General features: G+C 36.7%; 6 protein-coding genes across 6 annotated transcripts; 5 read left to right on the plus strand and 1 right to left on the minus strand.

Annotated features, from left to right (window-relative positions):
- The first annotated feature begins 3,248 nt into the window (after positions 1–3,248).
- LOC147283823 (uncharacterized) lies at positions 3,249–6,666 on the plus strand. Its single transcript, XM_086243801.1, has 3 exons — positions 3,249–5,692; positions 5,787–5,892; positions 5,998–6,666. The coding sequence occupies exons 1-3, from the start codon at positions 3,249–3,251 to the stop codon at positions 6,664–6,666; spliced, it is 3,219 nt and encodes a 1,072-aa protein (XP_086099927.1).
- Positions 6,667–7,100: 434 nt separating this feature from the next.
- LOC147283824 (uncharacterized) lies at positions 7,101–10,989 on the plus strand. The gene is made up of 12 exons (XM_086243807.1): positions 7,101–7,310; positions 7,438–7,650; positions 7,771–7,863; positions 7,959–8,072; positions 8,162–8,605; positions 8,740–8,991; positions 9,095–9,351; positions 9,439–9,609; positions 9,697–9,804; positions 9,904–9,973; positions 10,087–10,182; positions 10,888–10,989. The coding sequence occupies exons 1-12, from the start codon at positions 7,110–7,112 to the stop codon at positions 10,987–10,989; spliced, it is 2,121 nt and encodes a 706-aa protein (XP_086099933.1). The 5' UTR covers positions 7,101–7,109.
- A 9,421-nt stretch (positions 10,990–20,410) lies between these two features.
- LOC147283825 (uncharacterized) lies at positions 20,411–21,442 on the plus strand. Its single transcript, XM_086245597.1, has 2 exons — positions 20,411–21,212; positions 21,312–21,442. The coding sequence occupies exons 1-2, from the start codon at positions 20,411–20,413 to the stop codon at positions 21,440–21,442; spliced, it is 933 nt and encodes a 310-aa protein (XP_086101723.1).
- A 5,600-nt stretch (positions 21,443–27,042) lies between these two features.
- Positions 27,043–29,865, plus strand: LOC147283826 (receptor-like protein 7). Its single transcript, XM_086244905.1, is given in 2 exon segments — positions 27,043–27,500; positions 27,503–29,865. Coding segments are annotated over 2 exon segments (2,733 nt in total). The 5' UTR covers positions 27,043–27,044; the 3' UTR covers positions 29,780–29,865.
- Positions 29,866–30,672: 807 nt separating this feature from the next.
- Positions 30,673–37,056, minus strand: LOC147283827 (uncharacterized). The gene is made up of 4 exons (XM_086244820.1): positions 36,485–37,056; positions 32,229–32,312; positions 32,059–32,148; positions 30,673–31,261 (listed from the first exon to the last, which is right to left on the minus strand). The coding sequence occupies exons 1-4, from the start codon at positions 36,896–36,898 to the stop codon at positions 30,998–31,000; spliced, it is 852 nt and encodes a 283-aa protein (XP_086100946.1). The 5' UTR covers positions 36,899–37,056; the 3' UTR covers positions 30,673–30,997.
- A 5,980-nt stretch (positions 37,057–43,036) lies between these two features.
- Positions 43,037–46,032, plus strand: LOC147283828 (actin-7). Its single transcript, XM_086243523.1, has 5 exons — positions 43,037–43,171; positions 44,118–44,188; positions 44,284–44,677; positions 44,760–45,373; positions 45,487–46,032. Exons 2-5 carry the CDS (start codon positions 44,129–44,131, stop codon positions 45,550–45,552), a joined length of 1,134 nt encoding a protein of 377 aa, XP_086099649.1. The 5' UTR covers positions 43,037–43,171; positions 44,118–44,128; the 3' UTR covers positions 45,553–46,032.
- The last annotated feature ends 26,057 nt before the right edge of the window (positions 46,033–72,089 follow it).

The raw sequence follows: 72,089 nt of genomic DNA on the forward strand, positions 1-72,089 counted from the left end.
GGCCATTCATTACACGGTATCCTTTTCTCTTATTTAGGGATTTACTGTTTTTTCATTGTAAGTTAAGTTTTTTTTTTTTCCTCCTAAAATCCATTAACACAATGAACTAAAGTCTTTTATGATTTTTCCAATCCCTCTACTTAATTGTAAGAATATAACTGATATTTCGGAGATGCTCTTGGAGGCGGATGTTGGTGGTGTTGAGCATCTACATTTTGGGATGAAATGTTGCCACAAATCCACTAGATGGTTAGTGCCAGACTAAAATCTTATTTCTTTTTGGCTGTTTTTCTCATGAGCTTTCTTTCAATCAATTTTTGTTCCCCTGTTTCTTTGCAAATTAACTAAAAAGGGGGGGGGGGGGTGCTTTGCATAGGCATCAAAGGTCGATTCCATATATACTCAATGAGACTGCTATATCTTGATTAATGTTTAGCCTTATAGACTGCTATCATGTTCTTCAATTAGTCCATTTAGTAGGTTGAAACCATTGAGACTTTATAGTCATTAGCAGACAACCAGCTTAGATAGTAGATATATGGTGGGTGTTATACTGTTATGTATGATAAGCGATTGTATGATATACTTGATATTCATTATATTATTGAAGAAGTATTGGACCAGTTAGTAAGATACTTTAGTTTTGTTTCAACTACTTAAAAAGGATGTCTGCCTCCATTGCCCAGCAGTTTTAGAACAATGAAGTGTAAGTATACTTTATTTTGTCTTAATTATTGTTATACGAATATCACTTATCATGGAATGATTCATATTCCTTCTATACAGCTTATATTAGTGTTTCTAGATGATTGGAAGAATTTCATGAACTATGACTGATTGATGAAATAACTTCCCTCAACTTTGACTAAGATGTGATGCTAGATTGGTTTATTTAGAACTGGTCTTTTAGTTGTAACCTATTTTCATAATTAAAGATGCTACCTCCTTACTTTCAGGTTTCTCTTTCTCTTTTGTCACTTCTCTAACTCAATTCAGAGAGAAATTCAAAAGGTCATAATTTATTCAACAACTTACTCTTCATTATAATGATTTTCACATTACCTAACATTTTAATAAAATCTCTAACGTTTACTAATCCTTTCCTTTTCCCTCTACTTTGCATCTTTCTAAGTGATATTGCAATTGAGAAGAAGACTGACACAACTGCTACTTTAAAGCTCCTGAAGAAAATACTTCAGATTCTGATAATCTCTCACTGATGGCTTTGAAGAGTAAAGTCGCCACAAAGAAGGCCAGAATAAGGTTTGCTCCCCCCCAAAATATAGTACACATTCTTTTTATTATTTTTAATTATATATGTATGGATTGCAGAAAAACAATTCAAGTAGTTTAACCTAACAATAATAACAGCTCATTGAATCGTTTTTAAATGTGTGGCCTAAAATTCACATCTTGCTCTTATAATTGTTGGATTTGATTCCAAGCTTACAAGTAATCTCACACGCACACAATGAATGAAAGATTCAACTTAAGCACAACACACACAAGAGAAGAGAAAAATGCAGAGAGAGTTGAGAGAGAATTTTCTGATGTGAGTAGTGAAATCAATATTTGATCTCATCTACAACTTAATTGTGATATATATCAAGTTACATAAAGTACTTTAATACAAAATATCTAAGGTTAGGTAATGATCTCAGTAAGAGCTTGAGTGTCAAACCTTCCATACATAAAAGTCAAAGCATAAAGCAAAAAACATAAAAAGATATTTTCTGTCAAAGTTGGCTTGACGATCGATTTTCAGTGACTTGCCGATCGCACTACGCCAAAAACCTTGATAGACATCACTTGTTTAATATCAATTTTGGTAAAAACTGATATTAAATAATTTTAGATATCAGATGTTTTTTCCGACGATATCGTAATTTATTAAGATATCACCTAATAATTTTAAATAATTTTTGCGATATCTTAATTTTTGCATTTCGATTAAAAACGGATATATAAACCGTTAACTGATAACTTTGTTTTATGTAAAAAAAAGAGGCGCATAATTTTCCCCCCAACTTAAATTTTACCCAAGACTCAGACACACTCCCTCTCACACTTAGACACATTAATTGACTCACAGTACACATTCACTCACGCCCAGCCCGTACGTACTCCTCTCTCATTCTCATCCTCACTCAGTCGACGTTGCCTTGCCGCTGACCTGGCCGGCGTCGCGTGCATCTGTGGTGGTGTGCATTGCATCGGTGGTCGCGTGCGTCTGTGGTGGTGTGCGTCGGTGGTCGAGTGCATCTGTGGGCTCTCTTTCTCGTTCTCATTCTGGGTTCTCCTTCTCGATCTCTCGTCGGTAATTAATTTCTCTTTGTCCTCTTCTCACCACCTCATCCTCATGGGTTCATTAGCTGAAGTTAGGGTTTGATGTTCTTGAGGTTTTTCTTCAATTAGGGATTTTTTAGGTTCTTTGGTTTCTTGAAATTAGGGGTTTTCTATGAATCTAATGGAAAATCTCTCTTTTGTTGATGGAGAAAACATAGATATTATACACTAATTATGAGATAAAAGATGGGAGGGGGATTGGATTGCTCTCAACTTTTATAAGCTTTATGTAGAAACTGCAGATGACAAATTAAATGGGCTGATACATGGATTCCGAGATAGCAGAGATCAAGACATATATAATACTTTTAATTGAATTTCATTAGTTGTTAAAAGTTTGTTAATGAGTCTACTACTTCTGCAATCACCTTGTGTTTGCCATTAGATTTAATCACTTAGCTTTTAAGAAATTATGCTATTCAAATACTTGTTTCTGAAGAATGGTTGCCTGGGCTTTTTTTTTTGGTCTGGTCTAGTGTTTTCTCGAAATGTCCCTATTTTCATGCTTACATAAACGTGTGGTTCCTAATCCTTAGGCTTTAATGCAGAAATGGTCTTTCATATTTGTAACTATGCCTATGTTAGAGTTTGGACATTTTTCTAATTAACTATGTATCATTTGTTTTCATGGCAGTTTTAGAGAGAATATAATAGAGTACTTACAATCCCTACAAGAGTTGCTAACAAAGGTATTCTTCCCAACTATTTTCTTTGATCACATTCATGATAGGACTAAATTGTCTTTTAGTGCAACCTACTGTGAGTTAATAACATGTTTGACAAATAAATTGTGATATATATAGGTAGGTAGCTTTGAAAAGCTACAAAATTTGCATCTTAATTTACCTAATAGAATATTTAATTGGTTTATCTTTCTATGTGAAGTTGAGATATGAGATATCATGGATAAATCATGGATACATGCTGATAGAAGGTCTATGGAGTATGAGGTGGGAGTTGAGAATTTTTTGAGGTTTGCATTAGGGAATGCTGCCAATTGTGACTACTTGCATTGTCCTTGTGTGAAATGTGGGAACTTGCGTAAATGGTCTGTTAGAGTTGTAAGGGAGCATCTGTACTTTAACGGTATTGATCAATGGTATGAGAAGTGGATATGGCATGGTGAAGAATCTGTTTTTGGAAGAGAGGGATCTGAACATGGTGTCTTCGGGTCTGAAACAGTTGACATGTGTGAAGGTGCCTATGATAATTTCTCCGAGGATCCAGATGAGTTTAGGAAATTTGTTGATGAAGGAGAGAGACCCTTATACGCTGGTTGTGAAACTTATAGCAAGTTATCTGCGTTGGTCAAATTGTTAAACTTGAAGGCAAAGCATGGGGTGACAGACAATTTCTTTTCTGATATGTTGGTTGCTTTTGGAGACATGCTTCCAAAGGGAAATGTTCTACCATTGTCTATGTATGAGGCGAAGAAAACATTGTCTGCTCTAGGAATGGATTACCAAAAGATACATGTTTGCCCGAATGATTGTATCTTATATCGAAATGAGTATGAAGATGCAACAAGGTGCCCCAACTGTGACCTTCCTCGGTGGAAGGTAAATAAGGGATTAATTGAGAAGGAAGGGGTGCCAGCCAAAGTCTTGTGGTACTTTCCACCCATTCCAAGGTTTAAACGAATGTTTAAATCTTGTGAGTCATCAAAGAACTTAACTTGGCATGCCGATAACAGAGCGAGTGATGGAATGATGCGTCATCCAGCTGATTCTCCAGCTTGGAAGTTGGTGGACCATAAGTGGCCTGATTTTTCTTGTGACCCTAGAAATCTAAGGCTCGCCCTTTCGGCTGATGGGATAAATCCACATAGTTCCCTCAGCAGCCGATATAGTTGTTGGCCCGTCATCTTGGTGACTTATAATCTTCCTCCTTGGTTATGCATGAAGAGGAAGTTTATGATATTAACATTGTTGATTTCTGGTCCTAGGCAGCCCGGAAACAATATAGATGTGTATTTACAACCGTTAGTTGAAGATTTGAAAGCACTTTGGAAGGGAATAGACGGAGTTTATGATGGATTCCGAAAGAATACATTTACTTTGAAGGCTGTACTTTTATGGACAATCAATGATTTTCCGGCGTACGGTAACTTGTCTGGTTGCACAGTTAAAGGCTATAAAGCATGTCCCATATGTGGAGAAAACACCGATTCTGATCGGTTGAAACACGGTAAGAAAATCTGTTTCCAAGGACACAGAAAATTCTTACCCCGCCACCACCCATATCGGAAACAAATGGCTGCTTTTAATAACAAGCAGGAATTGGGTGAGGCTCCTACACCTCTAACTGGAGAGGAAGTCTTAGAAAAGGTGTCGGGAATCAATTGTAAGTTTGGCAAGAAACAAGCAAAGAGCAGCGTGTGTGGCGAAACTCATACTCCATGTTGGAAGAAAAGATCTATCTTCTTTGACCTTGAATATTGGAAGTCACTCTATATTCGGCATGCCCTAGATGTAATGCACATTGAAAAGAACGTGTGTGAGAGTATAATTGGAACTTTACTTAACATTCCAGGGAAGACAAAAGATGGGGTGGCTGCCCGTTTAGACCTTATGGAAATGGGGGTTCGACTTGATTTGGCACCAGAAATACGGAATAAGAGAACGTTTTTACCGGCAGCTCCATATACGCTGACTCGGGATGAAAAAAGAGCTATATGCAAGTGTTTGTTAGGAACAAAGGTCCCACAAGGTTACTCTTCAAATATACAAAACCTAGTGTCCATGGAAGAGCTGAAACTTTTTGGTCTTAAGTCTCACGATTGCCACATTTTGATGCAACAACTGCTACCGGTTGCCATACGTTCAGTGTTACCAAAGCATGTGAGATATGCAATCACTAGGTTTTGTTTCTTCTTCAATTCTCTATGCAATAAAGTGGTCGATGTTTCGAAGTTGGATAAAATCCAAGATGATCTCGTTATCACCTTGTGTTTGCTGGAGAAGGTTTTCCCACCTTCCTTCTTCGATATTATGGTGCATCTAACTGTTCACCTTATTCGAGAGGTGAAATTGTGCGGACCTGTTTATTTTAGATGGATGTATCCATTTGAAAGAGGCATGAAAGTGTTAAAGGGTTATGTACGGAACCGTTTGCGACCAGAGGGCAGCATTGCTGAGGGTTATATTGTTGAGGAAGCTGTGGAATTTTGTTCGGAGTACTTGTCGAATCTGAAACCTATTGGACTTCCATCTTCTTCGCGCATGGGTATCCCAAACATGAGCAGACCGCTGTCCGGTGCTAAGGTATATTCAGTACAGCGTGAAGAATGGGAGCAAGCTCATCGTTTGGTTTTGGAGAATGCCTCAGAAGTGGAACCTTATGCCGAGTATGTCAATTTCTAGACTTAGCTTATTGTAATTTGATTTATTGTAAATTAAGTATCATTTACATAGTTATGAGTTATTGTAATCTATTTGTAGATTACATAAGTCCTATTTGAATGATATTCATTCAAGTAAGAAAAAGAGTGAGAAGTGGCTGCTAGAAGAGCACAACCGGACATTTATCTACTGGTTACGTGCCAAGGTAAATGTGTAACATTTTGAAAGCACAGTAATTCACTAGCTAGTACACTCATTTGGTGCATGTCCAACAATTTTAATAAGTCTTCTTTAAAATTTATTTGATTAGGTGGCATATGATATCAATCATGAAGAAAAGGACATAACAGACTCATTGAGGCGGCTAGCTGAAGGTCCACCTATGAGTGTGCTAAAATATGAGGGTTATGAGATAGGAGGGTGCCATTATCACACCAAGGCACGTGACGATGTTCGTGCTGTTCAAAATAGTGGGGTGAGCTTGACAGCCACGACCATGCAGGTGGCGAGCGCGAAGGATAAAAATCCTGTATACACGAACATGTGTTTCTATGGGGTTATCAAAGAAATCTGGGAGCTTGATTACAATGTATTTCGGGTGCCTTTGTTTAAGTGTGAATGGGTAGAGAATAATAAGGGAATACAAAATGATGAGCTAGGGTTCACTTTGGTTAACCTAAATAGGATAGGTCATAAGAGAGATGTTTTCGCTTTGGCTTCCCAAGTGAAGCAAGTGTTTTATGTAGAAGACCCTCTAAACTCTAATTGGTCAGTGGTTCTTGCAGCCCCTAATCTTGACTTTAATGATAGTGCTTATGAGGCTGAGTTAGAGGACACAGTGTTTGACCACCAATCATTTAGCAATGGACTACCATCTGTTGATGATTTTGATGATCTCTTGGGTGAGGAAGTTGGCACATACAAGAGAGATAATTGTGAGGGTATTTGGATTGATTACTCCAAGAAAGCAAAGGATTAATTCATGTAACTATAAATGTATTTATGTAACTTGTGTTAAGTGTTAATGGTATGATATTCAGACTTTATTGTCCCCAAAATGTTATGTAATTTGATTATGTTAAAAGGTTCTAAATGCCAACAAAATTATCCATATATTTCTTAATCTATCTTTGTATATTTTTTGTCCTAACACTTGTTAGTTTCAACAGTTAGACAGCGAACATGGCTACACCAAGAAGAAAGAAAAGAGCTGCTGTCAAATCCAATGCCAAGTCAACAGCCAAGTCGAAGAAAGCTGCCACACCAAAGAAAGCTGTCACAGAGAAGAAAGCTGTCAAGTCACAATCCTACAAGGTATCAGCAGGGAAGAGTAATGAAGCAGATACAAGCAAGGATTGCTTGACCTCAGGGGAGACCATTACTGCTGCGGAGGGTAGCATGTCCTCTCGTGGTTCAACAAAGATGCATGACATGCTCGTGAGAAAAGCTTTAGGAAAAAAGCTGAAGGTGGAGTACAGTCCGCATGGGGTTCCAGTAGGAGCAACGCGTCCAGTACTAGCTTCCTACATAGGGGTTGTGACCCGAACCACAGTGCCCATCACTGATGAAATGTGGCCGAAAGTGGATAAAAATCTAAAGCAAAAAATATGGGAAGAGGTGCAGGTAATGTAGATCTTAACCTTACTTAATTATTAAATAGGCTTCAATTCTGTATATTTAACCATATTTATAGATACATATATATGTTTTATGTGACCTTGATGTCTCACCAATGTGGTGTTGGTTGTAGGGTGCATTTGATCTTGACCCTACAAGCAGAAAAATGGTGTTGGCTTCTGCTGGCAGCAAGTGGAGATCGTTCAAGACTGCATTAACAAAAAAATTCATTTTGCCGTACAAGGACGATCCGAAAGCACTAGAAACCCCACCCAAGGTGTATGAGTTCATTCAAAAAGATCAATGGACAACTTTTGTGGCTACCAGGCTTACAGATGACTTTCTGGTATTTATGTTAAACACCTCTGGTGGTTAGATATTGCATTAATGATGGATATGTATAATTGTGTGATTTACCTATGACTTTGTCCTTAAAGGTTTGCCCAACTTCTTGTTCTAACTGCAGGCCAAACATGAAGCTCACAAACAAATAACAGGCAAGCGAAAATATCATCATAAACTATCGCGCAAGGGCTACATTGGGTTGCAGGAAGACTTGGTACAAGCTCCTCCATAAATAAACTGTCTTCTCTTTGCTTTTGATTAATTGCTCACTAATAATTGGTCTAACTTGCTGGTTGTATATATGGATAGAGGAAGCAAAATGTTGAGGAAGATGAGATGGACCATTCCCTCCTATGGAAGAAAGCTCGTGAAGACAAGAATGGGAAGGTGGATGATGAAGTGGCAGTGGTTGCCAAAGTCATTGTAAGCAGCATATATATGACCAAGTGTAAATTAACATTGCCTAAGTGATTGCTATTATTGTAATTAAACTGGTAAATTAATTTTTGCAGGATGAGTTGTTGGAAAAAAAGAATAAAGGGGAGCTGAAGATAGAGGGTTCTAAGGATATTCTAACAATGGCTTTGGAGACTCCCGAGCATTCTGGTCGAGTAAGAGCTGTTGGGGGGAATGTCAACCCTTCAACTTACTTCAACATTCCGAGAAAAGCGAGGGATACAATTTCGAAGAATGAGTTGTTGGCCATTCTGAAAAAAGAAAATCAAGATCTATTGGAGAGGATTCAAAAGTTAGAGGAAAAGGGTGCTAGGAAGGAACCGGTGACACCCAATATTGTTCAAGGTCAAGGTATGGTGTCCGATAAAGCAAGCTGCTTTTATGAGGACAAAGCTAAGTATGTGGATCTGCAACCAGATACTGAGGATAAACAAAATCTGAAAGTGCAAGTGGAAGTGGGGCTGGATATGGAAGATACAAATAATGCAGACACATTGAAGGTAATGAACCAGTAATTGCTAATATTTTCATATGACATACATCTATCTAGCAGACTTCAATTTCATGGTTATACGACATTTAGCTCACAGTATTGGACTTTTATGGTTATGAGACATTTGTCATCTATTTTTAGGGGAAATCATGCATGCTGGCAGTGGGATCCATCAACAACATTGTCGCATATGGTACTGTCGTTGAGATGAAATCTGAGACCATACATGGTGTTCCTTTGGCAAAGGACTGCTTGCGGGTTTCAATTGACATGGCCACTAATGTGGCTGCTTTGCTTCCAATTCCTGTGGGTGACGAGTTGGTAAATGTTGGTCAAGCAGTTGGAAGCCATGTGGCTTGGCCGAGGGAACTTATTATCGTTCAGCAGGTGAAGGTAATTAAACTCTCCCTACTGTAATTTTTTTAAGTGCCAAGTATACACTTCATGAATATTGATCTAAAGACTCAAAACTGAGTGTTTGTATTTGACACCATAGAAACAAACAAGGCAGGTTCCTATGATGGTGAAGGAGTTATTCAAGAAAGATGACCTTGGGAAGAAAGTTCCTAGCGAATGCAAGCTGCTGTATCGTTTCGCGAGGGAGGCGATGGCTACATCTGGAAAGGCTCTCACAACTGACATAGATGAACAAGTGTTTGGAGCTGTCCGACGACTTTATATCCTGAAAGAGGATATTACTTCCGTTATGGAGATGTCAGAATTATCAGCCTCGTGCATAGTTGTGTACATGAGGTAATTTAGGGAATCGTTCAAAATGTTTAAATATTTTGTTGCCCTTTTAAAACACTGTGATTTAAAATAATTCACTTATATGAATAGGCACCTATTTGATAAGCTTGTGGATACAAACATGGTTGAAATGGTTGCTTTTGTGGATCCGGCACGCATATCTAAAGGAGTAGGAAATGCAGAGCGTAGATCAACCTACTTAGCAGAACGCTTTCAGCAAGGAAAATGTGATCGTGTCTTCTTAGTGCCGTACAATGCTGGGTAAGGGTTTTAATTTGGTTAAACTGACTTTGAGTCTATGTTCTGCTGCCTTAATCTATGCATGCTTATTATCATTTTTTCTCTTAGCTCGCACTGGATTTTGACAATTATCAATGAAGACAAAGACACGATATTTGTGTTGGACCCTCTTCCAAAACTGAACCAGGACGCAGACTGGAAGGAAGTTGTCAACACGTGAGTTGCTTTTTTGCCATTTTAAATCATTAAAATGCATTGCAAATTTGGTTACATATATTGTAATTTAAACATACTGATATTTTGTTGATATATTAGTGCCATTCGACAATTTAATGTACTTACGGGTAGGAACAGTCGGAAAACAATACAGTGGAAGCATCTTTATGTAAGTATATATTATTTAATCTAGTGGTTTGTTTTTACAAATATTTCTATCATTGGAAGCATCATGCATAATAACCATCTGCATGTCATTAATTGGATTCTGATTTTGTGTAGTGTCCTAAACAACCTGGTGGAGTTGAATGTGGTTACTATGTGATGATGTATATGAAGGAGATCATCGAGGACACGAACCTGGGATTTGAGACCAAGGTAGGAATCCAATTGACTCTTTGTTTATTGGATCACTTGTGAGTTTTTGTGTGTAGTGCTTTGTCAATCTTTCATTTTGCATAAAAAATGCAAGCTAATGATTGGTACCTAGCTAGGACTGGTCAATGTATATAGTTAATGGATTGTTGGCTTTTGGATGTTTGATTGGCTAAACCCTTTATTTGATATTATTGGATATGTTTGGAAGTCTGCCTTCATCATTATTTAATTTATGCAAAATGCAGGATAAATGATTGCTGGTCCATTGAATGGAAGATGTATATACATATATAATAGATTGCACAGATAGAAACTATGGTATTTATGGATTTGGGACTACTACTTTGCATTTTTCATTTGAAGTTCAATTGGATCTACATACCTATTGGATGTCTGATAGTCTTGCCAGCTTTATTTCAAATATTGCATGTCTAGGTGACTTTGATAGCATGTAGGCTTATAACTTTATGCGCCTCTGCCTTCACTATTTTAATAGCTATATTGCATATATGTCTTGGTGATACTGTATGCAGCCTTATAACATGGCCAAGCTTAGTTTGAACACTTTAATTACTAGTTGTCTTTCAACTTGATTGGGCTTAATTATAGCATGGCCCAGCCTTATGCCTCATATTTATATATGTTAGGTTTATTTACTGTTTGTAATTGACTTGGTGCCTTCTGCATGTTTTTAAATGTTTGCAGTGGACTAATCCGACTAAAAAGCGAACCAGTTACACACAGGAGCAACTTGATCAGATCCGGATTGAATGGGGCAACTTTGTTTCTGCCAATTATATTCAGTAGATGACAGATGGAGTTGGTATGTGGGGTTTGGACATTTTGTGGATAAGTTTTTGAAGCTAGCTAGTAGTGCTGCCATATTTGCCAATTTTTTGTCAAGGAAGCTTAGAACATGTGTTAGACATTGGCATTTTTGTGTGAATATTGAAGCTGAATTATATATAACCAGGTGTTGGCATTTTTTGTGTGAAGAAAGGTAACAAGCTAGTGCTGCCAATTAATATTTTGTAAATGAAGGCAGCCTTTAGAAGTGGTGAATCATGCACCTATTTTTGTGCAAGTGCATGGGCTGATTATTGGTTTTTGTAAAGGGATGCTATGCATGGGCTGATTATTGGTTTTTGTAAAGGGATGCTAGCTTAATTTAGATACTAGCTAGGATGGGATGATGTAATTCATTATGGATATATGCTCCATATTTTGGTGCAATGTGTAATCCTTTTTCGGAAAGTCTTGGAATACTTGTATTGGATATATGTTGGAATTAATGGTAATGGAATGGATTGAGATTGCACCAATTTCAGGCTTATATATATATGTAAATTTATATCTTTTATATCAGGATTGTAGTACAAATTCGATAATAACAGCGACATTATAGCACAAATTTCATATCAGTTTATGTTAAAAAAAACCAATATCTAAGTAACATTACAATAACAGTAAATATAAAAAACCTGATGTCCAAAATGGTCTTTTATATCAGTTATATATCAAATACAGATGTTTTCGATACATTCAAAAATCTATGTACATCAGTTATAGGAGTATAAAACGACATCTAAGGTAACATTTCATATCAGTTTATGTTAAAACACAGAAATATAAAATAGCATAAATATCAGTTTACCAAAAACAACCAATATCTAAGTAACATTACAATATCAATAATTTTTAACAAACCCGATGTCCAACATAGTCTTTTATATCCGTTACATATAAAATACAGATGTTTTAGGTACTTTCAAACAACCATTTACATCACAAAAACCGATATATAACATAATATAGAGATCTGTTCTTGTAGACTTAAACGATATCTAAACTAGTTAACAATATCAAAAATCACATAAAATATGATATGGAAATCATAAAAAAATACATTTAATGGGTTTTTCATATCGATAAATATATGAGAACGGATGTCTAAATCAGATTTTAGATCATTTACATAGTAATTAACGATGTCTTTAGTGTCTTTAATATCAGTTTCAGAATCTTAACGCTCCAGAAAATTGGAAAACGGATATCTAAAGGGACCATTGGACATCAGAATTTAAACAAAAAAGATGTCTAAACTCATTTTAGATATCAGTGTAATACCGATATCTTAAGTACGTACATTAGACATCGCCTGCCTAGACATCGCCCGAAAACATGAAAAGACATCAGTTATTCACTGATATATAAGGGGGGTATTTGGTGTAGTGTCGATAGTCCTCCTACGTACGAATTTCTGATGAAGTTGGCTTGAGCAACAATTTCAAGAAGTTTTGCCTTTGAGCAGAAGTAGGTAGAATTTTCTGAAAATGTTGGCTTGAGCCACATTTTTCATAACTTTTGTCTTATGCATAAATTAACTTAGACATTAACTTCAACACTCTCCCTTAATGTCTAACTGTTGAACACCTAAGAGCTCTCTTAGATAGTTGAACCTTTGCTTTGGCAAGGCCTTTGTGAAGATATCAGCTACCTGGACTTCAGTCCTGCAGTAGATTACTTCAATTACATTGTCAACTACATCATCCCTTATGAAATGATGCTTGAGTGCTATGTGCTTGGATCGACTGTGATAAACTGGATTCTTGGTCGTTGCTATTGCAGACTTGTTGTCACACAGGATAGAAGTTGCTGCCACTTGCTTCTCACCAAGGTCTTCTAGGATTCTTCTCAGCCATATTGCTTGAGAAGTTGCAAAGGAAGCTGCCACATATTCTGCTTCTGCAGTAGATTGAGCAATAGTTTGTTGCTTCTTTGAAGCCCATGCAAACACACTTGTTCCCATAGTGAAAGCATAGCCACAAGTTCTTTTCATGTCTTCAGCCCTTCCCAATCACTATCACAGAATCCAAATAGCTTGGGCACTATATTTCTGTCATACATAATACCAAAACCAATTGAACCCTACAAGTATCTAAGAATTCTTTTTGCAACACCATAGTGAATAAGAGTTGGCTTGTGCATGAACCTAGACAATAAGCTAGTAGCATACATGATATCTGGTCTAGTTGCAGTCAAATACAACAAGCTTCCAACCAGGCTTCTATAGACAGATGCATCAGCTTCTCCACTTCCATCTTCCTTCATAAATTTTTCATTCACAACTAGAGGTGTAGCTACTCGTTTGCAGCCAGCCATTCCAAACTTTTCTAGCAGTGTTTTTGCATATTTTGTTTGAGAAATAAAGATACCATCATCATTTTGACATATACCAATTTCTAAAAAGTAGTGTAGAAGTCCTAAATCATTCATCTTATATTTTTTCTTCATATCTCTCTTGAATTCAGCAACCATACTCTCATCATTTCCAGTAATCACTAAATCATCAACATAAAGTGAGACAATGAGAATATTGGATTTACCTTCTAATTTTGTGTAGCGAGTAGTTTCACTTAGGCTTCTTTTAAATCCACTTCTGATAAAATAGGAATCAATCTCCCCATACCATGCTCAAGGTGCTTGTTTCAAGCCATAAAGAGCTTTCTTCAACTTATACACCTTCAATTCTTGTCCTTCAATGATAAAACCTTGAGGTTGATCAACAAAGGCTTCCTCCTTCAAGACTCCATTGAGGAATGCAGATTTGACATCCAGTTGGTGCAGAAACCAACCTTTTTGAGTAGCTAAGGAGATTAAACTCCTTATAGTATCAAGTCTTGTCACTGGTGCAAAGGTTTCATTATAGTCTATTCTAGACTTTTGTGAATAGCCTTTTGCAACCAGTCTGGCCTTGTTCCTTTTAATAGAACCATCTTGGTTGAGCTTTGTTTTGTAGATCCACTTCACTCCAATAACAGTTTTGTTACTTGGTCTATCTACTAGCTCCCAAGTCTCGTTCTTCTCAATAACATTGATTTCCTCCTGCATTGCAATCTTCCATGATTCATCTTTGATAACATCTTCAAAGCTTTCTGGTTCTAAAACATAGAAATTGCAACTTGCATACACATCATTAAAATCCTCATTCGATTTGGGGGAGAACTAGGAGTTGAATGTGTAGAGGAACCTGCGTGAGGACTTGTTGGTGGTGTAGCTTCTTCTTCAAACTCACCCTCATTTTCTGCATTTTCTTCATCTTCTGTAACATCAATTGATTGCTCTTGGATTGCCTTTTGCTTCCAATCCCAAGCAACGTTTTCATTGAATATCACATCTCTGCAGATAATAACTTTTTCCTTCTCAAGATGAAATAGCATATAGCCTTTTGACATAGAGCTATATCCCACAAATATGCATTTCTCACTCAATTCATCAATCTTCTGTCTGAGTTCTTTTGGCACATGAGCATAGCATATGGAACCAAACACTCTTAGATGATTGACAAAGGGTTTTCTTGCACTCCATATCTCAAAAGGTGTCTTGCCCTCCACTACTCTTGTAGGACATCTATTCATCAAGTACACAGCGGTGTTTACTGCTTCACCCCAAAAACTTTGAGGAATCCCCTTGTCATGCATCATTGACTTTGCCATTTCAACAATGGTTCTGTTTTTCCTCTCAGAAACACCATTCTGCTATGGGGTGTAGGCTATAGTTAACTGTCTCTCTACTCTAATGTCTTGACATAACTTGCCAAATTCATTTGAGTTGTATTCACCTCCTCTGTCACTTCTTAGCACCTTGATTAAAAGACCACTTTGTCTCTCAACCATCATCTAATACTTCTTGAAAACAGAGAAAGCTTCTGATTTTTGCTTTAGAAAGTACAACCATGTCATTCTTGTGAAGTCATCTATAAATGTGATGAAATATCTGTTGCCAACTTGAGTTGCAGTCTTCATTGGTCCACAGATATCAGTATGGATCAATTCCAAAGCTGATTTTGCTCTCAAAGCTGTACCTTTGGAAAATGAGTCTCTATGTTGTTTGCCTAGAGAACACCCTTCACTCACATCATCTACATCCTGAATGGTTGGTAAGCCAATCACCATTTCATGTTGTTGCAAATTCTTCAAACTTTGGAAGTTCAAATGACCAAGTCTTTTGTACCATAGCCAAGAGTCATTGACTACATCTACTTTCAAAGCAATATTTTCTGAATAGTTGAAAGTAAGAAGGAAGCTTCTGTTCTTTCTCATCTCTATCTTGGTTATAAGCTCATTTGAATCTCTTCTTGCATAAATCTTGCAGCAATTGTTATCAAAGTGAACTCCATAACCATTTTGCAGTAGTTGACCAACACTTAGCAGATTTTGGTCCAATTCTGGAACCAACAACACATCTTGAATCCTCTTCCTTCCTTTTCTTGTCTCAATGGATATGCTTCCCTTGCCTTTAGTATCAACAAGATTACCATTTCCCATTTTCACTCTTGAACTCACAAAGATGCTTCTATCTCCAGTCATGTGATTGCTGTAGTCATTATCAACGAACCAAACATGTTCATTTTTATCTTCAGTTGCAGCTAGACAAGCATAAAACATGTTTCCATCTCCACCTTGATCTTCTGTGAAGTTGGCTTATTGCTTGTTGCTTGTTCTTGAGCCTACAATCTTTTTGAACATGGCCAAACTTTTACAATTGTAGCATTTAGCCTTCCGTTTGAACCAACAATCTTTTTCTTCATGACTTTTTCTATTACATATCTTGCACTTTGTACCTTCTGAATTTTGAGTAAAGTTCTTCTTTTCCACATTAGTCTCAGAGTTGTTCTTCCACTTGCCTTTTTTATTTTTCCTTTCCAATTGTTATTCCCTTTTGAAGTTTCTGGTTTACTTTGGTATGAACTAGACTGGTTTCTCATCACTCTCTTTTGAACCTAAACTAAAGGATTGGAAAGTACTCTCTACAGTATTTTCAACATGCCTAGATAGTCTTTGATCAAAGGCTTTTATGGATCTCATCACTTCTTGAACACTAAGTGTACTAAGGTCTTTAGTTTCTTTAACCTATGTCGATTTTGGCGGACCGTGCTCCACCCCGGTGAATTCATGCGGTTAATGGACACTATTGGATCATACTTTTGAGGTAAATTAATTAGAATTTTCTGCACTACTCTTTTTTCACTTATTTCCTCACCATATATAACTCTTCATTTGATTTACAGTCTCAGTAAGTTTAGACATGTAATCACTCAACAACTCATTTTCACTCATTCTAGCATATTCAAAATCTTTTCTCCAGGATTGACATTTAACAGCTCTAACCTGGATTGCTCCTATATATTCTTTATGCAGAACCTCCCAAGCTCCTTTGACTGTTGTCTCTATCATGATTTTTAAAAAAATCTCTCTAGTGACTCCTTGTTGAATCAAACTGAGTGCCTTAGCATTTTTCTTCTCATGCTCCTTCAACTGCTTCAACTCAGCTACTGTCAAAGCTTCTATATTTTCTGGTACTACATATCCTTCTTCAACCTATCTCCATAGGTCAAGTGATATGAATATGGTTTTCATCATCACACTCCAGTAATCAAAGTTCTCACCTCCAAATATTTGAGATCGAACATCACTACTGCTATTTAAGCTTGCCATCAGTGAGTTTGTTTGTTAGATAGGAAAAATGCCCCAGTAGAGGAAGATCAACACAGCTCTGATACCAACTGTTAGATTTGATTCCAAGCTTACAAGTAATCTCACACACACACAATGAATTAAAGATTCAAGTTAAGCACAACACGCACAAGAGAAGAGAAAATTGCAGAGAGAGTTGAGAGAGAATTTTCTGATGTGAGTAGTGAAATCTATATTTGATCTCATCTACAACTTGTGATATATTTCAAGTTACATAAAGTACTTTAATACAAAATATCTAAGGTTAGGTAATGATCTCAGTAAGAGCTTGAGTGTCAAACTTTCCAAACATAAAAGTCAAAGCATAAAGCAAAAAACATAAAAATATATTTTCTGTCAAAGTTGGCTTGACGATCGATTGTCAGTGACTTGACGATCGATTGTCCTCTTACGTACGTCCAAATTTCTGATGAAGTTATCTTGAGCCACAATTTCCAGAAGTTTAGCCTTTGAGCATAAGTAGGTAGAATTTTCTGAAAATGTTGGCTTGAGCCACATTTTTCAGAACTTTTGTCTTATGCATAAATCAACTTAGACATTAACTTCAACAATAATCGCCTTTCAATATTTGCGGCCCGTGCTATTCATTTGTTAATTGGCTCAATTTTCTGTATTGTTCGGGCTGGTATTTAGTTGGTCTGGGGGAGTATTAATTGAGCTTAATTAGTTGTTCAATTTACTTATTTAGTTGGGCTGAACTTGATATAGATTGATAAGGAAGAAATTATTCTAGCCTACTATGTGTTTAGGATTTTTCTTGAACTGCTTTTATTGTGGCCGAGTATGCGATGCTTATTTCGCTTACGTCTTAATCTGAAATAATTTTTGAGTTATTTTTCCATGACGAAGTGATATATACTATACTTTCATCATTATTTACAATCTTAATTTCATAAAATAATATCGTAAACTATATTTTCATCTATATATATATGCCACCAATTTTATATACTCAATCACAATTATCTTTTCACTTTTCTCACCTGCAACAACACACGTACAATTAAGCACTATAAATTGTATCTCCTATAAATTGCAACACAAAGACATGCTTTATACTTCTCAGAAAATTACATATATGACTATAAAATTTATAAACCAAACTATGAAAACTAATTTCCAACTTCCTCTATTTAATTATACTTCTCGTTCTCTAGCTCTCTCAGCTTACTTTCCATGGTTTATTGTGAGATCTTGCATTTATGTCATTTTTAAGGATAAGCTAACTTCTCCTGTTGTGCAAAACTTCTTTTGATTGGTACAAAAGTTTTACTTCTGATTAAATGTGTTAATTGGTGCACACTATGTTTCCTGTGCAATTAATCTAAAAACCCATATATAGTTCTAGCATTTAGGCTTGCTGTAGATTTTTATGCCTCAGTTGAAATGTTTTTTTTTCTTTTTTTTGCTGAGGTTTTCTTTCCTTGCATTGTTTTGAGATTTTGAGTTTAAGTTCATTTTTATGCATGGGTAACTTCTGCTGTGATGTAAAGCTGCTTTCAATTGGTTAGAGGTGTTCCTTCTGATTAAATGGCTTAAATTGCTATAATCGTTTTTGCCAGCCTGTTCTTGCACCTTATCAATCTCATTCGAATGAAGCTTTTACATTCATATGTTTTTTTTATTACACGTTAAAGAACATGTCTGCACTTTTAAATTACATGGACTCAAATTTTACCATTTATCTACACTAACAAATCACATTTTCCAAATTTAATTCCAGCAAAGAAGAGCTAGGAGAATCCCACTGCACAAGACAACAAAGGATATAAGGAGCCCACAAACACTGAAGATGAATCCCCCAAAACCCATTAAGCCACCTGTGAACACCCATCCAAGAGCTTTTGAACAATGACCAATTGAATATTGCTGACCTTTTGTTTACTATGACATACAATTGTCTCACCAAGTATTGTAATATCTTTTTGAATGCTGTTACTTTTATTAAGATATCATCAATATCTTAACATAACAACCAGCATATAGAACATACAATGAATCCGCATTTTGTAACTTAAGCTTAGTTAAGAAACATTGATATCAGTGTTTACAGACATATTTAGATCGACTTTCATATATATGTAAAAATTCTTATATTTTAGTTTTTGTTGTAAATATATTGTTATATGTGGCTATCCCTGTAATTAGTTGTAGGGGCATACTAGTAAATATACAAAACCTAGTAAACCCTACTTCTATATAAGGATATTTATAACATGAATAAGATAGACTGATCATATTCTCTCTGCCTCCTCTCTTCCACAAACCCTAGATTTTCACATACTTTTACAACACGTTATCAGCACGAAAAGCTGTTTGGATTGTGGATCGCCAAACAAAAAAGGATCATCATTCAATCCGTTCTTCAATCAATCAAGCACGAGAAGCTCTTTGGATTGTGGATTGTGGATCGATAAACGAAAGAGGATCATCCTTCAATTTGTTCTTCAACCAAGTAGGTTTTATAAAACAATTTTATATTCATGTTTTAAAACCTTGATTGATTGAAAAAATCTCCATAAAGCATGAACCCTAAATCTATGTGATTGATTTATTTGGGATTACATATATTTTATACATGTATTTGGGTTGAATGATTAAATAATAAAAAGGAGGAAATTTCTTGGGGTGATCGGAAACCACCCCGCGCGGCCAGCAGCCCCCCTCACCCACGCGCGTTGCCTCGCGCTTCGCTGCCAGCAGCAGCAGCGCAGCAGCAGAGCCTCGCGCCGCTGCCAGCGCCTCCTCGCGCGCATAGCAGCAGCCTCACGCTGCCAGCCCTCTTGCACCAGTAGCCATGCAGCAGCCCAGCAGGCCTTGCTGCCTTGCAGAGGCGCAGCCCAGCAGGTCTTGCAGCAGCCCAGAGGCGGAGCCCAGCAGGCCTTGCTGCAGCTCAGCAGCGCAGCCCAGCAGCCTCGCAGGCCCAGCAGGCCTCCCACGCTGGCAGCCCAGTAGGCCCGCCACGCAGGTGCCACGTCACTCACATTCTGGCAGCCCAGTAGGCCCGCCACGCAGGTGCCACGTCACCGCCACGCTGGCAGCCCAGCAGGCCCACCTTGCAGCCGCTGCCACGTGGACGCCACGCGAGCTGCCACGCAAGCAGCCCAGGCCCGCCACGTCAGCTGCCACGTGTCCGCCACGCAGGCAGCCAAGCCGCTGCCACGTCAGCGCCACGTCGCTGCCACTCCCACGTTGACACATGGCGAGCCTCCTGAAACTTTGTAAAAAGGAGATGTTAATTCTTGTCATGCCTGGGGTTTGAACCCAGGACCTCTTGGGTACCAAGAGTGCACCTTAACCACTGTGCTGCTGATAGTTTATTGTTAGTATGCAAACCATTTAATATATATACCCTAAATGCTAGAAACTTTTATTCAAATAATTTTGTGATATTTTTCTGTTCTACTTGGGTATATGAATATTTTACTTGTTTAAATTTTTGCACTAGAATATATGTGTAGAAATTGCAGGTAATTAATGAACCAGTAGTTCATACATAAATATTGAACTTGTAGCTTCAATAATGCCATATAAGGAACTTGAAGTTTCCTTCATAAATTCACCATACATGATAAAACCAGTAGATTTTACATGTCTATACTATGTTATAGAACTTGAAGTTCTTATTTATTGTTTATGGATATTATTGCCCGAAGCACTAATCATGATTATTTGTTCCTTTCAACCAAAGAATGTCAAATCTCAACAAGCTTGATTTCGTCGCTTTGGAAGTTTCCGGAAGAAACTATCTAAAGTGGACTCAAGATGTTAAGCTTCATTTGACTACCAAGAAGATGAGATCGACAATCAATGCAGACAATGTTGTCGCAGAATCTCTTAAGACAAGTGCCATGATCTTCATTAGGAAGCATATGGAGGAAGCACTTCAAGTTGAGTACCTCGCTGAAGAGGATCCACGAGCTCTTTGGGTTGCTCTGGAAGAGCGGTTTAACCATCAAAAGACCATTTTCTTGCCTGAAGCAAGATATGATTGGCAGAACATTCGTTTCCAGGATTTCAAATCCGTGAATGAGTATAATTCGGAGATCTGCCGGATCCGGTCGCTCCTCAAATTTTGTGGGGAGGAGCTCACCGAAGCTGACCTATTGGAGAAGACTTTCTCCACCTTCCCTGCCTCCTGTTTGGTCCTGCAGCAACAATACAGGGAGAGGAATTTTACCAAGTTCTCGGCATTGATCACCACTCTGTTGCTCGCTGAAAAGAACAACAACTTATTAATGAGAAATGATCAAGCCCGACCTGTCGGTACTAAAGCAGCACCATTGCCTGAAGCAAACGCTGTTACTTATCGCGATTCAAACCGCAAAAGAGGATACCGAGGTCATGGAAAGGGCACAAAGTCTGACTGCCCGAGATATGGAAGGAAAGGTTCTCAGAGGAATGACCTGTATGACCGAGGCCAACGTGGCCATGGCCCATGTGGTAGGAACCACGGTCCCTCGGCCCCAAGAACTCGAAATGAGAGGAACACTGGTCCGGCCCGTCGCCACCAGAATCAGAATCAGAATCAGAATGATATCTGTTACCGATGTGGAGGAACTGATCACTGGTCCCGCACCTGCCGTGCATCAGCGCAAGCTGTAAATGAGTATCACGCCAGTCGCGGAACTCGAGAGACCAACCTCATTGAGGGATCATTTCCTACGGATACCACCCTAGAGGTCACTGATTTCCAGACTGAATCTGGACACTTCGAGGACTAGAAACTCGATGACATGGATATGATCGGCGCTTGTGCCGTATTTATTTTCTGAATAATGTTTTTCTTATTCAGATTATTTTGGTGATTTATGATTTGGATTATTTGTTTTGGAAATTTGGTTATGCTCGAATATTATTTAATTCAATTAAGTTATTTTCATACATGTGATCTATTGAATTAAATTTATGAATAAGCATGTTTAGTGGGGAAGTTTGTTGTCTGGCAGACAGTGCTACTACGCACACCATACTTCAAGATCGGAAGTATTTTTCAAACTTATTGCTTACTCATACCTCTGTGACAACCATATCAGGCCAATCCAACCTGATAGAGGGCCATGGCAAAGCCCATTTTTATGTTGTCCAATGGTACTAAATTACCATTAATGAGGCCTTATATTCTCCAAGTTCTAGAAGAACGTTGTTGAGTTATAAGGATATTCAAGCCAACGGTTATCACGTTGAAACCACTGAGGAAAATGGAGTGGAATATCTTTGCATAACCTCCAATTTGTATGGCCAGAAGCGTACATTGGAGAAATTGAAATGCCTATCGAGCGGTCTTTATATGACCACCATTAAATCGATTGAGGCCAATCACATAGTTAACCAGAAGTTAACCAATTCTAGCAGTTTCTTTCTATGGCATGACCGGTTGGGATACCCAGGTCAAAGTATGATGCGCCGTATCCTCAATTCATCACACGAGCATCCCCTTACTAATAAGGATCTTGTGTTTAGTGACACACTATGCCAAACTTGCTCGCTTAGAAAGTTGAATACTAGACCATTATATGCAAAGACTAGTAAAGACTCCATCCTTTTCCTGCAAAGGATACAAGGGAATATTTGTGGACCTATCCAACCACCATGCGGACCATTTAAATATTTTATGGTTTTGGTTGATACATCGACAAAGTGATCACATGTTACACTATTGTCCACAAGAAACGCTGCTTTTGCTAAACTTCTCGCCCAGAAGGCTCACCACACGGATTATCTTATAAAGTCCAGAAGATTTGATAATGCCGGAGAGTTTACATCGAAAACTTTCGATGATTATTGCATGTCCCTTGGGATTAATGTTGAACATCGAGTTCCCCATGTTCACACCCAGAATGGTCTCGCAGAAGCGTTCATTAAAGGATTACAAATGATCGCACGAACCTTGGTTATGCGCACCAAGTTTCCAATTTCTGCGTGGGGCTATGTAATCTTGCATGCAGCCATGTTGGTCCGGTTGAGGCCCACTGCTACCCAACCTTACTCCGCGTTACAGCTGGTGACTGGGTACGAACCTGACGTTTCGTACTTACGCGTATTTGGGTATGCAGTTTACGTGCCAGTTGCGCCGCTACAACGTACCAAAATGGGTCCTCAACAAACGATGGGCATATATGTCGATTATGAATCCCCATCCATTATACGCTTTTTAGAGCCCTTGACAGGCGATCTCTTTACCGCTAGATTTGCGGATTGTCACTTTGATGAGACAGTCTTCCCGCCGTTAGGGGGAGATAAGAACGTCACCGTTCCTGAAGAACGACGTGAATTGACGTGGAATGTCCCCACTATGTCTCATCTCGATCCCCGAACCGCACAATGTGATAGTGAAGTGCGGAGAATTCTAGATCTACAGAGTATAACTCATAATATGCCAGACGCATTCTCTGATCTAGCTAAAGTGACGAGATCACATATACCTGCTGCAAATGTGCCTGCAAGGATATCCGTCCCCGAAGGACGTGTCGTCCTAGGAGGCTGTGTCGTCCCAGATGGACGAGGTACAACAATAGTGGCTAACCAGTCATATGTCCCTGCCCAGAAGTGAGGTTGACCACTAGGTTCGATGGACTCTTATCCCCAGAAGAGGATACATTTGGCACAAATGAGTTCCCTTGACATCGCGATCTCAATCGATCCATCTCACAAAATAGTTCCGGATTATGGGTCCGTCCCAGAAGAGACGGCGTTAGGGGACGCTCCAACGTTTGAACCCACTCCCGAGAAAATAAAGATCTCTATAAATTATGCATGCTTAAATGAGCTCTGGAATCGAAACGAGATTATCATCGATGATATATTTGTATTCGCGGTAGCTACCGAAATCATAACTAGCGATGACATCGAACCTCACTCCGTTGATGAATGTCAACGTCGAGACGACTGGCCAAAATGGAAAGAAGCAATCCAGGTCGAATTAGATTCCTTGACAAAGAGAAAGGTATTTGGGCCTGTCGTTCCTACACCTTCCCCATGTTAAACCTGTAGAATTTAAATGGGTATTTGTAAGGAAGCGTAATGAGAAAAACGAGATTGTGAGATACAAGGCTCGTCTAGTGGCGCAAGGATTTTCTCAACGCCCTGGGATTGATTACGAGGAAGAGTATTCCCCCGTAATGGACGTCATAACGTTCCACTACCTTATCAGTTTGGTAGTTTCCGAAAAACTGAGTATGCAGCTTATGGATGTGGTCACTACTTATCTCTATGGGGATCTTGATACAGAGATATATATGAAAGTTCCCGAAAGACTTAAGACACCCGATGCAAATAGTTCCAGACCACGGAACACGCTCTCCATTAGTTTGAGGCGTTCACTTTATGGATTGAAACAATCCGGACGGAGGTGGTATAACCGTCTAAAGTGAGTATTTGATCGGGATGGGATATGTGAATAATGTTCTATGCCCTTGCGTGTTTATTAAGAACAAGTTCTGGTTTTGCTATTGTAGTTGTTTATGTCGATGACATGAATCTAATTGGTACTCCTGAAGAGATCAAGGAAACTGCTAAACACCTGAAGTTGAAATTCGAGATGAAAGATCTTGGGAGAACGAATTTCTGTCTCGGCCTGGAGCTCGAGCACCGTGCAGATGGAATTCTAGTCCATCAATTGAATGACATCCAGAAGATGTTAAGGCGCTTTAATGAGGATAAAGCGAAGCCTTCTAGCACGCCCATGATCGTCCGTTGTCTAGATCCTAAGAATAATCCGTTTCATCCCGTAGATGATAACGAAGAGATATTGGCACCAGAAGTCCCATATCTAAGTACAATAGGCGCATTATTGTACTTGTCTCAATGTACTAGACCGGACATATCATTCGCTGTGAACTTGTTAGCTAGATGTAGCTCTGCGCCAACACGCCGCCACTGAAATGGCATAAAAGACATTTTCCGCTACCTTAGAGGTACGCCGGATATGGGCTTATTCTATCCCTAGCTACGCATCAAGGAATGGATCGAACCCCATCGATCCTCAGAATGATGCCCGCCTTTTGGATATGCTGACGCAGGGTATCTATCAGACCCGCATAAGGCGCGTTCTCAAACTGGTTATGTCTTTGCCATTGGGAATACAGCAATATCTTGGAGGTCTACGAAACAGACCCTTGTTGCTACCTCTTCGAATCATGCTGAGATTCTAGCCCTTTACGAAGCAGTTCGTGAATGTATATGGCTAAGAACAGTTTCCAAGCATGTTCGAACTATGTGTGGGCTGCATTCCACCACTGATGAACCAACGATCCTTCGCTTACATCCAGCAGATGAAGACGAATTTCATCAAAGGAGACAACACCAAGCATATTGTACCGAAGTTCTTCTTCGATCAACAGCAACAAGAGCATCAGATGATTAAAGTCAAGCAGATCCGATCTCAAGACAACCATGCAGACCTCTTCACCAAGTCACTGCCAAAGTCCACGTTCTTGATGCATGTTCGAGGTATTGGGTTGCGTAGATTGGCTGATTTACCTAGTATGTAGTCTTCAGGGGGAGTCGACATCAGGGGGAGTATCCCGAAGCATACTCGCTTGACCATCGTGTACTCTTTTGTCCTTCGTCCAGGGTTATTTTGTCCCACTGGGTTTTGTTACCTGGCAAGGTTTTAATGAGGCACATCTTGGCATGGTCACCCTACTCATACTACATCCTGAAGATGTGTTGATCTGATATATATGCATTTGCTCATCTTTTCCCTTCGACCACGGGTTTTTCCCATTGGGTTTACCGGGCAAGGTTTTGGTGTAGCAACTCTAATGCACCCCGCTCCCATTGACATACTATTTGCCTATGATCCAGAAGATATGACTTCACCTACTTTCGAGGTTCTGATGTGACTACTCCACACTCAAGCGCGTTGCACTCTTTTTCCTTCGACCAAGGTTGTTTTTGTTCCCACAGGGTTTTTATTACTTGGCAAGGTTTTAACGAGGCAACTTAGAAGCGCATAGCAGAGACAACACTAATGACATGGAATATCCAAGGGGGAGTGTTGTAAATATATTGTTATATGTGGCTATCCCTGTAATTAGTTATAGGGGCATACTAGTAAATATACAAAACCTAGTAAACCCTACTTCTATATAAGGATATTTATAACATGAATAAGATAGACTGATCATATTCTCTCTGCCTCCTCTCTTCCACAAACCCTAGATTTTCACATACTTTTACAACAGTTTTATAGATATAGTAAATTACTTATTTCTTCCTGCTATAAAGAATAACACAACCATTTAAACTTAGATATACTGAACACTATATTTTTCCATTAAACTTGTATAAACCTTTACTAGTAGTTTACTAGAGTTGACACATAGCACGCACATAATATAGTGGTGATGCTCACCACCGAATTAAAGTGGTGAGCAAATTTGCTGTCCTTAATTTATTACTTGAGCTAGATTGAAAATCTCAAACCATGATTGTACACCAACACTTCTACAAATTTGACCCCTTTATCTCACCTACAAGTAATGCACTCCTGCTCTCTATATATATTTTACCTCTCAATGCACACCCTATATACTTCACTGATATTTATATGAATATTGCACACAAGCTATGCCATATTTATAGAAAATTTCCAAGTCGGAATAGGTTATGGAACGGCAATGCATTTTATTCCTTGCTATTTATAATTCAACACCTACAAACTAAAGACTCAAGTGTTCATACATGTTTTTTTAGGCACATCGTGATACATGCTTCAAATGCATACTTAAGATCGAAAGCATGTCAATTTAAAGGTCCCATTTACATAACTTTTTCAAAGCTTTTTGGGTTCGATCTCTTTTCTAAGGCATATGAAAATGAGTAGTGCTTCCGACCAACAAAAAACAAAAGAGTAGGGCTGTGTTTTCATTATCCTAACCACTTAAAAGAGCAATTCCCATTGCCAAATGTTTAGCTTTCTACAAGCTTTACAAGCTTTATTATAAATGATCACCAATCTCCACAAAGCTTTTTGGATTCTATTTCTAAAGGCATATGAAAATTAGTAGTGCTTTGTTTTCATTATCCTATCCACTTTAAAGCAATTCCCATTGCCAAATGTTTTAGCTTTCTACAAGCTTTTATTAAAAATGACCAATCCCGTTGCCAAACCTTTTGGTAAATTATACTTTTGAGCTCATATAAATGACCAAAAGCTAGTCTTGTGCAGTGTTGCCGTACAGATTCAACGTGTGCACAAACCATTGTGTTACTCGATATAAAGATATATAGATATGCGGCTTCCATCACAGATTCACATTTCTTTGCTTATACGTAGTTGATCTGGAGATGACTATGGGGTCATCTCAGTTGTGTTACTACATGTCCATCCTTTTTCTCATCATCATCAACTCACAACTTTATCTCACTCACTCTTTTTCTTCTGCGCTTCCCAAGTGCCATGAGGATGACACTTCTGCCTTGTTACAATTCAAGGCAAGCCTTGTGATTGACCGGTGTGTTTCTGGTGATACATTTTCTCATCCTAAGCTTGTATCCTGGAAGCTTATTAATGGAGAAAATTACAGCAACAGTGATTGTTGCTCATGGGATGGAGTTGAGTGTGATGAGGACACCAGTCATGTTGTTGGTCTCCACCTCTCTAGCAGCTGTCTCCATGGTTCTATCAACTCCAGCAGCAGCCTCTTCCGCCTTGCTCACCTTCAAACACTTGACCTTGCAAACAATCATTTCAAATACTCCCCAATTCCATCTGAATTAGGCCATCTTTCGAGGCTAACAAATCTAAACCTCTCTCAATCCGCCTTTCGTGGGCAAAAATCCCATCAGCAATATCAAAGCTATCCAAGTTGTCATCCCTGGATTTGTCCCTCAATATTGATTCAGATTCTGGAGAAAGTTTGTTGGAGCTAAAAAACCCCAACTTAAGAAACCTCATTCAGAACTTAACAAGCCTAAAGCAACTCTCTCTCAGCTCTGTTTCCATATCTACTGTGCCGGAAATCATGGCAAATTTATCTTCCCTAACAACACTTCTTCTAGGAGATTGCGGATTGTATGGCGAATTCCCAAGCCGAATTTTTCATCTACCGAATCTGCAGTATGTTAGGCTGCAGGACAATGAACATCTCAAGGGTTACTTCCCTGAATTTTATTCAAGCAGTCCTCTCAAGGTATTGAACCTCTCTGGCACAAGTTTCTCTGGTGAGTTACCAATTTCAATTGGAAACCTTGGTTCCTTGACTGAAATGATTTTAAGAAACTGCCAATTCTCAGGTCCCATTCCTCCTTCACTTGGTAACCTTACCCATCTCATTAAACTGGAGCTCTCTTACAACTCTTTTACAGGCCACATCCAACCTTCACTTGGTAACCTCACCCAATTAACTAGACTGACCCTTGGATACAATTCGTTACAGGGCCAAATTCCAAGCTCATTCTCTCAACTTAAGAATCTCGAGATCATAAGCGTGGTGAGAAACAACCTTAATGGGACAGTGCGGATCGACATGTTTTATACGTTTAAAAGGTTAAGTATACTTAAACTATCATTCAATAGTTTGTCACTGCTCACTGAATCCAGTTCAAACGTCAGTACTAGTCTGGCACAGTTGCGCATCCTAGAATTAAGTTCCTGCAACTTAAGTGAATTCCCAGAATTCCTTAGAGGCCAACACAAATTGAGTTGGCTAGAACTTTCAGAAAACCATATTCAAGGTCAAATACCCAAATGGTTATACAATACTAGTACAGAATCCATGCAGGCTTTACTCCTTCAAAGAAATTCTCTAACTGGCTTTCAACAAACTCCAGCTGTTCTCCCATGGTTTAATTTAGAAGTTTTTGACATTGATAATAACAAGTTCCAAGGGCCTATCCCAATTCCACCGCCATCCATCAGGGTTTACCAGGCATCAACAAACATGTTAACAGGGGAAATTACACCACATGTTTGCAAGATGAGTTTACTCAATATCCTCGATCTTTCGTCTAACAATCTCAGTGGCATGCTCCCCCTATGTTTAGGAAACTTGAGCAGTAATCTACAAGTCCTGAAACTAAAAGGAAACAACTTCCATGGCACTGTTCCTATAACATGTACAGAGACAAGCAGATTAAGGATGATCGATTTAAGTCAAAACCAACTTCAAGGTGAGCTACCAAGATCATTGGCCAACTGTACAATGCTGGAGTTTCTTAACATTGGTAGCAATCAAATCAAAGATACTTTTCCGTCCTGGATGGCAGTTCTTCCCAACTTGAAGGTTCTGGTTTTGCACTTTAATCAGTTTTACGGTGCAGTTGAAACAAATTACACATCCCCCAACTTGCGCATAATTGATCTCTCGCACAATTGTCTCTCTGGAAATTTGTCTTCAACATACTTGCAACAATTAAATGCCATGACAATTACTGACGATGATGCGGAGTTACAATATTTGCAGGTCAGGGTGCAAGGAGACGGTTGGTTTACACCGTTCCATTTTTCAATGAACATAACGAATAAAGGTACGAAGATGGCGTATGATAATGTTCAAAGTTTCTTCAAGATCATGGATCTCTCAAGCAACAGGTTTGAAGGGGACATTCCAGAGTCCATTGGCAACCTAAAGGGCCTCAATTTGTTCAACCTTTCCAATAATGCTCTGAGGGGTCGAATCCCATCATCTTTCAGTAATCTGAAGAAACTTGAAACATTGGACCTTTCTCGAAACAACTTGTCAGGCGAGATCCCACCACAACTTGCAACGCTCACATTCCTTGGATCCTTCAGTGTCTCACATAACAATCTCAGGGGACCTATACCAACAGGGACTCAATTTAGCACATTTTCGTATCGTTCGTTTGAGGGAAATCCAGGATTGTGCGGTATGCCATTGCCAAACAAATGTGGATTAGTGTTTGACACCGTTCCACCTCTACCTTCAACATCTGAAAAGAATGGCGTAGAGTCTTTGTTTGAGTTTGGTTGGAGAATTGTTTTGGTGGGCTATGGTTTTGGCTTTGTTCTTGGAGTTGTTGTTGGAAACGTCATGATTAGCAAGAGACATGATTGGTTTATGAAGACATTTGGAAGGATAATAAGAAGAACTTGACTGATTTGAGGGTGAGATGCATGCACTTGCAAGAAAGAGTTGTGTGAGGAGTTGGCCTATTCAGCATACTAGATTGTGTAAGATTACGTGTACTTGCAAGTGTGTAAGTGTGTGACTTAATTATTGTAATCATGCTTTAAGGGCATGCACTTGCAAGGAATAAATGTGTGTAGTGTAATCATGCTTTGGGGACTTTCAAGGAATAAATGTTATCAAATATGGTCCAAATTTGTATAATATTAGGCATCGTTTATTACTCGGGATTGGAACACTGTATTACTTTGAATAAGACTATATTGTAGAGTACTGTTATTAACACTCCAAAAAAATCATTCTGCATTCCAATTTTACAAAAACATAAGAGAAAATTTGTACATGTTAGAGTGCAGGTATTGTATTTTACTTTATTATTTTAGCAAACAAAATCCACACATGAATTTTATACAAATTCTAAAACAATATTAGTACTCCAACAACCAAGAAATAGAAAAAGGTAACATAAAGAGAAGCTTTACTCATCATTAAAATTGCAGAACGTTTGAGCAAATAAATTATGGTCAAACCAATTCCCATATATCCTTGAAATGGGGGTAACACCGGGCAGTTTCAAGTTTCGATCACACATCTAGGCCCCTTTGGGGCTGCTTTTTGAAAGCACTTTTATTAAAAGCACTTTTGCTAAAAAGCACAAATATATTTTTATAAAAATTCTAAGTGGTTCAAAAGCACTTGAAAGTGCTAAACCCTTAATGAGGAAGCAGCTGATAAGTACTTATCAAAAAACCCCTTAAAAAGCGTTTTAATAACCTAAAAAAACTTTCATTTATTTTTGTCAAACGCTACCAAAGGCGCGATTTTGACAATTCTAAAAATAGTGTCAAATGGGCCCTCAAATAACTGCTACACATAAAAGTGTAAAACTGTTAAAAGACTGCAAAAGCATCTAATGATCAAGTTGATCTGACCTGGAGAGGTACAGAACCTACCATCTTATTGATCCGATAGAAACATGAGAAAGTCTCAAAGTCTGCAAAAGGTTCTTCAAATAGCAACATGAAAAGCTTTCCTCGTCCCATTTTATCCCTTAACATCACCTTGCCTCGTAACAAAAATTACTTTTTTCCTGTGAAGGAGACTGTTTTATGCAAAGCATATATGAAGGAACTGGATCTAAAAATACAAAATCCTAAAATGAACAAACTAATTTCTCTCCTTTTGTCAAGTAGATGGACTGGCGGCCCCCTCCTCTTCTTCAGTCAGAAAGGGAATGGGTTTGCTTGGGGCTGGCAAGCGGCCAATGCTATCAACTTTGTCCCTCTGTTTTGGGGGAGGTCTAGCTGCCTTTGGCAATAACCTACCTTTCTTTTCAAACCACTCAGGTTTGAGCAGCGCTCGAAAGCCCAACTTGTTGTAATACACTCTTCTTACAGATCCACCTGCAGCTTCAACTGCTTCCTTTGCTCTTACAGTGACACGTGATACCTGTAAACCTCATTTGTAAGTCCATTTCTGAGTTGCATGCAGAAAAGAGGAAGTTAACGTGCTTCACATGCAATTGACAACTATGAGATCAAGTGCACAAGTTATCACAAAATTGGATATCATAGCCTTGGAACCTGACAAACCAGCATATAAAGGACCTATGGTAATAAAACCCAAAGTCTGACTTGTATACATATTGTCCATATGTTTGTCTAAAATAATTAGCATATAAAGGCATTGGCCAACCCTAAAGATTAATGAATGAAGAGCTTAGCAGCAAACTAGTTTAACATATCTAGAATCAAAGTGAATTAGGTGTATAATTTTCATTCAAATATGTTGATATAAACAAATAACTTAGTTAAAACATTTCAAGACATCATTAAAATTTCCACTAATTAATATGATCAATAAAGAGTAATATAAATATCAAGTTTGAACTGCTCTCATTTTTAAAACTTAATGGAAATTAAAGGGAAAATCAATAAACACTCAAAAGAATAAACATAGATTACAATGACATCATCATACCATTAACTTAGCAGTAATAGCATTAGCATCATATAAATTTAACTGACACCATCATTCCTTAGTTCAAAAATCAGCACTGGATAGGCAAGTTACTCCCATGCTACCACGTTGATATCATTATAGAATCCAGCTCAGAAGAGCAAAAAGAATTTTGCGGCGAGTGCAGCAATTTCAAATCCAGAAAAAGTGAACAGGCAAAGCAAAAAGATGCCCCAACCACATAATACATAGGTCAATGGCAAGTAGAAGCCCAGATGAACATATACCTCCAGATGAATCGGCCACTTTATCTGTTCAGCACCACGTCCCATTAATCTCACTCCATCTTTTATCTGCTTCCCTATTGCCCCTGTATCCTATTGTAATGGTTATCACCAGATTGAGCTAAAGTGGATGAACAAAATGGCTCAATAATCCAAGAAGGAATTTACTGTACCTTGAGAGTTTTCATATTAATCAGCTCAGAAGAATCAATCTTTCCTGCATTTATAAGTTTGGCAATTTTTCCTAGTCCTACTGGCTGCCACAAAGATATGCATACAATTATCAGAAATGAATGGAAATGAAGGTGGCACATTTAAAACACTACATAAATAATAAAGGCTTAAATAGATTAAAATTTAAAATTCAATAAAGAGGAAGAACGGGATAAAAAAATAAAATTGATAGCCACAGCATCGTAAAGTATGAATTTCAAAAAGAAAAGGATATATGAACTAGAAATTCCAACAAATTTATTTGATTTAATTGTGGGACAGGAGCTCTCTCTATATATAGCACTTGTTTGCTACCTATCATTAAACAGAAAGGGCATAATCTTTTTAAGGCAAAGTGTATACATGTTAGTGCAGAAAACAAAACTATTATTAAAAGGGTTGAGGAATCAGTATGCACCATACTTCCAAAGATTGACATGATACATCCCTGTGGTTGTGAAATAAGAAGGATTTTAATATCGGAAGACATGAATGGATACTTAAGCTCAGGCATGGAGATGGCAACAATATTTGGGTATCATGCAACTCATAGACCCATGCCATTGCCCCAATATTTGGCAGCAGATTAGAGCAAACTCCAAGGACCGAGATTGCATGAAGACCTTGTTTCCCTCAATTGATCTTTGGATTGTAAGCCAATGTTATGTTGGAAGTGGGAACCAAGTAATGTTGGATCCATCCACCAGGTGGGATCCTACAAGTTGTGATCTGCATAAAGTGGATTCAATTGCTTTCTTTCTTCCTCAAGCATTATGAATTGTGGTATATAATTTAGGATGTCGGTTAATGGTAGTTTATAAAATTTCCAATTTCATTTGACACATGTTTGAAAAGACAAGGATATGGTTTTCGTTCTTATATGGACACAGTGTAATTGTTTCTTTTATCCGCTTTGATTATATTCTAGGAAATATTTGAACCAAAATCATAGCCCAACCCTATTCCACCATTCACCACCTGAGCCAAGGCTGGAGGGCCTCGTTCCATTTGAATTGTCATTATTAGTAATATGACCTATAATTCAGAGTAGAAAGCCTGAAATACTTAAGGAATTGCAATCCCCACAAATAAAGAAATTATCTCCACTTTCTAGTACACCCTTAGTTCGTTACTTTTTAAGTGTGTAAGATAAGACATTTCTATAAACGCATGCCCATTGGAAGATGGGAACTGATGAAACACTGATTAACATGCTGCAAATTCTTGATATAAACTCTCGGCCATGTACAAATTCCAAATACTTCCTCACTCCTTAGAGCTAGAAGCAGCTTCCAGAGAACAGGAACAGCTATAACTGACACTGAAAGACATTTCTTCTGTCAACCTACCAACTACAAAGACAGTTTATACATAACACTAAGTAAAAGGCACTATTTCCGTTCCCTACCAAGAAATCAAAAAATAATGGCACATTGAAGGGGTTTAGGGCAAGACATTACAGCCATCCACAGCCACCATCTTTTAATTTTAATTTTAACTTATTTATTTTTTTGGCTAATCAATCACCTATTTATCCACCTATGCTAGGAAGACTTGGAGGTAAAGATTGGAGGGAACCAAATATGGTAGGGATAGACGTGCACACTAAAAGGGTGTTCCACTACACGAAGCTCCTGCAAAAGAAGTGTATGGGCAGGGCAAGATGTAAGCCATACCCTTGTTTCTAGAGAGATTTTTCTGCGTCTCAAACCAGCGAGCACCAGCTTACTTGGGCCAAGACATACATACACCAAGGCGCATTAACAATAAGATTTTCTTTCTATTGCAATAAACCAAGTCAACGGATATGGAAACTTGAGCATTAACCCTGGAAATTCCTGTGAAGAAAGTGAAATTGGAGAATGCACCCAGTACATATTGAATATCCAATTTGAACAGTATCTAAAGCCTTGCAGAAAAATAGTTCCAAAGAGGATAAGTTTCCTGTGCCTGAAATTACCACTGCTTTGCATAATCACCAACATTAGGAAAAATGATATGTTAAAGGCCTTAGTAGTACAGTTTTTTTTTTTTTTTTTGAGGGGAGGGGGATGTGGGGGGGGGGGGGGGGAGAGACAGAGAGGGGTAACTTGCTCATAATAAGGAAGGGACTGAGTATCATTTTTTTTGAGAGATTTCAATTCATACCCATTCTCATTCCAAGGGTTTTAAGAAACCCATGCAGTGTAGCATTCCCATTCCAATGTTTGGAAACGCCAAGAATGGAAATGTTGTTATCGTACCAATGAAATTTCATCTTATGAAAGTATAAATATAAGGTCACAATTACCATTATCATTTATTCTAAAGTTTCTTTTGAGAATGCAAAACCTCATTTTGTGGGATTTGGATGCCCATGGGAATGGGAAACCAACCCTTTCATTCTCATATTTGCTCTTACCAAAGATAGAAAAGGAACCTCATCCCATTGCAAACCCATTTTATTAAAAGCAAACGCTACATGATAGTAATATGTATCATTGAACCAGCAGAGAATTGCCAAGCAAGTAAAAAGGGTTCTTCCCCAAGTGCACAGACAACAGTTTACTTTAGTACCAACTACCCACTGACAGCCAAAGATTGACATAGAATAATGCAAGACGGATAATCCTTTTAGGACTTTCCCAACTGACCATATTTAGCTGACCATGTGAGGTGTCAGCTCATGTATGGTAAAAGATGACCATACATCAGCTGACACCTCACATGGTCAATTAAATATGGTCAGTTGGGAAGGTCCCAATAGCATTACCCATGCAAGACCTTGGTGGCCATCATAGGTCATGGGTTTGCAGAAATTCAGTAATGGGAAGATTACACCTATGCCCCTGAACATTAACTTGTATTGCACTTTGCCCCCTAAAATTGACTCCAACGCCCCCTGAACTATGATTTTGTTGCAATGACAAACTTACCATCAATTGCATCCAATTTTCTATTAAAATTTGACATGTGACATGCACATGACCCCTTCTATAGGCTATTTTCTCTCTCTCTCTCTCTTCTCTTTTCTGTACAGGCATTTTGTAGTTATTACTTTTTCATATTTTATTGATCAGATTGGAGTTTGGGATGATTGAAAGAGCACATAAGACAGGTCTCTTGACAACTCTATACGTTTTCAATCAAGATGAAGCTGTGGAAATGCCAAAAGGTGGCGCTGACATAATACATCCGGCTCTATAGGGACAAAGACAGCTGTCTCAATGGAAGAAAGTGTAGTTCGTGTACAGAGTATACCAAGAAGCTGTTTCAAAGCAGTGATGAGGAAGGAGCTGTCAACGCCAAGAAAGCAAGAGGAGGAGGCAAAGTGAGGATGAGAAGGGAACGTGGGTGTGGGGGGGGAGGGGGGGAGAGAGTATTTTTCTTGGAGTAGGTGTGTTGTGGATGTCGTAGAGGAAGAACCAAGGCTGGGTTTGGTTTGACGAAATACCGTAAAAAACTGGACGTTACGTATCAAGTTTTAATAGAAAACTGGACGGAATTGACGGCAAACCCCAAATTACAACAAATCAAAAGTCAAAATTCAAAACGCATAGGTATAATTTTCCTTTCAGTAATTCATTATTTATTGTAGATTTTTACCATTTATTTTTGTGTCTACACACACACAAGCTCCTTGGGCATTTTAATAAGTACATGATTACTAATCCGAATAATGTATTCCTGTTAAATATATCAACTTCATTTGAAATATAAAAAGAATATATCATCCTCATCTTAAAGAAACTAACTGTTCAAGTCCCTAATAAGAAGAGAACAATGGTGCTCTATTCATGCATACCTTATACCATTCTGCCAGTTTTTAATTTAGATGACACCCAGCCAGAGAAAAAAATCCCGGTCCTAAAAGCTCCCTCCTCTACAATTTGCTTCTGCACTATAACAAAATAAATTACCTTCTCAAGTTGACTGAACGAGTGAACGTATTTCCTAGTACACAAAAAGCACCAATTTATTCTTCAATATCTCCAAAATTAACCAACTCTTCTTGATCATCTTGAAAACAACTTAGGACATATCCCATCAGCTCATAATCCAATTGCACGAAAGTAACTCTAACAAGAAAACCCGTGAACATTCAACAAAGCTCTTAAGTTGTCTCACACCACAGTACCACACATCTAGCCTATCACAATGAAGGTACATTTCCTTCATATTCCACCATTTTCAGAGAAACTAACCAAATGAAAAAATAAAAAGAAGAAAAGGGTACCTGAAAGGTGAGACTAAAGGGGTTCTTAAAGCCACGCTTGGGCAAACGACGTCGCAGCGGGGTCTGACCACCTTCAAAGCCCAACTTGCCGGACCCTCGAGCCTTCTGACCCTTGTGGCCTCGGCCAGCAGTCTTTCCTTTCCCAGACCCAATCCCACGGCCTTTCCTTGTCTTCTGCTTCCTGGGCACCATGCCCCTCAGATCGTTCAAGCTCAGCAGACTGTACGCTCTCACTCCCTGAAACCCAAACCCAACTTTGTCATTGCTAATGCTTGCATTAGGGTTTGGGCGTTGAAGGAAATGTAAGGATAGGGTTGAGATTGGTGAGGGTGTGAGAGTGAGAGTGGGTTTGTTGCGGATTGAGGAGCTGAGAATCGAGGTTGAGAGAAGGGATGGGAGTCTTCTTCTTAGCATATTTGATATCTTGGTGTCAATCCGCTATTATTGTGTTTTTTTATTGTGTTTCATTGAACCATTACCGTGAGCTGCCTGGTAGGTAAGCTATCTGGGGGGTTTTGCCGTGAGCTGCCCTGGAATCTACAGAGGAGGAGGGTTTAAGAATTGGGGTTGGAAGGATTTGGGCTCCTTTTTCCCCATTTTTTCCTTTTTTCCTTAATATCTGTTTTGCAACTCAAAGTTTAATTAGCCGATTACAAATAAATCATTAAAACTTTTCAATGTTACATATTAATTAATTCACTTTTTCATAATTTTATTTTAGTTACAATCGATTAAAATGAAAAAAAATCAATTATAATAAATTAATAAACACACAAAATTATGCATATTTATATTTGTATTGGGTTTATGTTTGACTATTACGAAACAAAATGGCTTATGATTTAGCTCATAAATTTTGGGCATAATTGTAAACCCCTAAACCTTATTTATATATCATAAACCTCATTGTTATACACTAAACCAAATCAAAAGAAACATGGTAATTTCACACTTATAAGTAATGGAAAAAATAGAATGGGCAAATTGGTATTTTCTGACACATCAAAATACATGACATCAGCAAGTGGATTGGATTTAGTGACTAAAGTGAGATAAAATTTTAAAACTCATTAAACTTTATGGGAAGAGAAAATTTACATTAACCATTATATAATATTAAAATATTTTATTAATTTAAATATAATTTGCTAAAGTTTAATTCAATTTTCATATTACCATCTAAAATTTATTTTGTTTCACTTTACCACCCATAAGATGTTTCCTTGCCTAGCTCACTGTACTCTTTTACATCCCTTCGGTCAGCTAGTTGATCAAAATTAATGACTAGGCATTCATTGAAAATCTATTTTTGCTTATATAAAAGGTTTTTTTACACTTTATTTGCCTAAATTTTGGGATCCATCTTATTTTACCACCTAAATAAATAATTATGTCAATTTACCACCTGAATTTAAAAACTTTTGCAACGTGCAGTATATCCAATTTTGTCACTATTTCCATTTAAAAATAAGGGAGTATTAGTCTTTTCAAGTTAATTTTATACATTAGAAAAATAAAATAATTCAAAAACCCTCACTCTGCCTCCCTCCCACCCCACCCCACCACACCCCACCCCACCACACCACACCAGCTCTCTCTTTCTTTCTTTCTTTCTTTCTTTTTTTTTTTTTTTTCTTTCTTTCTTTATTTCTTTATCTCTTTCTTACTTTCTTTATGTCTTTCTTTCTTTATGTCTCTTTTTCTTTCTCACTCTCTCTATCTGCAACACAGTCGCCAGAGCACAAAGCTTTAGCCAGCGACCTTGCCAGCCTCCAAATTAGAGACCAACGACCTTCGATCTGGAGGCCGGAAAGGTCGCCGGCCTCTCTTTATACTCCGACAACTATGTTTAAGAGAGAGTGAGAAAGAAAAAAAGAAAAAAAGAAAGAGAAAGAGAAAGAGAAGGCTGGTGGGGTAGGGGGAATGAGTGGCTGTGTCTAGAGGCAGAGGAGGGGATTGGGGGGGATTCTGAATTATTATTTTTTTCTAAAATATAAAATTGACTTGAAAAAATCAATACACCTTTATTTTTAATAGAAATAGTGACAGAATTGATAGTAGTAATTACGATATTGATATATTTTTGTTCAAGTGCTAAACAAGAGTTTTTTTTTAGAAAAAATATTTATGTGATTTTGGGTTTTTATCTTTTGGGCTAAGTGATTGTGATTAATGGTTGAATTTTACAGTTTTACTTTCATCATAATTTTTTTTTAAAGCAATTTCATGATGTTGAAGTTTGCATTTCTATACTTTTGGATTTTGCCTTTCATTTGTTATGCTCGTACTTACTTTGTTAATTAAGTTTGTTACCGAGCGCTCAATAGTGTATAATTTTTATGTGTTGAGTGCTCTGACCTGGTTTTTCGACTTTTATATTGAGGTTTAACTATGAGATTTTGGGTTTAAACCATAACATAACGCCTCCAAAAAGGTCATTCTACACTATAGGAGGGTTTGGAGTAACACCGTCGACTTATACTCTAAAAAACGAGTAGAGGAAGCAGCATTGCAAGAAACGACTGCATGTTTTAAAAAAATTTCACCGAACTCTTGGCAGCGTTATCGAGTGTTCGGTATTATGTGTGAACGTGTGCACCTAAACGGCTTCGAGTTTGATATTTCTTTATTCTAATATAAGACCAAAATGGTCTATCACAATGATGACAATAACGATAGGACATGCATAATTATGGCAATGGATTCTTTGATATAGATTTGAAGCTCATTTGAAGAAATTCGTGGCAATTTGACCATTTGAGAGAAGGACAATGCTTGGGTATTTATGTTTGAGTACCAACTTTGTACTCATCGTTAATCAAATGAGTCTATGATGGGGTCCACCATCTCAACTCTATTTTTCTCTCATAGTGGAGCTCATTTGATTGGTTATGAGTATTAGGTTGGTACTCAAACATGAGTACCTAAGCATTTTCCTTGAGAGAATAGCTTGTACAGTTGTGGGATACGAAATTGTTTAACATTCATCTAACATAAAGTAGGAAAAATACACAAGTGTACAAAAGATTGTAAATAACATCACCAATAAAATGTATATTAAGGCATAATTGATGTACAAAGCACAAAATCCACCCAAAAGAATCATGCTACCCCCACAAAGGCAGAAACAAAACAAACAAGATGACATGTATTGCAATCCACTTTCTTGCTGTGTGCAAAATTTGTTACCCTTTTGTGAATTCATTTGCTGTAGGGTATGAAATTTGCTACACTGGAGGTAATCACCATCCCTCAAATGGTGAACTTAGTACGTTCCTTATAGTTTATTATAAATATAACAAGTAGCACATCCATTTTCGTGAAATAGAAGAGACCCAGTTGCATATGCACGAAGGAGATAAAGGACCAAAGTCACTAAAACTTTCTTTGAAGTCAAACAACCTGTAAAAAAGTTAACAGGGATCAATGTTAGAGATAATGATAAAATCTAAATTAGCCACCAAAACAATGATCGAGAACTATGAAAACAAAAAAAAAATAAAAAAATTACAAGTTTTGTGTGTGTGTTATAGCTTTTCCTTACCGATTTCACGTTCAACAACTTATAATCTACCAGCATCAAATGTGACCCCCTCCCAAAAACTTGAGAGTTGAAATGTGCCCTTCTATTTCTATTTGGAGCCAACTAAAACTCTTCATTTGATAGGGCATGTGTATTATCGATAAAATTGATCATTTTCATATATAATCTCCACTAAAAGTGCCCAATTGGGGAGAGAATCACCTCAGATAATTTACACATCAAATATAAATTCGCAAAGAGAGACTTATATTTCATGCTTGTTTTTTTCTCAAAAATTATTCTAATAAGTATCAATTGCACTACCAAACTATCAAAAGGGCAATTGCAAAGTAAGGTGAGGAAAAAGCAAAGCACTTTGGCAGTTTGCACATTTAATAAGTGGTGTGTCATGCAAGGCCCCTTATGAATGGGTTGATTAAACAAATTCAGAGTGGGAATTTAACTCCCATAGAAGAGATGGAGAGGCTTTACGTGTAAGTCCACATTAAGTTCCATTAGTACCACATTATTTCTCTGATGTTCCATTAGTTTACATGTGCAAAAAACTAGTGAGGAGTGTGCTTCCCTCTTATCTATTATCATGATATTTTTTTGTTTTTTTTTGTGATTATGAAATAAGAATAGTTGAGGTGATTACTTGCCATATTTAATTTGTCATTGATGACTCTTAGAAGACTAAAGTTGCTTAGACACCCGGTGTAATTTGTAACAAAGAACTTATGTCATGCAGTCATATAATTTTATTTTTAGTTGGGAAAAGGGGGATGAAACTGGGCTATCCAACAACTGCCACACAATCATATAATTATTTCCTAATTAGTTTTTTATTTTAATTTTTTTTTTTGTCGTCTTTGATTGAGGTTGAATAGAACGGTTATTCTATAACTGCAACAATACACCAATATTGGTGATGATAGTACTCAGGATCTATAATATTGGTGTTACTGCATTCTTGTTGCTCTTAGATTCTGGGTAGTGGCACAGTTTAACTCGGATGCATACATGTAGTGACTTAGCAAAAAGGAAATTTTTTTTAATATACTTTATTGGACTTGTAGTTTTCTTTCTTGAAATCATGTTAAAAAGGCAAAATTGTGAACATGAGTTATGCTTTTTAGTAGATTCTCTGTCAATTATTAACGGGCTCTGGAGAATGTATGTCAGCTGAAAATGTGTTTAGAATTTTAGATAACTAAAACAAGCCTAATTAAAGAGGGTGAAATGGCTTTACATTTAAAATTCCAAACCACATTAAGAACAGTACAAGGAGGAATTACAACATTAAAAACTTAAGTCACAAATTAACTCTCAATTGTTATTTAATCCGAGGCAACCCTTGGAAGGCTTGAATTGTTCAGTCGTTCATTTCAATCACTATTTGCATAAGATCAAATGTTGTTCGGGATAGACTAAAGAGGCAACTAGAACAACCAAAAACCCTTTCATCTTTCTAAATCCTCTTCAATTAGGATCCTAATATGCCCATAGCAAAATCCCCAACAACAATTTCTTGTAGATTCACATATATATAATTTTTTTTTTTAATGCTAGAAGATTCACGTTTTTGTAACCATAAAAATGAACGTCAATTCGGGGTAATTGAGTTTCTAGACAAGAATTTTAGACAATTTATTGACTATATATCGACTACATTGCTGCAACATGATTTATAGATGATTTTTCAACAATATATCAAGTTATCAACCATTGCTGGCTTGTTGCAACATGATTTGTAGATGATTTTTCAACAATAATATATCAACTATATGTTGATCGACACAATATAGGAGTACTTTAGACCTTTCACATGCCAAAAGAGTTATCAAAAGTTGACATGTTTGCAAAGGGGACCAATTTGGTAAGATTTTCTTCTTTTTATTTGAAGATGTTGTGGCCTTTCAATTGTTATCGTCTTTATCGCAATTTTCAATTTTGGTTAGATAAGTGTATTGACTCTTGAGAAATGTATTTTATTTTTCCTAAAGTTTGTTTATTTAATTCAGAAAGAAAACAAGATGTAAGAAAGCAGTAAAATAAAGGGTTTTTTTTTTTTAAATTTTTTTAAGTCCACTTAAAAAACAAGGCTGATAATCCAATCCACATGCTACAGTAAATTTCAGCCAGGTTCACTTTAATGAAATGTTTGCGACACGAAACCCACTGAGCGCTCGGTGCACAACACTAAGTAAACGTAGCTATTTGAATTGTATAAAAATAATACTCATAAATATACTTTATGCATTTTCTTACATAAAAATGTAAAAAACTAATGAATCCAATATAAAACACACAATTCAAGTTTATAAAGTCACATCTACCCGTGTTATAACGTAAAAATGAGAATTTGCTTTTTTTGTTTAAAAAAAAAAACACGCCGAATACTTGACACAAAAAACACGAAAAAATTAGGACGTGAATTTTATTTGTAAAAAGTGGACCAATTTTTTATTATGAGTTTATCATTAAAAGCTGTAAAATAAAATTTAAAATAATTTACTGTAAAATAAAATTTGTGGGTTTGCAATTTGCATTGATTTTGAAATTTGAAGAATTTTGGTGCGAAAGTGGGTTTAAATTATGAAGTAGAGCCACAGCTGAGCCGATGAGCACCTGTTGGCTGTTGCACTGAATAATTGTCACGGACAGACAGATACAATAGTGAAGATTCTGTAATATGACAAGCTGACGTGGCACTTTAGAGCCGGAAGCAAAGAGATCTGACGGCGGAGATTAAATCAAAAAATCAAAATCCCGAGAGGAACATAACATGGGTTAAGTGAGGAGGGGAATTTTGGGGAAAGGCTGTCAGCCAGGTCACTCTATCTTTTCTCGTGGTCGAAATGATTCCTCACTTAAAAATAAAAATAATAAAATTCCAAAACATTTAAAACAAAATTCCAAAAACACCAAAATAAATTAAATACGAAATTCTTAATTTGGTCCAAATTTCATGTGCATTTCAAAACCCCCGGCTATATAGATACCCCTCCCTTATTTCTAGTACACCCTAATTCTTCTCCATTTTGAACTTTCGACTCCACTCTCTCAGCCTTGAAGAAAAGAGTGACAGTGAGCCAAGCCTTCGTCTTCAGAGGTTGGCTTGGTATTGTTCATCGCAGTCTTCGATCGTCTTCGTCTTCAAGGTAATCGAAGCGGATCTGTGAAATTTCTCTGTTTTTAATTCTGAAATTCTGTGTGAATTTTTTAGTTTTTGGTGAAATTGGGAGTGATTTGAAAATAGCTGGTAGATTGGGGTTTGTTTGTGCCTGATCTGGTGGATTTGATTGTTGTTCTGCTATGTATTTTATTCTTGGAGTTAGATCTAGAATGAGCTTCGCGATCCATAGTCTCTATGACCGATCGCTCTGTTAGATTGCGATTTTAGTTTTGTTTCTTCGTGTTGAGGTGGTTTGGTTGTCTGATCTGGTTCTCTTTTCTCTGGATCTTATCCTTTTGATCAGCTTTATGCTTATATTCTTCTTTCCTTTAGATCTGCCTATTTTCGTTTGTTTCCTCCTTAAAGAAATTAAGTTTTAGAAATTTGATATGCTTGGAAGTTGGAATTGTTGATGTTGCTTATTCAGCGGAAGCATCCAAACTCTGATTGTTTAGATTTAAGCTCCATGCAAGTTTTTGGCATTGCCCATATGTAAAAGAAAACAAAATTATAGGAGTAATAGAGGGATAGAGGACTCGGAGCAAGATCTTTTGAGGAAGAATGTTGAATTTTGCTGATAAATCACAACGATGGCAAAAACATAGCATTTTGTTTTAATTTCTAATAATGGGAGATGATTTGGTTTTGACGTGTTTGCGTTTAGTTGATTATGAACGTGAATGGGATGCAAACCTTAAGCAGTTTTCATACGTGTGTGTTTATTGATTTGAATAGAATATCATAGGATTTGTGTGCATGAGATTTTTATGTGATTCTTTCTCAATGAAAATAAAAATGATTTGAAATACGCTAACAAAACTATTTGATACTTCATTTGATCAGTGAGGGAGGTGTGAGAATATGCCCACTTATATGGGTTGACAGAAGTAGTATATTTTTGTTATATTGATTACTGTGCATTTCTAATTCAGGTTTGTAAAAGATGGCCGATACTGAGGACATTCAGCCCCTTGTTTGTGACAATGGAACTGGAATGGTGAAGGTAACTGTCATTTCGTGGCCTCTTTTGTGTTCGTTATGCATTCAAGCTGAATAATGTTTTAATTATACATTTGTTGTTTATCATTATGTATGCAGGCTGGATTTGCTGGTGATGATGCTCCCAGAGCAGTGTTTCCTAGTATTGTTGGTCGACCACGACACACAGGTGTCATGGTTGGTATGGGTCAGAAGGATGCCTATGTTGGTGATGAGGCCCAGTCTAAAAGAGGTATCCTTACCTTGAAGTATCCCATTGAACATGGTATAGTCAGCAACTGGGATGACATGGAGAAGATCTGGCATCACACTTTCTACAATGAGCTTCGTGTTGCTCCTGAAGAGCACCCAGTTCTTCTCACTGAGGCTCCTCTCAACCCCAAGGCCAACAGAGAAAAGATGACTCAGATCATGTTTGAGACCTTTAATGTGCCTGCCATGTATGTTGCTATCCAGGCCGTTCTGTCTCTGTATGCCAGTGGTCGTACAACTGGTTCGTATAAATTATTTCTGTGTCTAAGTTCTCAATATTTTGTTAGATTATTCTATCAATGATTGAGCTCCGCCTTGTACAGGTATTGTGCTGGATTCTGGTGATGGTGTGAGTCACACTGTGCCAATTTATGAAGGTTATGCCCTCCCCCATGCCATCCTTCGTCTTGACCTTGCTGGTCGTGACCTCACAGACGCCTTGATGAAAATTCTCACTGAAAGAGGGTACATGTTCACCACCACTGCTGAACGGGAAATTGTCCGTGATATGAAGGAGAAGCTTGCATATGTTGCCCTGGACTACGAGCAAGAACTTGAGACTGCCAAGAGCAGCTCTTCAGTTGAGAAGAACTATGAGCTTCCTGATGGTCAAGTCATTACAATTGGAGCTGAGAGATTCCGGTGCCCTGAAGTCCTCTTCCAGCCATCTCTCATTGGAATGGAAGCTGCTGGCATTCACGAGACAACCTACAACTCTATTATGAAGTGTGATGTGGATATCAGAAAAGACCTATATGGAAACATTGTGCTCAGTGGTGGTTCAACTATGTTCCCTGGTATTGCAGACCGAATGAGCAAGGAGATCACTGCCCTTGCCCCAAGCAGCATGAAGATTAAGGTTGTGGCTCCACCAGAGAGAAAGTACAGTGTCTGGATTGGAGGGTCTATTCTTGCATCACTCAGCACCTTCCAGCAGGTGAGTATCAGTTGCTTTTAACTTTCTAAATGAGTTCTTTTCCCTTGTTATAAATTCCCATGCTAAATGCAGTTTTTGCTTGATACTGATATGCTTGTTTTGTAATGATTTAGATGTGGATTTCCAAGGGTGAGTACGACGAGTCTGGTCCATCCATTGTCCACAGGAAGTGCTTCTGAGCTCTACAAATGTTTTGATGGTGAGTTATTTTTTCAATTTAGTTGGATTTTCGTGTCGTGTCATGTGAACTCGGTTTGGTTGGCAACCATATGTGTTGAGGTTGAGGTGGGGTCACGAAAGGAAAAGGGTAAATTCTGATCTTGATGTATCATAGCTTTTCGACCATGTGAGAGGATTGCTTGCAAAGGCTCTCGGTATATGTGGTGGGCAGAAAAAAATCAATCCAAATTCCATCCTCGCCTTGCCTAATCTGTGGCTCAACCATCTCGTTCAGTAGGATGCTTGTAGCAGAAGAGTGATTGGGATGTTTCTTTTTTTCTTTTTATTTCCATTTTGTTTTATATTTGACGGTCTTTTTCTTGGGAACATTATTATTAATAGTTTTTATTGTATCTGAAATTTTATGGTAGTGTCAGTTTGTGGTCATAAACTGCTATGGAAATTTATATTTAAATACTGGCTTGAAAGCTTGAGAGGAATCTTCGCTCTTCTTGTTGTGCCTGCATTTTGTTCTTTGGTCAGGGTTTCATTTTGTTCTTTTGTCGTCATACGATGAGCTTACCATTTGTCATTAACCAGCGAGGGCTTGCCGGTCCATGTTTATTAACATGTTTACTGTCTTTAGTGCCGGATTATTGAGTCCGAAGTCCGAGCCCGTTGAAGGCTATCTTGTTCCTTTCCCTCCCATTTAATTAGAATCCAAAATTTAGCAAACCCAGGTAAGGATTATTTTTTTCCTCGACAAGTCTGCTATCTTTTTATTTTATTTGAATGTCAATGATCATCGTTTGGCTTGTTGGTAAAAACCAAAAGAAAAAAAAAAAAAAGCTTAAAAAGAATTGAAACAATTGGAAGAAATTGAGAAAAGTATATATCACTTCCTCTAGAAAAGGAGCAAAATGTATTGCAGCACCCTGGACCAAAAATGACCAAAAATAAAAAACGATGCAGCACCTCTCGGCTCTTGAGCATCCTTCTCAAGAATAACCAATGTGAAGCCCAAATCTAGCACCAACTGAAGTCCCTCAACAGCTGCCATTAATTTCGTCATTGCTGTCCCAAGGCTTTGTCAATAATGATTTTGTAGCAACAAGAAGAAAAACTTACCCATACCATTTGTGTACAATGAGTGTCTCCACATTCATGATCATGTGCCAGCCTCATGATGTACCACATGTGAGACACCTTGTATACAATGGGTGTGTGTAGGATAACCAGCAGCAACAATCCATGGCCATTAAAAACAGTCATTCCTAACATTCCAAATAGATGGAGTCTTCTATCTTATACTGGTTCTTTTCATTAAACATCATGCACATCCGAAAGAAGTGAGATAGGAGAAAAGAAGAATTGTTTTGATTAAATTCTGTACTCCATGTCAAATCTTCGATTTAATCTACTTTGAAGTAAGTTTTCCATAGAATCCCAGTACATATTCTTAGCCAGTTAATTATTCATTGGTAGAAGGAGAATAAGCAGGGGAGATAATGGTAAGGATGAAATACGTTCATTTGTTTGCGTACTTCTACTCCATCCCGACCTTCAACCTTTGCTTGTGAGCTTGAAAATCGGACTGTATTGAGCTCATGGAAATCTTAAATTGGGTCAACAATTTGAGCTGAGCCCACATTAATGTCCATAAAAAAAAAAAAATACACAAAGCAAAGTAGAACAAAAATAAATAAAAATAAAAAATAAATTCTCCAAGAGAATATACATCTTGTTCATTTCACCGGTCAACAGAACTCAAATTGTAACCCATAATCTATTCAGAATCAGAAACACTCACTTAGAGAATTATTCAGTTCTACTTTAAACAACTGCAACCTTTTATCAGTAAAAGAATTATTCAGTTCTACTACTTCTTTTCAATATGATTCAAGAGAACAAGTTTCTTCTTTTAGAGTCTCTCCATAGATTAAATTTGTACTTAAATTGTAAAGTCCTGTTAAAAAAGAGTCCTAATGTGACTAGCTAAATGCTAGGTATTGTATTAAAATTGGATGAATATTATGTTATTACTCAAATGTGTATTTTGTATTTTGTTTTAAGGGTATTTTGAACGGAAGTATAACTCAAATTGAAAAAGCCTGAAATTTGAAAAGAAAAAGAAGAAAAGTCAAGCAAATCTTACTATAGATTGGTTTGGTTTGTATTGGATTTGTAATCTAAATTGGATTGAATTAGATGGTAAAATGTTAAAACCTATTACAAACAGATTGAATGTATATTCATCTAAATAGCAAGTTGGATTGGATTGAATGCATAACCTTTCACCTAACCTAAATGAAAATTCTTACTATAAAACTTGTGACAGAATACTCTAATTACAATCAATCAGTTCTAATCTTTCTGATTTTCTTTTCCTACAAAAAAAAAAAAACAATCTTTCTAATTAGCTTACTATATCTTTATTAATTAATTTGCTAGATTCTATGAATTAATTTCGCCATTGATCGTCACTAATAAATTGTTATAAAAACCCAACCATCTTAACATTGTGTACGATCATCAAAAATTGAAGTTGCCTCTCTTTAACACACAACAATGTCGACAGCTGGTAAATCAATCAAAGTGCAGTTGGCTCTCTTTTGCATCGTCTTCATAACTTTCTTGCCAATTATTTTGTGTATGTCCATACTTATCGTCATTAGAAAATTAGGATTAAATATCAAATCTCAATAATTTTTTAGTATAACATGAAGATCATATAATATTTCAATTGAATTACTAAATTTAGATTAGGTCACAAATATGTTGGCCCCTTTGATTTGAGCATTTTTTATTTGACATTTTTGTCATTTGGCTCACATATGATAGGTGTTAGTTAAAATTTATAAATTTTTGACAAAATTGCCCTTAAGACTTATATTATTTTGAAAATTTGCTAATGTAGTCTCAATTTCACATTTAGTTGTGACTGTACGATACTCATAACTTCAAATTTAGTTGTGACTGAACGACAGTCACATCTAAGTTGTGAGACAGTCACAGTTAAGTTATGACTTAATTTTTTAGAGAAATTATACTACGATATAGTATAAATAGAGGTCAAAACAATACTTTTACTCAAAATAATACATAGTATAGTAGTGTGAGTTATTTATTTTAATTTACCAAGATAGTCACAGTTAAATTGTGACTTGATTGATTTTTTTTTAATACAATATATTATAAATTAATATAATATTTGTGATGTAATATTATTTTTATTTTTTTATTGTAGTGACATGTGATGTAATATTTGTAAATTATAATATCTTTTTATTTTATTATTTTGTTTGACTTTTCAACTAGTATCTAATCTAAAATGCTATTTAATTTTGGTACCCAAATTAAAAAAGTTATTGAAATTTAGTAGTTAAAATCAATGAATCTTATCATCACATGAAGATATTTCATGAATTTTTCTTTAGTACGAGACAAAAATACTAGATTAATATATAGAGGATGTGAGTGAAAGTGTTCAGCATTCAAACGTTCATTCCCTTCACACAATGTTCTTGCATCTAACGTACTAAATCAAAAAATGGATCTACTTTTTTCTTGTTCATCTTTTAATTCTTTCACAGGTATTTATTAATTTTTTTATATGATATTATGATTAAATTTACAGGCAATGAAAGCATTAAGATTGTTGAGAAATTAAGGGTGAGAGGAGATCATCATCATGTGAACAAAATACACCTTTGCAAAGACGTATGTGGAAAAGGCGGTGGGTCTGATTGTTGGTGTTGCAAACTCACCAATCTTTGCTGGCCTGATGAAGACATGTGTGATAGAACTTGCTTCCCTGGTCTTGCGCACTAGCTGATCATAGCTCTAGGCCCTAACTAGATTATCGTTCATGAACACAATTACTTGTACTGCTTTCCTTTCCTTCGCTTTTAGTGCAAAGCCTACATCTCTAATTCTCTACAAATAAAATAAAGAATAAACTGTGTTTATGATTTGTTCTACTTTCATCAGGTGTTGCAAACCAATTATCCAATTTGTATTTTGTTGCATTAATTAAGACTTAAGAGCATTTTGGTAGCCTCTAACCAAATCTAACGACAAGAACTGCACTATGAATAAAAATTGTAAGAGTTAAGTTAGTGTTGATTAGATAAATTGAAGTTAAAATTAACTATTATTTGACATTATTACGAAATAATACGACACCGTTAGCACAAATTTATGTCCTTAAGGACCTTAAATACTTACGACAAATTTAAGTTTCTTTATTTTTATTTTTTTAAGGATGAAAGCGCATCCACCCACTCCCTAAAAATTCTCATTCGGCAGTGCAGGTTTAGGATCAGAATCGTTTATGTGTTAGATCATCTTTGCAAAAAATATCAATTCAATCGGAAATCATTTGGTTATGTAACTGTTATTGAATAAATAGACGGTTTGGTCAAAAAATCACTCTTTAAATATATATTGTTCATTTATTCGATAACAGTTACATAATCAAACGATTTCCAATTGAGTTGATTTTTTTTTTTTTTTATAAAGATGATCTTTAATATATGATCAAAAAAATGAACAGTTTCAATCCTAAGCCTGCATTGCCGAATGAGAATTTTTAGGATATGTTTTGTTAGTTTGGGCATTTTCTTTTCATATGTTGCTATTTGGGTTGTGCTTTGGGCAATCCCCAAAACATTTTGGCATCTGCACCATATATGTTTCTATTGTTCAGCCCTTATTATTAGATACCTACAACCGTACAATGTATCATTTGAAATTTGCGTATCAAGTATATTTGTTATAGAATAAAATTATAGCATTTTTTTTTTCTCTTTATTCCTATATTTTCCTGCAAATATATATTTGTCATTTACATTTATTTAGGTATGAGATTTCAAACCTATGGTTAATATTTTATAGTAAACAAATGAATAAATCTCATGAATGAGAGTTGTTGATCAATTAAAAAAAGGGCAATGTTCGAGTGGCATAATGATATGGCAATACCTTGTCATTTAAAATATTAATATTATTGAATCCATCTCATTAATCACTTCATATAAAGACTATTATAACCTTTATTATAAATCTTAAGAAATCTAAATTATAAAAAATAAAATGCAAAATCCCAAATTACTAAACCCTAATATTGCAGATGATCGAGATTGAAACTAGCTAGTTCTTATGTTCCAATTCAATATTGGATCCAAAAATACCTTTTTTGAAATCATATTACAATGTCAATTTGTAATTTTAATTAACTTGCAATAAAGAATGTTCTTTCTCATATTAAATTATAAGTTGAGGATCTGGATTATTTTTTTTGGATAGGGGAGAATATGGGTTGTATGCCTTAATCTATATGCATTTCGGGAGATCCCTCACCATTGAAATGATCTAATGACTATGACTGGTTTTGAAAACTCTCATTATGTGTCTTGTTCTTCCTCCCTTTCTCTCCTCTGCCACTCATCTCCTTTCCCAATTGTATATTTGATAAAAAGTAAATACTAGTAGCCATGTAAAATCATTCATGGATGGTGAAAAATCATTTATAAAGATCTAAATTGTCCTTTGCATTAAATCGATCAATTGAGGTAGGCAGCATGGGTTAACAGTTTAGATATGCTCTAATATTGGCAGTAGATTAAACATTATAAATCAGTATATCTGCCATGTCAAACAAGAAGGCCACAACCGTTATTCACATATGTATATATCAGCAACATAAGAATTGAGAAAAAAAAAATGCACAGTGGTATTATATAAGATAACATTTGAAATCATGGAAAATATATAATACAAATATTTTATTAATTAAGTTATAATTTCAGTAATTAAATTGGGTTGGGCAATATAGTCTTTGAACAATAATAATAGAGGACTGCTATTTGCACATCCTTTTTTTTCTTTTTGCACACCCTTTTATAAAAAAAAAAAAAAAAAATCAAAAAGCAAGGAAAAAGACACACTCACCCCTCACCCAACACACCGCTTACTCTCAGACAAAAAAAAAAAAACACACCCCTAAAAAAAAAAAAAACACACCCGACCTCCTCCCTCTCATCCACCAAGCCCCAGCCCCGACCAGCCCACCTCCTTCCCCTCCACCCAGCCCGACCTCCTTCTTCCCCTCCACCAAGCCCCAGCCCCGTCGCACCCTCCTTCCAGCCCCGACCTAGCCCACCTCCTTCCCCTCCACCCAGCCCGACCTCCTCCCTCCCCTCCACCAAGCCCCAGCCCAGTCGCACCCCCCCTCCAGCCCCGACCCAGCCCACCTCCTTCCCCTCCACCCAGCCCGACCTCCTCCCTCCCCTCCACCCAGCCCTGGCCCCATCGCACCCCCTCCCACCCAACCCCGTCGCACCCTCCCTCTAGCCTCGACCGACCCGGCCCACCTCCCTCTAGGTTCTGCGGATATATGCCGAATGGTTTGTAGGTGTTCGGCGGGTGGCTGTCGAATGGTTTGTGGGTGTTCGGTGGGTGTCTGTCGAATGGTTTGTGGGTGTTCGGTGGGTGGCTGCCGAAGGAAGGAGAAAGCAGAGAGAGAAAGGGAGGGAGGGAGGGAGGAGAAAAGAGAAGGAGGTTGGGGTGAGGTCGGGTGTTGCTTGTGGTGGTCGGGTGAAGGAGGGAGGGGGCTGGGTGGGTGGGTCGGGGCTAGAGGGAGGGTGCGACGGGGCTGGGGCTTGGTGGAGGGAGGGCTGCGTGGGTGGGTGTGGTCGGGTGAGGGAGATGAAGGGGGGGTGTGTGTGGCTTTGTGTGTGTGTTTTTTTTTTTTTTTTTTTTTTCTGTTGATGGGGTGTGCAAAAGAGAAAAAATAGAGTTGGTTTTTGGGTGTGAGAAGGGTGAGTGTATCTTTTCCTTTGATTTTTGATTTTTTTTTTTTTAATAAAAGGGTGTGCAAAAAGAAAAAAAAAAGTGTGCAAATAACAGCCCTCTAATAATATCATTATGACGCGGCAAATAAATTGCTATGTGTTTAAAAAAAATTGCCACATCAGATTAGGGCACATTAATCTTGTGCCCTAATAGGGCACAAAATCTTTTCTCTTAAAAAAAATATACATAATGCTCATATTTATTGAAAGGAAGAGGTCATGCATATCTGACGCAAAGAAAAAAAAGAAAGAGGTAATAGTATTTATGGATTTGAATTGATTATTTTTATGTGTATATATATATATATATATATCTCAAATTCAAAACGTTAAACTATATCTACTTTTTTTTTTTTATTATTTCAAAAAACCATATCTATTGTATGTGTAGTCAATTCAAATCCATATATATTTGGAAAAACTATAAAAAAAAAAAATTACAACTGATTTTTTTTTTTGCTAAGAAGAATATAACCATTATATCAGAAACGTATATGAAATTTTTATGGTTTTTCCTAATATTGTCAAAATCCAAATACACATTCCAAATAAAAGCATTATTGCCTAAGTAATAAACCGATATAAGAACCCCAACAATGTGATTGCCATATCACCATACAAGTTCTCTCTCAAAACTCAAAGTCATGGCAGCAACTCAAGTTCCCTTTGCACTTTTTTGCATTGCCTTCATAATCCTCTTCACTTTAGCTGAATGTGAGTACCTCTTATACTAATTTCCGCATAGAGATCGATTATTTAAACATGACACAATGACATGATGAAGATTAATTAGCTTGGGCTGTAGCCCGGCTGGGCCTTTTTTTTATTTTTTATTTTTTTTTAAGTAGATTTTACAGCCTAATTTATCCTAACCCACCATAACTCCCATCTCCAGCCCCCTATCTTTAATGCACTATTCTTTCTTGATTAGGTCCTTACCCGGCCTATTCCTATATATCCCATTTGGAAGTCTAACCCACCTAAATTTTATATCCTAACTGCCCCCTAGTTGGGTTTGTATTGAACATTAATAAATTGATTATCAAACATCCATCCTTAATTAGGATGATTTTTCTTGAAAGAAATTTGAATAAAAACCAAGGTTCTTACTCTATTATTTTATTTTATTAATTTGCATAGTATTTATTTATGTTTTTTCCTGTGTAATATGACATGATCACAGGCAATGAAAGCACTAGCCCTAGTAGCAGCAACAACAACAACAACATTAATGATTTTGCTGGCAATAATTTGAGAGTGAGAGGTGATCATATAATTAGCGGCAGCAAACTAAAGCTTGGATGCAAGCAAGTGAAGTGTGGACCGAACCCCTGTTGGTGTTGCTCTTTGCAGAAGTACCATGCATGCTGGGACTCTGAAACTGATTGTTATAAACATTGCGTACCTGGCACGCCTCCTACCACAAGTCCAACGCCATAGCCTACTCTCATCCACCAAGTTTCTCATGCCCTTCACATTTTGTCAAGTAATAAAATTACAATAAATTGTAGCCATCGATGATGAGTTTTGAGTGATATATAAGAATTAAGATGCCTGGTTTTTTTTTTTTTTTTTTTTTTAATAATTTCAAAATGCCAATGTTAATTAATTAAAGAGTGCTGCTATTTGCACACCCTTTTTTTCTTTTTGCACACCCCACTTAAAAAAAAAAAACCAATAAAAAAAAAAGACCAAACACACCCTCCTCCCTTTCCCACTCTCTCTCGTTCCCACACCCAACACACCCCCCCCCCCATCAATTCAGACCCAAAAAAAAAAAAAAACACAAACCCACCAGCCCCTCCTCTTCCCTCACCGGTCACCCTGACCATGTCCCTCCCCCAGCCCAATCTATCTCATTCTCTCTTCTAAACCCACTCTCTCCCTCACCCTCTTTCTCTCTCCCAAGCCTCACTTTTCTTCCTTGACGCCGCCGGAAACAATGAACTCACCGGAGAAGATGGTGGCTGGTTCGGTAATAAAAAAATTTCCAGGTGGTGGCTGGTTTGGCACTGGCCCGCCGAACCAGCCACCATCTGCGTTTTTTTTTTTTTTTTAAGGTGGAGAGAGAGATAGAGAGGGGAAAGGGAGAAGGTGGTGGCAGTCGGAAGGGCAGAGAGAGGGTGGGCTGGGGTTGTTGTTGGAGCTGGACAGAGACAGATAATGAGGGAAGGGGTGGTCGGTGAAGGAGGGAGGTGATCGGGGGGTGATGGAGAAGGAGGGGCTGGGAAGGGGTGGGTCGGGTGTTGTCGTCGGAGTTGGACAGAAATAGAGGGAGGGAGGGAGGGAGGAAGGGAGGTGGCCGGTGAAGGAGAATGAAGGGCTGGGAAGGGGTGGGCCGGGGTTGTTGTCGCCGGAGCTGGACAGATTCAGAGGGAGGGAAGGAGGTGGTCTACTGGTCGGTGAAGGAGAAGGAGGCCGGGGTTGGGAAAGGTGGGCGGGGGTTGTTGTCGCCGGACAGAGACAGAAAGGAAGGGAGGGAGGGAGGTGGTCGGTGAGGGAGGGGGAGAGAGGGAGTAAGGTGGTCGGTGAGGGAAGGGGGAGGGGTGAGGGAGAAGGTTGGGCTCTGGTTTTTTTTTTTTTTTTTGATGGGGTGTGTTGGGTGATGGGGTGTGTTGTGTTGTGTTAAATTTTGTGAAATGAATAAAATAGGGACATTAGGGTAATTAGATGGGTGTGTTAAGAGAGTTTTTAAATTTTAGAAGAGGATAGAGGGTGTGTAGGAGAAAAAAATAAAAAAAGGGTGTGCAAAAAGAAAAAAAAAGGTGTGCAAATAGCAGCACTCTTAATTAAATTGCTATGGTTGGATTAATTTTACAATAGTGACTAATTGCTATTTTCACATATGTGGTAATTCAACCTCAACATAAATAGTATTGTACTATTAAAGTAAATTATAGCAATGATCCTTAAACTTTTTCTAGTTTTTACTATGATTCTTGAATTCATTTTTTAAATTTAGAGGACCTCAAACCTTTTTCATTTTCTCATTTTAATCTTTTTCCGTCAAAATTCTTTTGTACATTTTGTAAATGCAAACTGCAAAGATTAATCCACGCTGAACAATGATGCTACAATGTATTAAGATCAAATGAATGTATATATACCAACTAGCTATTCGTCAAATAATTCATTCGTGAAAAAATTTGTACTTTTTTTTTTTTGAGTTAATTACACTTACACTCTTTGATTTTTATTGTTTTTTTACATACACCCCATGAGGTTTTAATAATTACACATACACCCCCTGAGGTTTCAAAACTGTTGCACATAACCCAAATTCTTCCCAAATTCTTTTTTTTGTTCTCTCTACATTTCTCTTTATTTTATAATAATACGTTATCAGCACGATAGTCTCCATATATTTTCTTCTTATTTCTTCCTCTATAACCTTTTTGGAACTAAGAGTCATATGGAGTAATCTAGCTAGTTGCTAATAGGGACGGATCCAAGAATTAGAATTGGGGGGAGGGGGCTAAAAAAAACTTCGACGGTATGAGGAAATTTCATTAATAAACATAAAAGATACACCTAGTCAAGAGAGGACGTAGTCCTAAGTGCATTATAGGCTCTTCGAACATTATCATGTTCATTAATAGAATACTTATGTATTGCTTGACGTAATCTTGGATCACGTTCAAGAATGCGCACTAGTAGTAATCTCAATATTTGAATCCAACTCAACTCTTTGAGTTTCAACTCTTTCACTTTGAGACTTAGAATCACAAATTAGTGTAGATGAAGAAGGACCGTTTGTCTTCTTGAAATAAGAAAGAATATTTTTTATTCTTTTCGAAATTTATGGATGATCCGACATTATAAACTAGAACATATTGGTAATATATTATAAACATGATATGTAAGGATATTTTACAAAACAAAATCACACAATAGCAATCTATTATTCTAGCAATATGCAACTAGCTAGAATTTAATATTGAAATTTGAGGTTACTTGGGTTCTAAACTTGCAATTTCAATAATTGAGATTGAGCTTAAAAGCAATCTCATATTCTCATATTCTCACATTAACAAATTACACGAGTTTTCCTTGAGTTCTTGAACAATTTGGATAATCAAATATTAATTTTCATTTCAGTTTACAAACATTTAAGAGTAAATTAGAAATACCACAACTATTGTATAAAAATTGAATCTCCAAATCCTTAAATCTCTAAATGGCTAAACGAATAAAATATAAAAGGGACCAGTGAGGGATGGAGAGGCAGTGACAAATTTAGGAGACTTTTTTTTTTTTTTTTCATTGGATGGGTTGGGTAAAAATATAGGTGTATTATTATTTTTTTTAATATGGGGTGGGTTATAGCCCACCTAGCCCACAGTGTAGATCCGTCACTGGTTGCTAATGTCCAATACTTTTGATCTTATAGTTTTATATTATTTATATGTTTGCATTTAGATTATACTGCTTTCTTTATTGAATTAATTACTATAGGGTGCATGTTATGCATCCTATTTAATCTCTAGTGTACCAATTAATTTTATTTAACAACAAGGTAACTATCAATTGCATTGCAGGAGCAGGTGCTTGTTGGCTTATTTTGAAATATGGTCAATTGTCATTTTATATCTAATTTTTTGTCTTTCTCTTTCCTCTTCTCTCTCTCTCTCTCTCTCTCTCTCTCTCTCTCTCTCTCTCTCTCTCTCTCTCTCTCTCTCTCTCTCTCTCTCTCTCTCTCTCTCCGTTATGTCTCTCTTCATCATCTTCTTGTTCTTCTTCTTCATAGATCTGGAACTTTTTTTTTTTTTTGTCAAAAGATCTGGAACTCAGATCTAGAAAAATATTAAAGTTATGAACTGAAATTGCAAAATGAAAATGCAAACTGAAACTGTGACTTTTTGAGTTTGTTAAATGTGTCAGACAATTAAAATTGCGACTTTATAAGAGTGTTTTCCATAACTGAAACTGCGGTGAAAACTAAAACTGCGGTGAAAACTGAAACTGCAGGTGAAAATTGAAACTTTTTATGATTAAATTTGTTTGCATAGTGCTGAAGTTGTTTTGGATTGTGGGTGAGTTTATGTTACCTGAAAATTAAATTTGTGGTTCTGAGTGGGTTGATGTTATCTAAAAATTAAAATTATGGTTGTTGGTGGGTTGATGTTACCTTAAAATTAAATTTGTGAGATTTGATACTTTTAGTTAACTTTTTGGACTGTGAATAAAGTTAATGGATTCTTGTTTATTTATATATGATTAATTATGCCAATTCATGATGATGTCACAATTGCACAATTAACTATTAGTGTGCGAAGGGAATCTATCTTAAGTTTTAATCGTTGCATGTTCTAATCGTTATTGATTATCATGACTTCAATTCTTGATTTGTTTTGTGGCTGTTTTTACGCATGAAGGTCAACACAATTCATACGCACCTTCAGTCCCAATGTTTTTTTGGCTGAAACAAATTTTATTTCCACTTGATCAAAATATGCTTTTGATATTTGAATTCGTATGATATATATGCTTCATGACAATTCTTCTATTTGTCTCTTGAAACATATACTGCATCTATATATGTATGTGCCTTTTTCTATATCACGATTGAAGGCTCTTGATTTATTAATTATTTTCAACTTCTCATGGTTAATTTATTAGATTTAAAGGATTGGATTTTGTCGTTCATGCCTATATGCCGCATATGTCCTTATTCTCAACATTGATCAAGATTTTGCTTTCCCGAGTCTGCACGAAATTACAGATTTAGTCCAATTATTTTATATCTAGTTCAATTTTGGTCTATAATCTTTTTTAAGTTATGTTTTGGTCCACTAATTGTTCCACTTGTTCAATAAATATCCAGATTTATTTCTCAAATTTGGTCTGTCTTTTATCCTATCAAATCTTACCCAAATTCAACAAACATATACTTGTTTTAAAGTTATGCATTTCTTCTTTACAACCATATAAATATCATTCAAATTAGAGTTCTAAAACTCAAGATAATTGACCCCAAAGTAGGGTACCCGAAACTGCCAAATTTTCATACTTCACCCAATCTCAATTCTCTTAGATTCTGATACTTCAAATTTATTTTTTATGACTAAAAAATGATAAAATATAACTTATATTTCAATTATAATTGAAGAAAACACAAACTAAATGATTTAAAGTCACAAATCTGGACCTTTATTGAACAAATGAAACAATTAGTGGACCAAAATAGAACTTAAAAAAGATCGTGAACCAAAATTGAACTAGGTATAAAATAAGTAGACCAAATCTGTAATTTCCTCTAACAATTTATATATGATCAATATATCTATGATCTTATTGCATCTAATCAACGGTTTGTGCGCTTCCAGTATGGAGGCTTCATATATATATATATATATATGATTTTATTGATATACTTTAATCATTCCATCATTCTATTATCATTCATTTTTCATACATAAATGATTCTTAATTTTGATTTGGCTATGTATACAATATTCAATGCTTCCAGTGTGTGTTATTGCTATAGTAAAACGTTATTCCTATTAAACTATTATGTGGATCAGACCTTAAATTTCCTTTAGTGCCCTAATACATATGTGATACTTTCTAACTTGTTTTCGCTACTGGAAGGTGATATCATGAGTCATGACTGCTATTTATACAATTTTTATAATTGTAGATTTAGTTACTTATTGTATGATCATAATTTTCTACTATATGTATTATTATCATTGAAAGATCAGGATCGTTTGATCCCACAAAAGAGATTAAGGTTGTTTGATCTCACAACTAATATCAGGACTACACACTACAAGAAGAAACACTTTAGGCGACGAACTTGTTTCGTCGCCCAAAGTCCAATTTCGTCGCCTAAAGTTTTGGGCGATGAAACAAATTCGTCAAGCATTTTGTCGCCCAAACCATGACGCCCAAAGTCTTGGGCGACGAATCTATTATTTCTGTCGCCCAAAGATACAAGGGGAGACGAACCAAACTCGTCTCCTGAGTTAACTTTGGGTGATGAATAACATGGTGGTCGCCTAAAGTCGCTTTGGGTGACGGAATTGGTCGTCGCTTAAAGTGACTTTGGGCGACGGAAATAATTTGTTTGTCGCCCAAAGTCTCTTTAAGTGACGACCAATTCCGTCGCCCAAAGTCACTTTGGGCGACTAACTTATGCCTTTGTCACTTATGCGACTTTAGGTGACGAAAATATTCGTCTCCCAAATATTTTCTTAATTATTTTTTTTTTACTTTTTTTTTTCTTTTTAACCAAAACCTATATAATAGAACACAAATTAACACAATTATAATTTTTTTATTTAATAAATTTTTATTAACAAAAATTAGCAAAATTATAATTTCATACAAAGTAGTAATAACCCTAATGGTCAATCTATTCTAAACCAGTAGCATCATCGTCATTTGTATCTGACGGAGGTTGATGAAAGGATGGTGGCGGGACAAACTTAGGTATCGCCTTGGTCAATGCAGCGTAGAACGCCTCCTTCTCCGCTTTCTCGGCTCGTAAGTCCTCTTGCAACTTCTTCACTTGAGCGGACAACCCTGCGACGACTGTAGATGGCTGAGAAGAAGATGAAGACGAAGACGAAGACGAGGATCGAACGTCACGAATCCGTCCATATCCCATGCCGTGTATTTCCTTACCGGGCCTAACACCCAATGAGTCTATCATAATACGAAGTCCGACATCGGGATCGGGTACTGGAATTGACTCCAACGGAGTACCAGGAGGGTGCTACTCGGCCAAGCTCTCCAAATATATTCTCGAGTTGGCCACCATCTCATCCTTCAAAATGTTATATATACAAGTAACCAATTAGAAAAATAAATATAAAAAATTGTGAAAAAAATTAAAATATAAAAAACTAACATGTTTTGCCTTGGCCGCATCACAACTGGGATGAACATAGATATCCCCGAAAATGTCTATCTCCGGGAACTGAGACCCCCGCTGAAAAAGAAAATAATTTTGTCAAAGATCCAAACAATATTAAAGAATATATATGTATTAAATTAAATAATGACGTATCCGACGTCGCGACTCCACCCGATATGAGATGGGCGTCGGACCACTATGATGGTTAAACGGCTTTCCTTTTCGGTTTCTGGCATTGCGACCGAATTTTTCTGTTAAATATTAAGCAAATTATAAATGTGTTAGTGTATGTATACAATAATAGAATAACAAAACAATAATCGATTTTTTAAAGTCTTAAAATGATAAAACGTACCAAAAATGACGGGCTCATGAAATGATCGCACAAAAAAGGCCACTGGTCAGACCGCTCTACCAACTCCATAGGGGGGTTCACCTATGCCTCAACTGCCGACGAAAATCCCTTGAAATGCACATGTAGTTCGTGCTTCCACTGCCTGTAGGACTTGATAAGTAAATCAGTCATATACGTGACGGTGATTGGATCATCCATCTGAATGTCAAATTAAGTTAACCTGAAAAAAAAAAAAATTAAATTGTTATGAATGATCAAATTTATCGTTTTGAATTAATTATTGAGCTATATACTCACTGAGATGGAGCGGATCACTTTGTATTGAATCTCTGCCGGCAATTTTTTTCAAGTGGTTGCAACCATGGCGCACTCGGCACGGATAATAGCCTCCACATCGTGCGAGAACAAACTGTCAACGTTAGGATTTAACGGTCGTCGGCCGTTTTGCACACACATGACTCGAATCCGCGCTCCAGTACTGCGCACGATCCGAGAGGACTTCTACCCATTACATGGTCCCCTCGTCGCAGTGGATGACGTCGCAGTAGATGAAGCGGAAGCAGTGACCTGACTAGAGTGGTGAGATCGACGGGCCCTCCGTGGCATAGAGGTGCTCCTAGTACTCGAGGATGACAGAACTACATCATCGGGAGCTGACTCCATCGCCTTCCAGCTTATAACTAAATTATATTTCTCAAATTAATTAATCTACATTTTGTAATTAAACTTAATTTTATATTTGAAAACTAACAAACTAACTAATCTACATACAAACTACCTAATAAATTTTATAATTAAAAAACATATAAAACTAACTAATTTTATATGAAAACTAATTTGTTATCTAGCATAAGAAAATATCAACAAACTAATTTCCCTAAGAACAATGATGAGGATTAAACTAATTTATTCAACACTAATAAACAAATTTAAGAACAAAAAATTAAAAACACCAGTTAATACCAACAAACACCAGCCAAAGAACATTAAAAGAGCGATTGAGTCTTAAGTCTAACCTGAAAAATTTCCCTGGGTGTTACTATTCCCTTGGCAACCTGCACTTGATCCCTCTGAAAAAAAGCTGAAGCTAATAAGCAGAAAACATAAAAACTTCCAAATAAAATAAAAATAAAATAAAAACCCACAATCGGGTGGGTTTGCTGCAGTTGGGTTCCGGTGGGGTTGCTGGTCGGGGTGGGGGTGGGGGTTGCTAGTGAGGATAGGTTTAGGAGAATGGGAATCGAGGGAAGCGGCAGGGAGAGGGGAAGGAGAGAGAAAGAGGAAGCCGGGGAGGGTTTTGATGGGGGTGGGGATGGGTTTCGGGAAGAGAGAAAGAGGAGGGGGAAAGGATGGGTTCCAGGGAGAGAAAAAGAGGAGTGGGTGGGGATAGGGATGGGTTTCAGGGAGAGAGAAATAGGATGAGAGATCGGGAGAGAGAGTTTTGGGCGATCGGGAGCGGCGATAGCGTCGAGAGGAAGCGAGAGATGCAGCGGCGAAGCGACGGCGGGGCTGGGGCTAGGCGGGGATCGGCGGGGATGAGGGTTTCTGTGGGCTAGGCTAGGCTGGGCGGGGCTGGGCTGGGGCTGGGCAGGGATTGGCGGGGATGGGAGTTTCTGTGGACTGGGCTGGGCGAGGCTGGGGCTGGGCTAGGCGGGGCTGGGGCTGGGCGAGGAAATCAGAGAGATGAGAGAAAACAGAAGGAAGGAAAAAAAATAGAAAAGAAGAAGAAGAAGAAAAGAAGAAAACAAAGCATTTTAAAAATCTCGAGACCCTTAGGTGACAAAGCATTTTCGTCGCCAAAAAGTTCTTGGGCGACGAACTAAGAATCTCCTTGCTTAAGAACAACTTGGGCGACGAACTTCAAGTTCGTCGCCCAAACATTAAAATATATGGCGGGCTTAACCCCGTCAAATTTTTCAGCTTTTGGCGACGAAGAAGGTATTCCGTCGCCCAAAAGAGTCTTGAGCGACGACTTTCCCACTTCGTCACCTAAAAGCTGTCCGAATAATTAATTTTAAATAATTAAATATGTTGTTAATCTTACATAATCAATTATGTTGTTAATTTTATATAATCAATTTATTAATTTAACAATCCGAACCATTCATTTATTAGTCCTTCACTAAAAGATCATCCCTACAAAAAATCGGTCAAATCGGAATTAATCTAGCCGTTCTATTATCATTATTAAAATCATGATTATTCATAAGTTCGATCTCCGATACCTAACTTCTAAAACTTTAATTGAGCTAATTTTTTGCATAAATGATCTTTGAGTAGGAAACTAATAAACGAACAGTTCGGATCGTTGAAAACACAATCGATATATGAGATTCTATATATAAATGAACGGTTTATATATTTGAAGAATAAAATTTCATTAACTCTTTCATTGAAATCTTGTAATTTCAATAATTATGAAGACCACAACGTGATTACAACGATCAGAGCTGTTCATCATCTACGTTCATACTCAAAGATCATCTGTGCAAAAAATTAGTCCAATTGGAGTTCATCTACCCGTTCGATTATTATTATAAGAACCACGATCGTTCATACACTTAAACGCCAAACCTAACTTCTACATCTCCGATTGAGATAATTTTTTGCATGGATGATCTTTGAGTAGGGCAGTAAGAAATGATCGGTTCGGATCGTTCAAAACACAATAGAAAAGTGAGCTTTTACATACAAATACACTTGAAGAATATAATTATATTAGCTTTTTCGTTGAAACTTTGTCGATTCAACAATTGTGAAGACTACAATGTGATTTCAACGATCCGAGCCGTTCATTTTATTCGTTTATACTCAAAGATCATCTCTGTTGAAAATCGGTCAAATCGGAATTTATCTACTCGTTCGATTAGTATTAAAAAATTCACAATCGTTCATAAGTTCGAGCACCGTTACCTAACTTTTACACATCTTCGATTTAGTTAATTTTTTGCAGGGATGATCTTAAAGTGGGGAATTAAAAAATGAACAGTTCGGACTGTTAGAAATACGATCGCATCTTATGTGATTACATACATAAAAAATTGTACACAAAAAAAGGCAATAAGACTTTGGGAGACGAACTTCACATTTCGTTGCCTAAGATCACTTTAGGCGACGAACTTTAAGATTCCTCGCCTAAAGAAACTTAGGGCGACGAACTATTTCCTCGCTCAAAGTTACTTTAGGCGAGGAATGTTAAATTTCGACGCCCAAAGTCTCTTTGAGTGACGAAATTTGACATTCCTCGCCTAAACTAACTTTGAGCAATGATCTTTCATGCGTTTGAACTCCGATACTTAACTTCTACATCTCCAATTGAGCTAATTTTTTGCATAGATGATCTTTGAGTGGGAAACTAATAAATGAACGGTTCGGATCATTGAAAACACGATCGATATATAAGATTATATATATAAAAGAACGGTTTTATACATTTGAAGAATAAAATTCTATTAACTCTTTCATTGAAACATTGTCGTTTCAATAATTATGAAGACCACAATGAGATTACAACGATCAGAGCCATTCATCATCTATGTTGATACTCAAAGATCATCCTTGCAAAAAATCGATCTCGTTCAATTATTATTATAAGAATCACGATCGTTCAAAAGATCATCCCGTTCAATTATTATTATAAGAATCACGATCGTTCATACACTCTAAACGCCAAACCTAACTTCTACATCTCTGATTGAGATAATTTTTTGTATGGATGATCTTTGAGTTGGGCACTAAGAAATGATCGGTTCGGATCGTTAACAACACAATATAAAAGTGAGCTTCTACATACAAATACATTTGAAGAGTATAATTCTATTAGTTTTTTCGTTGAAACTTTGTCGATTCAACAATTGTGAAGACTAAAATGTGATTTCAACAATCGGAGCTGTTCATTTTATTCGTTTATACTAAAAGATCATCCCTGCAAAAAACCAACCAAATCGGAATTCATCTACTTGATTGATTAGTATTAGAAAATTCACAATTGTTCATAAATTCAAGCACCGTTACGTAACTTTTACATCTCCGATTGAGCTAATTTTTTGCAATGATGATCGTTGAGTGAGGAATTAAAAATTGAACGGTTCGGATCATTGGAAAAACGATCGCATTATATGAATAATCTACATAAAATTGTACAAAAAAAAAAGGCAATGAGACTTTGGGCAAGGAATATGCATGTTCCTCGCCCATACATTTGGTGACGAATACGTAAGTTCCTCGCCTAAAGTTACTTTGGGCGACGAGTTTTAGTTCGTCTCCCAAAGTTTCGTCGCCCAAATATGTTTTTCTTGTAGTGACAAGTTCCTTCATTCAAAGAAAATCAATTCAGGGCTAAAGGATCTTCAATCCTTGTATGATTGATTAAGGGACAAAAGTTCCTTAATTTTCTTCAATTAATTGAGAACCAGAAGTTTCTCAATTCTTATAAATTGTATTAGCGCCTTTGAGCTCCAATTTTATGCCTCACTTCATGAGAGCAAAAGGTGCATGAGAATTAAGTGTGACTCAATTCTTATACACTCGAATGAGTGCAAAATGACTCAATTGTTATACAATTAAATAAGATAAGAATCCGAAGTTTCTTATTACTTATCATACAAGGACATAAAGTTCATTGTCCATACAAGGACTCGAAGTTCCTTATTACTTATATATTATACAAGGATATGAAGTTCCTTGATCCATCCATATAAGGACATGAAGTTCCTTGACCCATACAAGGGTCTTAAGTTTCTAATACCTATTTGAGAACCAAAATTCTAATCGTGACCAATATTCTGAACCCGAAGTTTCAGATATATCAAAATAAATAAAACCAGAGTTTATGGATCATAATATTATGAACCTGAAGTTTTATAATTAATATGATTATTTTATATTATTTTTCTTATGGAATTTTAATATTAGTATTATTTTAATTAAGTTTATGTTCCACTACCCGTAGTATATTATTATATATTGTAATTTGTGATTATTCATACATAAATGAGATAAGGGCCTGAAGTTCCTCCATATATCTTTTATATGCAAATTAAGACTCGAAGTTTCTTAATTTATTCTTTTCGGTAACTAGAAATTTTTATGATTTATTTTGATTCTTTAATGTTGGTTGCTCTTCTCTATGACTCCATATAAACTTTTTTAATGTTGTGCATTAATTTGAGTACGTATATAACTTTTTTCTTGCAGATGTGATTATACGTAGTTATATGATTTTTTTTCTTCTTTAATGTTGTGCATTAATTTGAGTACGTATATAACTTTTTTTCTTGCAGATGTATTTTTTTTGCTTGCTCTTCTTGCTCGATAGATACTCTGAGGCCTCAAACCCTTTTCACTCGAGTCCCATGACGATTGAACAACATAAAGGATCCCTTATTGCATGCTTATTTTAACCTTTTAGTCGATATTGGAAGTAAGAATCATGGAAAAGAGCAAGAATGAACTCTCCAATCTCAATGGGCCCTGTCCAAAAAAAAGAAAAAAAAGAAATATATCTCTCCTTGTGGGCCCCAAGGAGCAATAACAAGTTAACAAACCTAGTGAAATCCAGCCCGCCAAGATGTAGATCGATCCAAGCGGTAGGACTTGCAGTACAAACAAATTAATTAAAGCAAAAGCATCCATATCTTTAATCTTAGCCTATCTTTGATCTCCTGCTACTCTAAACGACACAACTATGGATCCATGAAAAGCAGCAACACCTATTTTGTATTTGTTTATAATATCCATCACATAAGCATGGCACTTTTGCATGTACATGAGTTGGCTTTGAAGCCATTAATTACAACTATACGGACAGTCTATACTTTCTTAATTTGGGTACAAAAGTATATATATATACCGTAACAACTATATATTCATCTCTGTTTCTTCATGGTGGTTGATTCCATTGACTATATCATGTAGTCAACGCCATTAACATTCATTGTAGTACGTGGATTCTATTGACTTCATGCAGTAAGTGCAAACAGAAACTGATCCATCTGCAATATATCTTCGCAAAGCCTTAAATCAAGTGCATGTGATCGGAAAGGTGGGATGAGGGTGTATTAATTTTATTTTTTATTATGTTGGATCAAAGTATATATATCGTAGGTTCTTTTTTCTTTTTAATTTGAGTACGTATATAACTATATATCGTAGGTTCAAGCATCCATATACATATGAATTGATAAAGGACTTTTAATTCACGGCCCCCAAATTCCAATCACCTCCAACTATTCATCTCACAATTATATGATTATATCCCAATGTTGCAATTTTACTTATTTTTCTAGAAGTTCGTTAATCATTTATAGTTTAAGGCTTAGCTCTCAAGTTTTGGATTTTATTCAAAACTTGAGAGTTAAAGTACCATAAACCGTAAATTCTAAAATGATTGTCCTACAACCTAAAGTAATCAACCTTAAAGTCTAAGCCCCAAACCCCCTAAATTATACTCAATATATCTTACATTAATTATTAAAAAAAAAAAAAAAAACTAAAATTAAACATACTGTAACGTATTGTTTACAAATTAAGGAGTAAAATAAATGGAAAAGAAGTTGAGCGCTAATTCATAGAGGTTAACTTCCACTTAAGAATTTCTAGTAAATTTATATATAACAAAAAAAGATAACACGTATGTGTTAACTAGACCTGGTCGTCAAAGTCATAGAAGATATGATAACAGGATACGAACACATACGAAAAATTTGGTGTTCAATTCGAACCTTATTGGGTTGGGTCCGTAACCAGTTGGCACGATATTTAACGGGTTGAGTTAGCGTTCATCCGCAAAACACGATAATCAACAATTAGTTTGTTTTTGCTTCTTAAAAATCATTAAAGCTATAAAAAGAAATTTTTATGTACTATTTTGGTAATATGTTTTAGACTTTATTATGTAATGTTTTATTTATTTTATTTATTTTATTATTGGTATTTTTTTAAAACTGTTGATATTTTGTTGCCTGGTTAACAAAAAAATAAAGAGAAAATGAACAATTAAAGCAGCTAGGTGTACACGACATTGTAATTCAGCGAATCGGGTTTTGATTTACATGCATATGTTAACATGATAATGGGTCGGGTTAATTTGTATTTAACATTATTTCACACAACATAAACATACTAACAGACAACACATTGTGAGGTCTCTAGTGATAACCTTAATTACAATCTTAAACCATATCACCAAATTGATTAATTATTATAATTATACACTAGCAGATCGAGATTAGGAGGTACAACTTGCAGGCCTAGCTGGATTAAACTCCCTAAGATTGCGATCGGGCTACTTGCATGGCCAAAAGAACATTCTTGATTTCATTGCAATTTAAAAGAAAAAGGGAATATCCGAAGGGACCCGCCAGCTTCATATATTATATAATTGTGCTCCATCAGGTGGCTCTTGATATATGGTTGATTAAGAGGAGCAAACAAATACTGTATTAATTGCATAAACAATTAATATAAACGATTATTGAAAGAGAGTTCATACACATCAAACGATTATTGAACGGCTCTTTTTATTGCGTAAACATCAATATTTTGGCAAGCGTAATTCGTTTAATAGGCGCGCTTCTCTTTTTTCTATTCTCAAATCATAAATACAAACAAACTTAGTTGTTAAACCCAAATGAAATACCCAAAAAAAAAAAATTGAACATGTGAAATTAAGGATTAATTAAGGAAAGAGAATTAAGGAAAAATTAATTAAGGAGAGAGAAGCAGCAAACCAATTCTCATGGGCAGAAAAGTAAATTTGAAAAATAGATAACGAACCACTAGATGGCTGAAACGATCTCGATCAGTCATTCGGACTCGGAGATAAATTTTAGAATTTAAAAACCGTTCTGTTTTATTATAGATATTATGATAAATAACACATTGGCAAATGGTGATAAGTATCATGGGATATTTTGGAAGGATTTTGGCGTACAGTGACTACCACGTTTTCACAAGTAGGTGTTTAATTTTTGTTTATCATTGTCTCTATTGTGATTATTAAACTACAAGGAGCTAGCACACAATTTATTCATGATAAGTGACTCACCAGTCACCACGACAAAACTAGCTTAATTCATACTAATCAAGTAAGCTGTTAATAAAAGCAGTCGTTGACTGTTTCTTAATAGTAGCTTAGATTCAATTTGGTGTGGCCAAAATAAGTAATTTATTTTAAAAAATTTCAAAGCAAATATATTTGATAAATAAATTAAAAGTTTTTTTTTTCTTTTTTTTTTTTGCCATGAATTAAAAGTTTTTTTTTTTCGGATTTGAATTTATTGATGCAAAAATCCATAAGATATGTAACAACTTAAAAGTGATGATGTGGATGCTGAATAAATTTTCTTGGAGGATGAACAAGCTTGCTGGTTTGCCTTGTAGAGAGATCTTCATGCATGAACAAGAATCAAAGGAAGTAGCACTGGTGTGGTACTAGCCAATTATGCTTCGATGATTAAGTCAGTGAAGAGCAAGGGGAGATGTTTGAGTAAGAACAAATGATGAACTTGTGATGAACTTATGAGAATATGGAAGAACAATGCAAAAACTTCTGGGTTATTCTTGTGTGTATCACTTCTTTGTGGCCATAAGTGCATATTTATAGGCAAAGAAGAGATAAAGAGGAGTTTTATCCAAAGGTGAGCATTTTAACCGTGCACCGCCAAAACTGGCCGAACCGCACCGGTAAAACATCATAAAAAACTGTGTTGACTAAAAAACGTCAACACCGCAAAGAAAACCGAACTGCACCGGTTCCTTCCGGTTCCACACTTCATTTAACCAAACCGCACCGCATAAATAAAACAAATATATTTTTATATTTTTTACCATTTTTATACATATATATACCATTTTTATATACTTTTTATACACATTTTTATGTTCATTAACTTGTAGTTGTAGTCACTGATTGTATAATTGTAATTGTTTTTAACTTTTAAGTTTTAAGCACTAAAACAGAGTTCAATGTGTGAGCCTTTTTGGTTAAATTCATTGAATCAACTTATAAACTTGTTTTTTTTAGGCCAAAACTTGTTAATTAGGTTGGGTTTGCATCATTAAAATAATTGGGCTTAGGCTTAAAAAAATAAAGCTGAAGCCCAAAAGTGTCAATATAAAAAATAGCCCATTAGGCCCAGAACCGTAGTAGAGAACCGTACCGCACCGCACCTTAAATGGTTTGGTTTGGTTTGATTTTTCTTCTTCCTTCCTAATTTTTAGCACCGAACCGCACTGTATAGGGACGTCCAGCATGGAGCACGGTTTCGGGGGTGAACCAGGCCGAACCGCACCGCGCCCACCTCTAGTTTATCTGCATGTTGATGAGTGATGGAGAGGAGCAGGCCACGTCACTAATTCAGAATAATGCCATGCACAGCATCCAACTTGCTTTACATTGAATGCAAAAGAGACTTTGGTGCCAAAGATAACTTTAAGAGTCCCATCTGAAGTTAGAGTGTCAGGAATAGTAGATTGTCAGGTGATAGGCACTTGAGTATGACTGAAGATATTACCCAGCGCCCCTTTTAGAAGAGTGGTGGATTATAGTCCTTGAGCTGAACCGAGCACTTGCCACTCTTTATGGATTTCCCAAGTGTAAATGGGTTGTTGTTGGATTGGATCGGGAAGAGATCAAATTGGTTCAATTCGAACAATGCACAAGAATCCACCAATCTCACCAAGTATAAGATTGCTTGATATGTCAGATCAGGTAGGCATTGTGCCAAAGCCGAGTCGAGCGAAGGAGTCAGTAATGTCGTGGTGATGAAATTAATTGACTAAGTCTGTGCCTGACCGTGTTCGGCTTGGACCTAACAGTGATGCCAAAATCAGATCGTAGAGTGGCTGAGCTGGAGTAATATATATATATATATATATATATATGAGGCCGGTGGCTTGTGCAATTTGGTCAAGTCAATGGTTGACTGGTCAAAATACTATGTAGGTTGTACGAAGCCACGTGTCAACCTGTGAGTGGTCAAATTCATGTGAATTTATCCACAAACAAAATCCTTTACTAATCCAGTTGGACATGGATAAATATTTGCTTCATTAATTATTTTTTTTCAGTTTTAGTAAACGTAACAAATTAAGAAAACTGAAAGGGTGGAGAATCCTCATTATTAATATCTAACAAAAAGTGAGTAAACTAATTTAACGTTTTGCTATGAGTTACAAGTACAACTCAAACTATTTAACAATTGTAAATGCATCTAATTAATATCATAAATAACACTCAGCCTATAAATAGAGAAAATATATTTTCTTATTACTTAACCACAATCATTCCGAAGATCCCTAAAAAAAATAAAAATGGGAAGGTTGAACACTTATCCCATTGTTGTTAAAATTTTGTTTTTCGTGGTTGTAACAGTAATGATCTTACCAGGACATGCAAGCATAGCGCCTTCCCCATCTGATTATAAGTCTGTAGAAGAGTGTGAAAGAAGGATTTCTATACAGTGTGGAAAAGAAATATTTGATAGTATATTCAAACAAGGGGTTGTCACTAATAATTGTTGCCTTCAACTGGCGTTAGTAGGTCAGTCATGTCACAAGGCAATGGTGAACAAAGTTCTTGCAGGACCTCAATCCAAAGTAAACAAACATAAGGCTTTGACCAAGAGTATTGAAATTTGGAATCATTGTGTTTCATCCTTACCATCTATCTCACCCGCGTATTCTCCTAATTCTGCACAAGAATAAATGCTCATCAATTATGTACTTTTTTTTGGCCAACTCATCAATTATGTACTTAATTCTATGGAAATTAACTAACTTCGACGAAAACTAAATCGAAGTTTTGACATGGACTACTACTGAAATCCAATAAAAACATGCAATTATATTTTTCCCATATATCTCATTGTCATTTTCTTCTCCTCTCTGTGTACGTTTGTACTTTTACATTTTTATGATACACATGATTTAATTGATAACATCTACATTCATGTGTTTAAAACTTTGATTTTATGACAAACACTACCACAATTTTGGCCAAAGGCCTCCAATGAAGGCAACTAAAGTTGGGGGCGTGCCAATTGCTAAGGAAGGTGTTCACCAATAATTAACATTAGTGGCCACATTAATATGTCAGATATGAACAGTGAATTCATATCCAACCTTTGCTTCTTATTAGTTGATAACACAGTGGCAGCCCATTAATTTAAAGTAATAAAGGGGGTCCATTCATTTAGGGACTAAAAAAGGGAGTTAAAAAGGGCGTTCAATGTTTTGTCTGGTTGCTTCTACTTGCTAAACCAAGATACTGGGGTTCCCTTGTGGCAGCATCTCTTTCTTCCCACCCCCAACCCAAACGGGATCCAGCATCGGTGGGTGTCAATGGTCACGCCTGAAAGTGTGGTCACGCCTGAAAGTGCCGATCGGCTCAAAACCCAGATCTATAATCTCATTCTCAAATAGCTTTCCCTCCTGCGATACTGCCTCTGCCGCTCCCTCAACCCTCTCTTGCACCCATTTCTGTTT

This window comes from Dryas octopetala, chromosome 5 (genome assembly GCF_963921425.1).
Source record: "Dryas octopetala chromosome 5, drDryOcto1.1, whole genome shotgun sequence".
Taxonomy (NCBI): domain Eukaryota; kingdom Viridiplantae; phylum Streptophyta; class Magnoliopsida; order Rosales; family Rosaceae; genus Dryas; species Dryas octopetala.

Coding starts and splice junctions, on each gene's coding strand:
- LOC147283825 (XM_086245597.1), top strand. CDS start 20,411: ATGTCAAATCTCAACAAGCTTGATTTCGTCGCTTTGGAAGTTTCCGGA. Junction 21,213..21,311: donor TCGAAATGAGAGGAACACTG/GTCCGGCCCGTC, acceptor GCCGTGCATCAG/CGCAAGCTGTAAATGAGTAT.
- LOC147283828 (XM_086243523.1), top strand. CDS start 44,129: ATGGCCGATACTGAGGACATTCAGCCCCTTGTTTGTGACAATGGAACT. Junction 44,189..44,283: donor ATGGAACTGGAATGGTGAAG/GTAACTGTCATT, acceptor TTATGTATGCAG/GCTGGATTTGCTGGTGATGA. Junction 45,374..45,486: donor CACTCAGCACCTTCCAGCAG/GTGAGTATCAGT, acceptor GTAATGATTTAG/ATGTGGATTTCCAAGGGTGA.
- LOC147283824 (XM_086243807.1), top strand. CDS start 7,110: ATGCATGACATGCTCGTGAGAAAAGCTTTAGGAAAAAAGCTGAAGGTG. Junction 7,651..7,770: donor GGCTTACAGATGACTTTCTG/GTATTTATGTTA, acceptor TTCTAACTGCAG/GCCAAACATGAAGCTCACAA. Junction 10,183..10,887: donor ACCTGGGATTTGAGACCAAG/GTAGGAATCCAA, acceptor AAATGTTTGCAG/TGGACTAATCCGACTAAAAA.
- LOC147283827 (XM_086244820.1), bottom strand. CDS start 36,898: ATGCTAAGAAGAAGACTCCCATCCCTTCTCTCAACCTCGATTCTCAGC. Junction 32,149..32,228: donor TTAATATGAAAACTCTCAAG/GTACAGTAAATT, acceptor CCATTACAATAG/GATACAGGGGCAATAGGGAA. Junction 31,262..32,058: donor AGTGGCCGATTCATCTGGAG/GTATATGTTCAT, acceptor TGAGGTTTACAG/GTATCACGTGTCACTGTAAG.
- LOC147283823 (XM_086243801.1), top strand. CDS start 3,249: ATGGATAAATCATGGATACATGCTGATAGAAGGTCTATGGAGTATGAG. Junction 5,693..5,786: donor GAAGTGGAACCTTATGCCGA/GTATGTCAATTT, acceptor ATCTATTTGTAG/ATTACATAAGTCCTATTTGA. Junction 5,893..5,997: donor TCTACTGGTTACGTGCCAAG/GTAAATGTGTAA, acceptor TTATTTGATTAG/GTGGCATATGATATCAATCA.